This window comes from Phytophthora infestans, genomic scaffold (genome assembly GCF_000142945.1).
Source record: "Phytophthora infestans T30-4 supercont1.115 genomic scaffold, whole genome shotgun sequence".
Classification (NCBI taxonomy): Eukaryota; Oomycota; class Peronosporomycetes; order Peronosporales; family Peronosporaceae; genus Phytophthora; species Phytophthora infestans.
Genome location: NW_003303644.1, coordinates 93,609 through 156,841, shown reverse-complemented (window position 1 = coordinate 156,841; position 63,233 = coordinate 93,609). Strand labels below are relative to the sequence as shown.

The window sequence follows — 63,233 nt, the reverse complement described above, 5'->3', positions numbered from 1 at the left end:
CCTGGCTCAATCTTCACTTGAGCATCTTCTTGGGACTCACGGTGAAATCCCGAGTCACCAAAAGTTCCGGGCACGCGCACCATTGTGGTGTAGCGGGATCAGCAAAATCTGCGAGATTGCCGGATCCAGCTTACCAACTGCACCCAGACACCGACTAACGGAGGGGGTCCCCCGATGATCCGTGTTCTGCTGAACTTTCCTCACCTTGTGTACCCGTCGGTAGGGCGGGATCTTGCTCTCTCGGTAACCTCCGAAGAGTTCAAGTGGTGAAGCTTGAGCGTCTTGGCGAGACGTGGGAATGGGGTGGAGCAGCAGTGGAAAATCTTCACTCTGCGTCCGTGGATGGTTCCGTATCCTAAGCGAATATTCGAGCTTATGGATCCGGGGCCTAGATCGTGGATCTGGCTGTAGGGTTGCCTTGCGGGTGTGTTCCCTTGCCTTTGTAGTTCCTTTGCGTCGTACTTGCCGCCTCCTGTGACGGGATCTTGAAAGTTGAGAGCCCCTAGGGTGTGACCGACCAAGTAGTAAATTCGGTTAACCTGTCGGATCTGCACAAGTAAAGGAAAAGCTCACTAGGTTGTAGGATCTGGCCAATGTATTATCCAGTTATCACTACCAACACTAGATTCGCAATTCCCAACCTTCTCGGAGCTCGTACGGCCAATGTAGTTCCGGTTCTTGAGGGCAGGAAGGCACTTGCGTGTCACTGTGCAAATTGGAGTCTGTATTGATATTTAAGCCTATACCTGCCTGGATTTCTACCTTCTATGTCTTTCATCTGCTAAATCCCTTACCAGGCTCGGCTGCATGTCCCTTCTTCCCTTGACCCATCATCCCAGCTGTATTATCTTCAGATCCACCGGATCCATGACGTAATCATCATGGTCACCCTATTATGGGTACACTCATCCGGATCCAGGTCGCTTGGATCCACTTCACTGTAAGTTTGCACTCGTCGTCGATCTGAGCTCTCCCATCATCCAACATCATCTCGCAACCGTCTGTGATCTCCATTGTCCCACGAAAGTTCGAGATCTACTGTATCCATCATCCCTATACCCTGGATCCAGGTCCCTCCAGGCGGGATCCTCCCTCCTTGGATCCGAACTCGGAAGTATGGGATCCGGGGTACCTCGCGGTGGATCTTGACTCTTCATTAGCCGTGGCTACTAGATCCACCTTCAGAGGGCACCGACCATCCTTCCTTCATACGATCCACACTCGATCCACTCTTGTATAGTATATCCCATATCCATCTTAGTGAATCCAGGTAAGGGTGGATCCGAGGTAAGTCTAGGTGGATCTTGCCTTCTCGTACGTCGCTCATACCAGATCCATCGTCATTCCATACGGGGTGCTGCTCGCCATGGCTAATCCACCACAGGCAACTTGCATCCGTGCCAGCCAACCCAAAACTTCTCTTATCACTTGAAATTGTCACTGATTCGGGATAGTGACCCCGCGTCAGGCCCATTCTTTTATTTCTGAAAAAGCACTTCACCACAACATCGACGCATGGTTCCGTAAGGAATTTGGTCTTACCTCAAGACCAGGGAGGAAAGGTATTTCCGAACCTCTCCCCCACTTACACTTGAGACCATTGAGTCTCTCGTGGCTTGTGATAACCACTGACAGCACGACGGCTACCTGCCTCGTGGAAAGTCAGGGAGGAAAGGTATTTCCGAGCCTCTCCCCCACTTAACCTCGAGACTACTGAGTCTCTCGTGGCTTCTGATAGCCACTGGCAGGTGCGACGGCTCTCCGCCCTGTGCACTGCGTCGGTATGGACGACCGCGTCGGCTGTGTCGCCCGAAGGCACCCAGCCTTCGCGTCAGCAGTTTGAGTCTGCGCGACTTGACGTCGAGCGAGTTGCTCACGTCTGGCGAGGCCAAGACAGCCTCGCGCCTCGAGCCAATGGCTCTGTGTGCGGAACTATGTTACCCACCTTGGGTGTGGAACTATGTTACCCACACCGGAAGCGCATACAGCGACTTCCTTATCAGTTATAGTCTAGTGACCTTGCGTGGACCTATGTTACCCACGCTCGGAGCACCGAATGTCGGTCTCCTTAAGCAGCTTCGCTGCTTGCGGAACTTGTTATCCGCCGTGTGGACCTATGTTACCCACCTGGTGAATGCCCTTCGGCACCACCACTGTCAAAGCTCATACGGCGCGATGACCTTCGGTGTTGGGATCAGCTGGAGTGGCAGACCTGCACACACACCGGACTGAGTTGGTGTCCACCGACCGAGTCAGAGGAGTCCGGGTCCTGAACGCCGAGTCGCTTGAAGCGACGTCGGCCTGAACAAGGTTCAGACCCGACTTGCGGCGATTAACGTGACGTGGCACTTTGTAACCCACGTCGTGATGTCTCGATGACGACATCAGAGGCACTCGAGACCTCGTGCGGCACTGTGTTACCCACACAGGAAGCATGGTCATGCCTTCCTCTTCAGTTATAGTCTGGGCGACTGTGTGTGGTACTGTGTTATCCACACAGGAAGCGCATTCAGCGCCTTCCTCTTCAGTTAAGGTCTGGGCGACCGTGTGATCCTAAGTTACCCACCTGGTTAGCGCTTAAAGGTATAACCACTGTCGAAGCCCGTACGGTGCGACGACCTTCGGTGTTGGACGCTGCTGGTGTAATAGGTCCACACGCCGGACAAAAGACCCACGCCCGTAGCATTGCCGCAGCGGAGCATGGTCTTGCTGTACGCAGAGCTGTCGGCGCGTTGACAGCTCCGTGACGCTTCTGCGTCCTGGCGGTCTGTATCAGACGCCCCCAGTCATGACGGAGGTGGGAACATGACTCACCAATGCTCCGTCATAGACCTGGACTGGTAGGCCCTTCTCAGCCTTGCCACACTAAAGTCCGGGCTGTGCCTTATGTTCGACACAGCCATGTTGTTCATGGCGAGAACTGCGAGCGACACCGCGGTGCGCGAGTTCATCGAGCCGAAACGTTCAGGTCTGTTGAGGACCATTGGTACTTCCTTCACCGTACCAAAGGCTAGTCCACCAAGGACCAGCCCACGACCGCCACTCTGACATAGAGTGCAGTCGGGTGTCGCTATGCCAAGCGACGTTCCGGCGGCGTATCAACGCCCCAGAACTCATCAAACGTTCAAGGGGTACCGTACCCCCGTGCACTGAGTGTACTACCAGCAGCCCATCACTGCCCTTCACCGGTTTGAGATAATCACGTCTCTCTGGGTTAAGTCCCGTGGTGTGCACAACCTGCACACCCATCACGAAGACTTAGCGCTCTTCAGTAGGGTATACCGCCTCTACTGGTGGCCGGGGAGTCTTCGTCCACCTGGCCGTGGCCTGCGCCACCGGACTTGGGGTCCACGGGCTGTCCTCTTCCCGAGGACTGGCGAGGGACACACACGCTGGTAGTGTCCATGTCCGCCGCATCCATAGCAGCGGTCCAAGCTCTCGGCTGAGCTTAAGTCCATGGGATCGGGCTCGCTGTACGCACCGGTATCAACGGGCTGCGTGACAGCAGGAGCAACAGCGTCATTGCTGCGATGCTCCGCCTTCCGAGGAACGCCATCCTCATCATGGCGATGTTCCCCTTTCCGAGGAGTCCCGGCCTGCTTGTGGTTGTACTCTTCTTGGAGGGCGATTTAAATCGCCTCCTCCATAGTTGTCGCTTGCACCCGGAATAGCTGGATGCGAGCAGGACCGACCCTCAGGCCGTCCATGAAGACTGTTGTCTTAACGTCTTCAGGCAGAGGATTCCCTGCCAGAGATGCCACCAACGTGCGCATTTCTTGCGCGTACTGCTGCAGCTCACGTTTACTTTGCATTCACGCGAGAAAGCGTGAGCGCTGGCGGAACTCGTTGTTCGCCGGTAGGAACGTGGCTCGAAGCTGTTCACACAGCTGAGTCCAGGATGCAAAGCATCCAGGAGATGTCGTTTCCCTGGTGTATGCCCAGTGTTTGGCACGTCCACCAAGGTTGGACAGGGCAAACGCCACCCGAGCTGGCTCGTCCGAGATGAAACCCGCCTTTATGGCGATCTCCACCTCACGGACCCAGAAGTGAAGGTTCTCTCCTTCCTTCCCCTCAAACGCGGGGACCTTCAGCCATACCGGCTTATGCCTGGTTGCCTGGGGAGCGGCCATCGTGGCCTCCAAGCTCCCGCGGACGTGAGCGATGAGACCACGCTCGTAGGTCTCAAACGCGGTCACGCGTTCTTGTTGCTCGACAGGCGTCGCCGCCGCCAAGCTGCGAAGGACATCTTGTCCAAAGATGCCTCCCAACTTCCGAACAGACTCGTACTGTGAGTCGTTCAAGCGGGGAAGCTCGCTTCGGTCCATCGTGGCTCAACGTTGAGCGCACAGAGGATTCAGGTAGCTCAATCTACCCGCGATGGTGTTGGATTGACTACGAGTGCTACCAAGTGTGACGGGGTCACACAGCACCTCGCTCAGAGGAAGTGCTTAAGGGTATTAACTACCCGAGTGAACGTTAGTCCACGTGTTCCTGCCCTCAAAGGGAACGGTTTGCTACTTAGAAGAGTATATTTAAGACTGATGTATTTATAAGTAAGATAAGCTTGGGTCTCATACAAACTAGAGGTTACCTATAGTGGAGCTAAGTAGTCATGCACTGACTGGCTCCGAGAGCACCTGGTACCGTGTACCAGGTGTCCACAAGAGTGACGGGTCACTCTTTATGTAACATGGGGCACAATGGATTGTACCCCGTTTCATGTAAGATGGTGCTCATCTTGCAGATCACGCTAAGCCCTGGTCACGTTTACCATAACACGTGAACACTAAGGATATTGGGTGCAGTGTTGTTTTGAACCGTAACATAAGTAGATCACAGTATACATATGTTATATGTAGTTTCGCTCTAAGTAGAAACTCTAAGGCCATTGCAGCGCAGCGGAGGTGGTCAACCCTCTCTAAACCAACCAACCATGCCCTAGCGTCCGCGGAGCGGGCGCCCAGAGCGCTAGTAAAGTTTGATTATATCTTAAACATCTTAAACATCACCTGCAGCAACCTGTCTGTCGTCACACTAAATTGTCGTGCCTGTCACGCTTTTCCGGACAAATTATTGGATCAAATAATTCTAATATTTCTACTGGCTGCCGAGCGCAGCGAAGGTGGCCCCGATTGGCCTAAAAGCTGCCGAGCGCAGCGAGGCGGCACTTTCTGCAACCCTGCGGGCCTATGGGCCCGCCTGAGCCACAATCTGCCAGCCTACCATGCGAGTAGTGAAGCGAGCCGTAGCGAGCGGAACGGAGGCAAAACACAAGGAACGACATTCATTATTTCCTGCCGCGTAGCGGCGGCACTCGGCTAGTGTAGTAAAAGAAGAATACATTTATATTTAGTAAATTACTTAATTAAGTCGTAGCTGCTTATCATCACATTTGACCAGAATAAAACAATGTTTCGTAATAGCGTTGCAAACAACATGGTGGACGCTCGTATTCTGTAGTCAGTTTTAATAAATATGGTTTTTCAACATGGCTGCAAATTACTTATGACAAACGACTTTCTCTAAGTTTAATTGTAGAAACTGTTAAACAACGTGCTTGGTAGTCCAAATTGTGATCCGACTACATGTAATGAAAATGAAGAATCCGTTTAGGCTTATTTATTATTTCGGTAAAATAGGCTCGTCGAAGCGAAGCGGGGACGATAAAGACCTTACCAAGTGGGACGTAACCAAAACTACCGCCGCGTAGCGGCGGCGCTCGGCTAGTATACGTAATAAGGCGACGGTATTTGTTTTTGTTCAAACTCTACATGTACAGTTCCAACTCGTTGGGTACATGTATGATCGAAATATGATTCGAGCCGCCGGCGTCGAAGCTGGGGCTCCACGTCTAAATGCATAGCAGTTGGGTATCATAGAGCTATGAGGATACTTCGTTAATAGTAGTAACTGCATCATCAACATCTGCACCCGGGAATTATGCCGTAGCGTGTTCTAAAGTTTCAAGAAAGTGAAGTATCCAGGTTTATTGTGCAAGCACGACCTCGTCTAACGTTTGGTACATGAATGTGGCGAATGTAGCATCCAGAAGCGCCTTCTCCAGCATCTTCATCTTGTCCTGACTGCTGTCAATCTGTTTAGCCACAAAACAGTTTTAGCCATTTGCAACCAGTGGCCCCTCCCTGCCTGTATTTGCACTGGAGCTGATCAAACCTGTGTCAGCGCCTGCGTGATGGCTGGATTGGCAAGCATATTTTTTACGCCATTAGACATTCTAAGTGCATCCATCTGCTCCTCCATGAGTGTTTCTGTATTGTTCTCGCCCTCCTCGTCCACGTCCTTTGCATTGGCCGGCGTTGGCGTTGATTGCAAAGACTCCTGCGACTTCTCAAGCACCGACGCTGGCTCACACGGCGTCTCCTTGTGCTTCTTGCAGCAAGCCAGGCTGCAGTATGGAGCTCTACACGTCGGGCATTTGTACTTGGACTCGGTCGTCTCGCACACCATACACAGCTGCGCCATCGCCACGGTCTGACTGCGAAAAACAAACTGGGTATTTTTGTAGTATATAGAACACTTAAACTAAGCAGACCTTACAGACTCTCATTGGTTATACCCGTAAATGTTAAAACGCCTTCTCAATATCTGGCTATATTATCAATAATGAAGAAGCTCATTAGATTCGCATGCTTAATACGTTTTTTTTTCTTGAGGGAGTCCGTTATTGGGCAGTTGCGCAGGACGCTTGCGGCGCGTGTCCTCTGTATCGCTTGCCATAACGACATTTACATCGTGCTTGAATCATCTGCGAATCTTCGTAACAATGCAAGAGCTTCAGTGCGTCGCGCAGACCTACGCGTGGGGCAAATCTGGGCTGGAGAGCTCCGTCGCGCAGCTCAAGGTACGTGTGCCACAACTTCATCGAGGAATGTTACGCCTTCGTTGTCAGCTGTCCGACTGAATTGCTGTCATTTGCTGAATGCAGGAGGCTGCAGATGATTCATTTAAGGCCGATGCTGCCACTTCATATGCGGAGCTCTGGTAAATGGATACGTTTTGACATGGCTTGGGAGATTTTTGACTTTGTGCTGCATCACCTACAGGATGGGAACCCACCCCAATGGTCCGTCCATAGTGCTACGTGAAGATAGCGATGATGCACCGCTTTTAAGGGACTGGATCCGTATGCTTCATACCAACGACACGGGAGACCTGCCATATTTGTTCAAAGTGCTGTCTGTGCGCAAGGCGCTGTCCATCCAGGCCCACCCGGACATCAAGCTGGCTCGCGAGCTACACGCAAAATTCCCACAGATTTACAAGGACGCGAACCACAAGCCAGAGATGACGATTGCATTAACTCGCTTCGAGGCGCTGTATGTAAAGCTGCATTGCATTAACTTGGCTGCAAATGAAGCATTAACAGTGTGTTTTGCCCATTATCACAGATGCCAATTTCGTGAGATAAACGAAATTGTCGCCCACCTGGAGGCGGTTCCTGAGCTTCGTGCACTTGTTGATACTGAGGGTTCGTAATTGCAAAATGAGATGCACTTATCAAGTTCCAAAACTGACTTTTTTTTGCAGTTGCTCAGCGATTGGCGGTGCAACAGAATGAAACAGCTCTGCGCAATTTTTTCCGCTGCTTTGTCTACGCTGAATCGGAGAATGTCGCTTCACAGTTGCGTACACTTCGTGCTCGTCTCGAGGGCTCAACAAGTTTGAATGCGCTGGAGAAGCTTGTGCTCCGTCTGGACGACGAGTATCCGGGTGACATTGGCTGTTTCTGTCCGTTCCTGCTTAACTACATCACACTGGAACCCGGCGAGGCGATGTTCTTGGGGGCCAATGAGCCTCACGCGTATCTGTTTGGTGACTGCATGGAGTGTATGGCATGCTCCGACAATGTCGTGCGTGCTGGCCTTACCCCTAAGTTTATTGACAAGGAGACGCTGCACTCGATGCTGACCTACCACACAGGCAAACCGAGCGTGTACAAGGGCGACGTTCAGAGTGACGGTGTTACACGGTTGTACAGCTCTCCTGTGCCAGAGTTTGAGGTCGAAGCCGTCGACTTGATGCCACGCCAGCGATATGCGCTACCAGCACGAAAAGGAGACTCCCTTGTGCTCGTCATTTCGGGCAGCGGGTCGACTGTAGAACCTTTAGGCAGTGCCAACGGTCGAAATATGTCCAAGGGAAAAGTGTACTTTTTGCCGAAGGGCGAGATTCTCGAAATTCAAGGCGGCGAGGGCGGTATTTCAGCATTTCGAGCGTCTCCTAACGAAAGTTTGACCTCGCAAAGTGCTTAGACTGAACCTGCTGTGGCGTATCGGGGATCTGAAGGAAAATACAACGGGGTTTCTTACATGTTATACAGCAAGCCAAAGGAATGAATGATTCCAATCCTTGTTTGCCACACGTTGACACTTTGTGCGTTACGGGTGTAGATCGTCTCGAGTCAGCATGAGACTCTGTGCTAAATTCCTCATGACCCATTTTACCTCGGTTGGACCTTCAAGCTTCGGTACTCGAGCAAAGGGACTGCCGCCGTCTCCTGCCGGTCTGTACGGAGTGAATGTCTGCGAGTCGTTAGTGGATTCCTCTCCTTCTCGTCCATTTCTCCGTTCCTCGCCTTCACTCACGAACTCTTCGTCTGCATACTCAATAACTTCAGCGTCGGGGTCTTCGAAGTCGTCACTGTACTGCGTTCCGCTCTGATCAAAGAAGTCCGATGAGTCGTCACTGTAAAAATTCTCTTCGGCTTCGTATTCACTCGATGAGGTATCAGCAGAGGCACCACCGCCATCGCTATCTGCATCTAGCTCCAGTTCACGCAGCATGGAGCTTTCACTGAGTGACGGTGCTCGTGTGCCTTCCGAACCATCGTCATCTAGTGACAAAGTCGATAGTTCCAAAACGTCTCCGTTATCTTGCACGTCTTGTACTCGTGGCGTCGAATTCGACCAATGGTCTTCTGCATTTGTTGGCGTCTTGGACAGCTCGACTCCTCTGGCAAGTTGCCGTGCTACTCGGATATTAGAGCCATTCTTGGTTTCCTTGGAGCCATAATAGATCTGCAAGCTGTCGATACACTCCTCGCTGTACTCACTCTGAAAGTTTGGATTCATCAGCTCCTCCGCTTCCGCATGAAAGCGCGAATCGTCATCGTCATCGTCTTCATTTATAGCGGAGCAGGTTCCATTCACCTGAGCTCTACCAGCAGATACCTCCAGCCCCCAAGCGACCGATTGTCCATCTCTTGCTCGTCGAGGATGCGGACGTATCGGTGACGGCACGGAGCCAGAAAGCTGCTCGTCTACCTCATCTTCCTCATCATTTCCCAAAGTGTTCAGATGAGGTTTTCCTTCTGTCGCAAACACCAGTGGTTCAGGTGTAGTGCTTCGTTCCGGTCGACGGAAACTTAACTGCGGTTCCTCTACAATACTTGAATCCAGTAGCTCCAGCTCGTTGCGGGCGTCTGAATCGTCAGCTTCGTCCCCAAAATATTTAATCGGCATCCACTGCATCGGAGCTACAGCTGCTTGAGTTGCCAGACGCAATCTCCTTTTCTCCCCTGAGGAGCGACGTGCAGAGAGATTCTTTGGGTGTAACCGACGTCTACCCACCCCTGAAGCCGAACCGTGTTGCGGCCTTCGAGCCACGGGGTTTATCACTTTAACTTTTAAGGAGCCACCGGAAGCGACGAGACCCTGCATGTGACGACGGATGTATGGCATAGCAAAGATCTCTTCCATACTGGGCCTCCGTTCTGGATCTTTGTCCAGCAACTTACGCAACAAATCGGATACTTCCGCGTCGTAATGTGGAGGTACAGGAGCGAAGTCTTGCTGTACGATCTTGAGAATGAGCGTCAGTATGTTAGGGGCGTCGAAGGCGTGGCGTAGTGCCAGCATCTCGTACAGAACACAGCCTAGTGACCACACGTCGCTCGCGTACGAGTACGGCTTGCTCTCGCAGACCTCGGGACTCATATAATATGGTGTTCCAACGACAGTTTTGGCTTGATCTAGAGTGGAGTCGAGCGTCTTGGCAATGCCGAAATCTCCGAGTTTGACCACATTTTCTGTCGTGAGGAACACGTTGCTAGTCTTTAAGTCTCGATGCAACACACGTTGGCCGTGCAGATATTTGATGGCCATCGCCATCTGCACGAACCAGTCCAGCACTTGGCTGATAGGGAAATGGCCGCTCGGGTCGGAGATGTCGTCGTCTGGTCCGGCATAAATTTGTTCTCGGATCTTTTGCTGGTGCTTCACCTTGCCAGCCAGATCTCCACCGTCACAATAGGCCATTACAATATGCAGCACGTTGTCCACCACGAAGTTCTCCATGTACTCGACCACGTTCGGGTGTTTGAGTTTGGCCAGCAGCTCCACCTCACGGAAAGACTGGTCTTTTTCCTTGGCCGAGAGCAGCTCCATGGGGATCTTTTTGACCACGAAGCGTTCGTGTAGACAGTCGGGTTGTCGAGATCGCACCAAGTGCGCCGAGCCGTAGCTGCCGCGACCGATGCACTTGATCTCCTCGAAGCGGTGCATGGTAACGGCTCGTTAAGATCGCAGAGCGGGAGCGCTGCGGCACTTGGCAGATCTTTTGCTCGAGGCCAGATTGAAAAAGAAAACTGAGCAGCTCCCTCTGTGCTAGCCAAGGGCAGCTTGCTTGCTGTCTGAGAGTATTGCCGATTGCAGGAAGGTCGGTCGTTTCGCAGAGATCGCCCCTTTGAGTCGTTAACCCAAATACTACTGTGCAGTACTTGAAGTAGTACTTTAATTTTCCTGCTTTGAAGTAAATAACTTGCTATCCGGATACATGTAATAGTAATTTGCTAAGTATCAAGTCGACACCTAACCGATGGGGCGAGTCGAGAGTGAGATAAGAAACACGCATGGGACATCGATTTGACGTAGCTGACCGACGGGCAGGTCGACGGTCATTAGTCAAAGTTGATCCCTGAGCCCGCCTTCTGCCAGTCCCACGTTACGACGGCACCCCAACGCAGGTAGATAGGATAGCTATACGATTCCATAGGGTATCTCTGTATTTAAAGACGAGACACTGCAGCGCTACAGCCTCCTGCTTTTCACTCTTTTCATTGACGAGGTAAAAAGTCGTCGTCTACTAGGCGATCTCGATTCCTGTTAGCGGCATTTTAGACCCCGAGTAGCGAGTTCTTTACTCAATGTCCACCACCATGTCCGTGTTCGCCACCATTGCGAGCAGCAGCCTCCTCCTTCTCCTTCTGAGTGATCACCACGTTCATGCGCGTCAGCTGTACACACAAGGCGTTGGACAGTGAGTGGCCAGAAAAGCAAGCAGACAAGAGTACTCCATCGCAACTCCAGCCGCACCTCCTTCCTGTGGTGCAGGCACTCAAGATAGTCTTCAACCTGCTTGCCGCACTGGCCAGAGTACTCTGTGTCCTTCTGCTCGCAGGAACGGAATAATTACAGCAATACCACAGCGAGAAGACCTCAATTAGCAACACGAATACATACACCACCACACGCACCAGACTCAAATACGTACGCTGCACTGCTCCACATCCTTCCAGAACCGGTAGCACCGGCCTTCACGGCCCTTGAATCCGAAGCCAGACGACATGATGCTTTAGTTCCTCCTGGGTAGCTTTTGGGCGGCTATCGCTGCACCCCCAAAATGAGCCACTTTTGGCCAATCCCCGATGATCTATTTCATCCTCTATCTCTTGAGCCCTTATAAGCTACAGAATGCTTAAAACTGAAGAAGTTGTGGTCGCTCAAAAATATTATCTCCATCTATGGGCCCTCGAACTGACGATACATTTAGGAGTGTTGTGAGCTCAATGTTTTTCAATTTTAAAGATTTAAGTGCTATTTAAAAGCCCTTGTTAAAAGCGATTGAATAAGGGTACATTTACAGTTTTTTCGATGGAAGTTTACAATAAATGTCACGGTTTCGGTTAAGTGCGAAAATCAATTGGCCAACTGTAAGCTCGATTATCTCGATAACTCATTTTGTTTGACGTAGTCTCATATATATATTGCATATTAGACATAGGTGCTCTAGTGCTCGGATCGAATCGAGTACGAACCTCGTTTTGAATACCTCCATAATAGGACACATGATTCAGAATTAAGGATAGAGCAGCATATGCTTGAAACATCCAACAGAGCGAACTGGAAAAAGTGAGGTTGCTATATATTGCTCGAAGCAGCCTCCCGTGCTTTCGTACTTGTATTCTTAACTACTCCGAAGTAATAAACAGCTTAGCGATGAGCAGGTTGCGAACCACAGTATCCATAAACATGCATTTTGCACAGCAGATATCTTGATTATAAATGTGAAGCCTTCTTACATCATGAGAAATAATGCACTCGGCAACCGGGTAAGAGCTCGCTACATGGTGGTCAGACAGAGGCATGTTTCAGCAAGATCAGTGCATTCGTCAATGGATGAGCGTCCATCAACAGTGACTACCGTGAAATAATGAGGAGAGCTGTACGCAGGAAGTCAAAAGACGCGGAGACTCGCGAGAGCAACACAATGGAGACGAAGTGTCGATGCACCAAGAGACGACGGCGGCAACTCGTTACCAACCACATGTGGAAGGCTCAGTACCCGAGGCCATGACGCACGATAAGGTAGCGTCAGTGGAAATGGGTGCGACTGAACCAGGAAAGCAGGTGGGAAAGCTTTTAGCTGCTATCGCCAGAATGGAGACGGCTGAAGAAGAGTCGAAGCAAGAAGAAAAGTTGTGGTGAAGCGTCCGTGGGTTAAGTTGGAAGCGGATTGATGGGCTACGACCCGATCGGGTGTTGGAAGGCCGCCAGTGACGACGGCGCATCAGCGAGCGCATACGCAATCAACAAGATCGGTAAGGTAATGTAAAGTCATTTCGATACGCGATCTACTCAGTAGATTGACTGATTTGTTCCCTGTCGACCAGTTTGATGATTATAGGATACGCAAGGTAGTGGAGCGCAAAGACTTAAAGTATTAACATAGTGGAATTTGCCTCATCAGCAACAAGTGCCTTCGGTATCAGACTTCGAAACTGTAGCGGAGGTATATTGGCCCATACAGTAATCAAGTTAAGTCAACCAAGTACGCGTGTCAGTCACCGGAGTTTGCAGCTTGGTCGGTCGATCGTCTTCACTCTTGCCCTCAACGCCCTCGCTATAGGAAGCGGTCAAGTCTAGCAAGGAAAGGAACAAGCCCCCGTAAAGGAATAACAACACCCCACGTCGATCAAGGTCGACACCCTACCTGGCGCATAGCCTGAAGGGTTTCCACGCCACACCACCCCCAATCATCCTGCGTCCCGCCAAGACGGAAACAACCCAAGCCAAGCGTCCCTTCAAGTCCACCAGAGGAGTGTAACTAGCCCTACACAAGGTGAGCCCTCAGTAACACCACCGTTATCAAAGTACCCCCTCCGTCAGTCGGTAGTCCGGGGCACGGTGTGTGAGATTGGATCGCAATTTTTTGCGAGAACCACCCCACCACAATGGTGCGTGTGCCCAAATATTCTAGTGACTCGGAATTTCACCGTGATTCCCAAGAAGAAGAGGAAGTGCCAATCAAGTTGAAACCAAGGATGGGTGCGTCGTCGTAATCTGGGTCGCCAAAGACTGAATGAAGCAGGATCAGCAGATCGACAGAGCCCTGGGAGGAGCTCTGCCGATAGAAACGAAGATGAATACCTTCGTGAAGAGAAAACATAGCCTCCTCCCCATGCCTCCTCTGGAGGCACCGCGGATCGCGATGCGAATCGTGATCTGCTTGATGAGGAGCCTAAGGTGAAAACAGAAAGAACTGGGGCGAAGTGCTTTCTCAGAAATAAGAGAGTGGATCTGAGAAGGAGTCACTATCCCAGATTAGTGACAACACCAAGTGGACCGGGGATTGCACGGCATGGATCCACGCTATTCGAAGTGGATTGACCAAGATAAAGTGGCGTCCTGTAGGAGCTGACGATGGATCTGGCATGGATAACGTATGGGAAGGCAGGATCCACCACGTGGAGAATCGGATCCATCCTCACCGAATTGCACCTAGGGAATATGCAATAAACCTTGTGCAGGTGGATCAAGTGGGAATCCAGCGAAGAAAGGATGGTAGACGTTATCTGAAGGTGAATCTGGTATCAACGACTAACAAGAAGGCAAGATCCACCACGATATGTCTCAGATCCCACACTTCCGAGTCCGGGTCCAAAGGGTGAGGATCTCACATGGAGTGATTTGGATATGGGATATGGGGATGTTGGATGCAGTGGATCTCGAGCTTTCGTGGGGTGATGAAGACCGCAACCTGTCGTAAGACAATGTTGGGAGACTGGAGGACCCAGATCCATGCTGAGTGTACACTTGCAGTGAGGTCGATCAAGGTGGTCTGGATCCGGACAAGTGTACCCATAATGTGACGACCATAATGATTACGCCATGGATTCGGTGGATCTGATGATAATACAGCTGGGATGATGGGTCAAGGAGAAAAAGGACATGCAGCCGAGCCTGGTAAGGGATTTAGCAGGTAAAAGACATAGAAGGTAGAAATCCAGGCAGGTATAGGCTTAAGTATCAATACAGACTTCAATTTGCACAGTATCACGCAAGTGCCTTCCTGCCCTCAAGAATCGGAGCTACATTGGCTGTACGAGCTCGGAGAAGGTTGGGAATTGCGAACCTAGTGTTGGTAGTGATAGCTGGATAATACATTGGCCAGATCCTACAACCTAGTAAGCTTTCCTTTACACGGGCAGATCCGAAAGGTTAACCGAATTTACTACTTGGCCGGTAACACCCTAGAGGTTCTCCACTCTCAAGATCCCGTCACAGTAGGCGGCAAGTACGACGCAAAGGAAAACAAAGGCAAGGGAACACACCCGCAAGGCAACCCTACGACCAGATCCCAGATCTAGGCCCTGGATCCACCAAGCACGAATATTCACTTAGGATCCAGAACCAACCACGGACGCAGAGTGAAGATCTTACCACTACTGCTCCACCCCATCCCCACGTTTCGCCAAGACACTCAAGCTTCACCACTTGAACGCTTCGGAAGTTACCGATAGAGAAAGATCCTGCCCTACCGACGGGTACACAAGGTGAGGAAAGTTGACCAGATCACGGATCATCGGGGGACCCCCTCCGTTAGTCGGTGTCTGGGCGCTGTTGGTAAGTTGGATCCAGCAATCTCGCAGATTTTGCTGATCCCGCTACACCACAGAACCTAATCAACCATCGCTCAGCCAACGCAGAAGACTTCGAAGAAGACGAATCCGAAAGCGTCGCGGAAGAAGCGAAAGACCCCATTGGCCTCAGACTCCGATAGCCGTGGTGAGATCGCAGCGACTTGGTCTGACTGACGATCAGCTGGAAGAAGCATACAACCAGCACGAGCTTCAAATGTTATTGACCAAGACCCAATGATGCAGATTGTACAGCCGCTGATGTCTGGATCGCTGAAAGGACCGGCGACACCGCCACCTGAGACGACGAACAAGCTGGAGGCTGTGAAAGCCATATTGTATCTTCTGATAGAAGCCGGTGTCACGCGAGACCCCTTTGCAGCAAAGGATCTGTTTTATCTGTATCTCAAAACGATCCAGAACACACAGGCGGAGCTCCTTGAGAAGCTGAGAGCGCTGGTCGGCGAGTGGCAGACTCAGATCAAGACAGTCCAAGCCCGCTACCGGCCAACCCCCTAAAACGGGGTCATAGACAGGATCGTTCCAGCAGTCACGCTAGCCTCCGCAGCTTCAAGTGCATACTCGGACATCACCGACGGTTACGAACGGATGCAGCCGGGACCGTCGGGCATGTCACTGCTGCAGTCTCGGCCGGATCGTGCGGCAAGGCGGAAGTCGAGGCGGACTCGCCGACGATGGGCGACCAGCACAAGCAGACTGCGGACGATCTTCAGCTCAGCGATGGAGCGCTTCCTGAAAGGGCAGCGCACTGTATAAGCGACGCCAACCGCTGCACCGGTAGCGGCGACCGAACAGCACGACGTCGATATGGAATCGGTTGGCACGGAGCATGGTGAGTACGATCCAGACGAGCTGGACCTCACTAACACCCGTCAACCGACAGTGGCTACAGCCGCTACAGCCATCGTAACGCCAGGGATCACTTCACGCATCCACGTCTCCGCGATGTCGGAGCTCAAGGAGTTCTCCGGGAAGGATGACGACGAAGACCGCGCGCGAGCTTGGATCAGCAAGGTAAAGTCGGCTTCTCTCCGCGATCAGGTGTAATGGACCCTCTCCAATTACATAAGTAGGTAGGTCTTTTACAAAATTAGGTAGAAAAAGCCCGCGGTTAGCACGTGTTGTGTTGTCGCTCTCTGATTAGTTAAAAAGAAAAACGTTAAAGCCAGTCAGGAGTCGACCTGTATAGGAGTGGTTCTCAGAGGTCTAGGACTCCCGCCCTGTTCCTAAATTAAATCATAGTCTATTTAGCTAAGAGCTAAGTCTATCTTGCTTGTGGGCTTCCTTACCGCTACGTGAACGCTAGTGACGGTAGCAACATAATCCGTTACACCTGGTAGCACTTCGTAGTCCTTCCAACGACCAAGACCAAGACCAAGATGCAGCAGCACGGCTTGACTTCCGGTTCCACCGAAACAACTATGGAGCACAACAACTTCCCCCACCTCACCCGCGTTGAGTGGGAGGCACTCCACCGCCTAGGGGCGGTGTCTGGACAGGTTGTCGTGGAGTCGCTGCTCAGCGCGGCGTCCCCTGAACAGCAACGTCAAGCCGCTCAAGAATTCATGGAACGAGAGCTCGCTGAAGCCAAGCAGCGTGGACAGACTCCCTCGCGTTCCAGGAATGACGCCGTCAAGATGGAAACCTCGACGTAGTCAGGCACCGGTCCAGACCGGCTGCCACTGAATCGGTGGCCCCGGGAGATAGACAACGCCATCGCCTCGAGATTGATCGAAGCGCCGTCGGCAAAGGTGAATTCTGTAGTGGGCCGCACCATCACATAAGTAGGTAGATTTATATTACAAAAGTAGGTGCAGCAGCACACGGCTAGCGTGTGCTGAACTGCCGTCATCATATTGGTTGATATATGGGGAGCCAGACCCATTATCAACCAATAAGGAGTTGTCGTGTATTTGAGTGGTCAGAGCAAGCTGCCCTGGACCTAAAAAAAAAGAGTTAATTTTTCTTCAGACTAAGCACTTTGTTTCACTATCGTGGACCTTGTACGCTTCCTCATTGTTACGTGTAAGCTAGTAACGGACACTCTAGGCCCGTTACAAATTCCTCCTCTCCCCTTTAACCAGGAAAGCTAAAGTGTGGGCCCTCGGCAAGTTTGTCGTAGATGCGCAAGCGTTTCCCACTCTGGAAGCTCTCCAGAGTGATCTACGTATGGACTTCGAACCCCGCAAGATGAATCCCGTGTCCAAGCCCAATTCTGCGCCCTCAAACAGAGTAAAGTGCCGATGCGGGACTATGTTAAGAAGACTCGGCACCTCGCTTCGTACATCACCACGAGCCCCATCGACATGGCTTCCCAGGTTCATGTCTTCATGTTCGAGATGCGAGAAGGTATGTCGCGTTATAGTCTCACTCGGGTGAAGCCCGACGCACTGGAGAAGTCATTCGCCCTCGCGATTCGCGAGGAATATGTGGTGACGCCGTCATACGCCCGCACGACGCCAGCTGTCGACTCAGCAAACGCATCCGAACCGATGGAGATATGTTTTATCGAGGTATCGACTAACCGACGTACCTCGTGTGGAGGCAGATCCCTGCGTCCGATGACATGCTATCGTTGCCAGAATCTAGGTCACCGTGCGGCCGTTTGCCGCGCGCCTGCCCCTGTTGCAGCGGCCACGGTCGATGACGTCGCGAGTCCGAGCCAGGTCGCCCAGTAAAAAAAACGGCCTGGGCCAGTAGGTACAGGGCGCCCTACTGGTTGGAATGAAGGTCCCGGCCCACCGGCGGCGACCCGACCTCTTATCCTTCGAGTGCTCGATGCACACTTCAACGCCAGTGACGACTCGAGACTAATCATCCTGAATCTACACGTCGCTGGCACCCAGCGTCCACTGTGCGCACTCCTGAACGTAGAAGCAACGAAGAACTTCTTCCGCGCTTCATGTTTGTCGATGTTGCACTCGGAGATCCCTGTTATCGATGGTCTCGGCGAGGTTGTTGTGAAACGGTATGTCGCGCCGCGTCCCGCGGCGCGAGGTACAACTTTTGTACAAATTCGACGATTTCTCCAGTCGAGACGAGTTCCTGGTAATCTCGATGAACTACGGCTTTGACTGTATTATCAGGATGCCGTGGATCGCGCGATACCAGCCTGAGATCAACAGGGGTTCCCGTCAATGAACAAGCCGATATTCGAGAATGGGTTCCCGTCAGCAGCGGATCTGGCGGTCGAGCATGGGTTCCCACCGCGCGACGAAATGGCGGTCAAGCATGGCCTCCCACCACTGCAAGTGTCTGCGGTCGAGCATGCGTCACTCCCGCTTCTCGATGTCGCACGCGTTCGCGTAGTTCACCCGCGCGCTGTCGGTGCCGATGGACATGGTTTTTCGCACCTGGAGGGAGGGGGGAGATTCATCGTTCAGCAATAGCTCCATACCCTCCGCGGCCACGCGCGGTGAGCGCAAGACGAAGAACTCTAAACATCGCCGTCGTCTGAAAGCACGACCCGATTCCGGACGCTCTATTCATCACGGAGTCACGTTTCGTGGTGGAATACGTAAATGGCGCCTCTCATCGACTGCGCGTAGTCGAAGTCGCTCACCCACCGTGCAACGCCTCTTCAATTACGCGTCTCAAAGGCCTCTCCTGGAAGAACTTTCTCCGCGACCTCAAACGTGGCGAGGTCGAGCAAGTTTGGCTCATCACCACACGTGACGAGGAGCTTCACACAGTCAGCGACCACGAAGAGTTAGTGCGCCCCACACACGCCCAACGGAAGAAGACGCGCGAGGAACGCTTCGCCGCGCACTGGTGAGAGTAACTGAAGGCGTCTTCGAACGCGGTGTACACCTCGCACGCGAGCCCTGAGGACATATTCCCCGACAAGATCTCCGCGGAACTGCCCCGCTGACCGCAGGGAACGACACGAGATTGACTTCACGCCGGGAATAAAGTACTGCGTGACGTGGCAGTGGCCGCTGCCGTGAGATCAGGTCAAGGCCATCGACGATTTATATAAGAGTCGTCGCCAAGTCGGACACATGCGTGAAAGCATCTCTCCTCAATCAAGGTGTCAAGAAGGCGACCGGAGACTGGCATATCGGCCAAGCATTCAACAAGCTGGATGACGCCATCATCCCAGCGCAGACTCCAATCCCGCGCAAGGATATGATCCTCGACTCCATGTCTGTCAGCGTGATCTACAGTGCTATTGATCTGACGGACGGCTTCTATCACATCTTGATGAGGCCGGATGATGTCCCCCTCCTGGCTGTTAGTACTCCAAGCGAAATGCTATGGGAATGGCTTGTGATGCCCCAGGGTCCCAAGAATGCGCCTGCCACTTTCAATCGTATGATTTTCCACGTGCTGTGGCCTCTGCGCGACTTCGCTCCGAGTTACGTCGACGATATCTTCGTACACAGTCGCGCTAAGGGCGACATTAGCGCCGTGGAAGTCCACTTTAGACACCTGAAACAAGTATTTTAGGTGATGCAAGAGGCGAAGTTGTACGCGAACTTGAAGAAATGCGTCTTCTGCGCACCGGAAATATCGGTGCTTGGCTGCTTCATCAGCAAGAATGGCGTCCGGACTGACCCAGAGAATATCCCGTCCATCTGCGCATGGTCGATTCCTTCAAACCCAACTGAGCTCCGGCAATGGCTCGGTCTTGCTAACTATCTCCACAAGTGCCTAAAGACCTACGCCGGGCTTATCCAGCCGCTCTCGTCGCTACTGAAGAAAGACGCCGCGTGGTCGTGGCATCCCGAGCACTAGGAAGCTTTCGACCTGGTGAAGAAGAGCTAGACAGCCGCGCGAATTCTGATGATGCCCGACGAATCCAAGCCGTTCCATGTCGTATGCGATATCAGTGACCTCGCGATTAGATGCGCGTTGATGCAGTTTGACGACGATGGTCGAGAGCGCGTTGTCAGCTCGATCCAGTTTACAGTCGCTAATTGCTACTACAAAAATGATCCACGAAGACTGGAACTGGAGGCGTGACATGGAGGAGTGGCATGGATCAGGTAGTCTTGGGCTGAACATTGAAGAACTTTCCCACCAGACGTGGAATCCGGTGTGCTGGAGGTTGGCTAAGATCTCTCGAAATTGGTTGCGCCAAGGTTCTGCTTCGTCAATCTCTTGCAAGGTCTCCAATAAATTCGTTGGTTCGGGGCGGTGAAGGTTAGGATCCTCCAAGTTAGCTCGACGAGACACGGATCCCGGGAACCATGCCACCTTGTCCCCACGTCTGGGAAGGTGTAGGAGGAACAGATCCAACAAGATATCCACGTCTCACCAACCGTCAAAACAAGGATCACGAGAACTTTCTTCCAGGCTCGAGTGGCGTGACTGCGTCTGTTGCCGCGCTGCTTGTTGAAGTTCGACAGCCATGGGTATTGCCGCAGCTGGACACGACAGATGGGTAATCGATGGAAACCTTCCCATATTGCGATGCGGTGTTTAGAAGGAAACTGTCGAAAGGCGCCAACGAATAGCCCGAGGCGTCCACCGACGTTCTCTCGGAAGCTAACGGTATCCACAAGAGTAGTCGTCAAAACATCCCATAGTGGAGTACCATGTAATTCCTCCACGCTGGATCTGGTGACTAACGAATCCACGTACCCGGATGCCGGCATGTTGTGGTGAAGTGCTTTCTCAGAAATAAGAGAATGGACCAAACGCGGGGTCACTATCCCGAATCAGTGACAATTTCAAGTGATTAGAGAGGATTTGGATTGTCCGGCGCGAATGCAAGTTGCCTGTGGTGGATTAGCCATGACGAGCAACACCCCGTACGAAATGACGATGGATCTGGTATGAGTGATGTACGGGAAGGCAAGATCCACCAAGACCTATCTCGGATCCACCCTTACCTGGATCCACTTAGGTGGATATGGAATATGCTATGTACGGGTGGATCGAGTGTGGATCCTATGAAGGAACGATGGTAGGTGTTATCTGAAGGTGGATCTAGCAACCACGGCTAACAGAAGTCAAGACCCACTGCGAGGTACCCCGGATCCCATACTTCCAAGGAGGGAGGATCCCGCCTGGAGGGACCTGGATCCAGGGTATAGGGATGATGGATACAGTGGATCTCGAACTTTCGTGGGACAATGGAGATCACAGACGGTTGCGAGATGATGTTGGATGATTGGAGAGCTCAGATCCATGACGAGTGTACACTTATAGTGAAGTGGGTTTAAGCAACCCGGATCCGGATGAGTGTACCCATAATAGAAGGACCATAATGATTACGCCATGGATCCGGTGGATCTGAAGATAATACAGCTGGGATGATGGGTCAAGGGAAGAAGGGACATGCAGCCGAGCCTGGTAAGGGATTCAGCAGGTGAAAGACATAGAAGGTAGAAATCCAGGCAGGTATAGGCTTAAGTATCAATACATAACTCAATTTGCACAGTAACACGCAAGTGCCTTCCTGCCCTCAAGAACCGGAACTACATTGGCCGTACGAGCTCGGAGAAGGTTGGGAATTGCGAACCTAGTGTTGGTAGCGATAACGGGATAATACATTGGCCAGATCGTACAACCTAGTGAGCTTTCCTATACACGTGCAGATCCGACAGGCTAACCGAATTTACTACTTGGTCGGTAACACCCTAGAGGTTCTCAACTCTCAAGATCCCGTCACAGGAGGCGACAAGTACGACACAAAGGAAACGCAAAGGCAAGGGACACGCCCGCAAGGCAACCCTACGGCCAGATCCACGATCTAGGCCCCAAATCCATAAGCTCGAATATTCGCTTAGGATTCGGAACCATCCACGGACGCAGAGTGAAGATTTTCCACTGCTGCTCCACCCCATCCCCACGTCTCGCCAAGACACTCAAGCTTCACCACTTGAACCCTTCGGAAGTTACCGAGAGAGCAGATCCCGCCCTACCGGAGGGTACACAAGGTGAGGAAAGTTGACCAGATCACGGATCATCGGGGGACCCCCTCCGTTAGTCGGTGTCTGGGCGCAGCTGGTAAGTTGGATCCAGCAATCTCGCAGATTTTGCTGATCCCGCTACACCACAATGTCATCCTCTTCGCGAGGGAATATCCACTCAGTACGAAACGGCAATTCAGGAAACAGGATGGTAATCTTCATGGTGGCTATAGGGACACCATTCAACTTCTTGGTGGACCAAGGCTCGATAGTGTCCGCGGTAAAGGTCTCAGGTGTGAGCCGCCCAGGGATGAAGGTGGCATCCGGACCGAACGGAGCCACGGGAAGCCTGGTAAGGAAGCGTTGGTCAGAGCAGCGACCGAAGCAGATCCAGTGGATCCGCCACCATGGGGTGACCCATCTCCATCGTCGCTACCCAGACTATCATCGCTGCCGATCTGGATTGCAGATCCCGCGGTGCCGTCGCTAGATCCAAGTGCTCCAGCGACTTGTTTGGTCGGCGTCGAGTGAGATCTCCACCGAGCTTTGGATCTGGACTGCGACAAAGCCCGAGGCACGTCTTCCGCTAACGCGTCGTCTGCGACCTGGACCTCCTCTGAGTCTTCAGGATCCTCATCATCGTCATCATCATCGTCAGAACTGAACGAGAAGTGACCCGCTGAAAGGTTCGTTTTGATGAAGAGCGGATAGGAGGTCCCGAGCCATCGGACCAGTAGGATACATCCTCCTCGTCGTCTTTGTTCTAGAGCCAGTAGGGATAGGACGCTTGGCTTTTGCTTTACCTGACCCAGATCCCACAAATTTGAGATCCAGTCGAGACTGGTCGGGAGACGGTAGACACCGCCACGGAGGATCCAGCAGTAGATCCCGACTGAGCCGAGACAGACACAGCCGTATATACTACTAGCCCAGTCGTAGAGGAGACAGTTGCCGTAGATCCAGTTGACGAACCCGTCTTGGACGATGTCTTGGCAGCGGATCCAGCTTTGGACGCCGACCCAGACTTGGATGGCGCAGCCGCAACAGATCCAGTCGGTGACACCGTCTTAGATGAGGGCTTGGTAGCAGATCCAGACTTGGACGCAGACGTTGACGACGCAACCGTAGCGGATCCAGTCAGTGGTACCGTCTTGGACGGGGACTTGGTAGCAGATCCAGTCTTGGACGCAGAGCAAGACGTTGACAACGCAACCGCAGCGGATCCAGTCAGTGGTACCGTCTTGGATGAGGACTTGATTGCGGATCCAGTCTTGGATCCCGATTTCGTCGGTACAACCGCAACGGATACCTTTTTGGAGGATGCCGTGACGCTGGATCCGGCCTTGAACGCCACTTTGGCAACAAAGCCGACTTTGGACTTGACCTTGGTAGATGATCTAGCAGGGGACGAAGTCCGAGTTCTTTTGTGGGGCCGGGGGAATCCAACGCCAGAAGCAGGGGATGCGCTGCGGGGTCGTTTCACAGTCGAAGAATCCACCCCACCTAGGGACTGCCGGGAGGCTGAAGAACTAGCAGCCGGGGGCAATCCAGCTTGAGATGGGAGTGGATCTGTGATGGCAACGGCCACCAAAGTCAACCGTCGACGCGCAATGTCGCGCTTGGATAGACTCCGGTCGCTCCAGAACCAGTTGCCTGTGCTAATTGCGGACGGTCGCAACTTGATCCCGTAGTTGAGCCGAAGTATTTTTAGCGTCTTCCAACTTATCGCCTGGACCAACAAAACAAGTAAAAATGGGATCAAAAAGAGGAGACAAGAGCGGATCCACGTACTCATACGGCGGATCTTCGATTCCAGCTCCGTCTGCGTCCGTGTGGCATCTGCCCACTCGATAGCTGCCTTGTCGTGCTGGAGCTCGGTATCCGTCAACTTGTCTTGAGTTCGTCGCGGGCTTAAGTCATACGCACGAATTCCTCAAGCGCGTGATCTCGCCCAGCCGACAACTTTTCGAACGACTCTTTTGCTTCCCTTCGTTCATTGGATAGACGGTCCAGGGTGGCATTTGGTGATGAAGAGGATGGGTTCGGCGCGGGAGGCCCTCCACGAGCTGACCCCAATGCAGATCCACCATGGGCGGATTTACCATAGTCGTTAGTCACCATCTCTTCCTGAGTCAGACGCAACTCGTCACGAAGCCGATCCAAGCTCTCGTCGGCAGCCACGCTAGCGACTTGGGCACACTCAAGATCCCGCTCTAGATCATGGATCCGAGATTGGAGGTGGTGGATCTCGGACCTGCGAGCGTCATCTCCCGAAGGAGATGGTCGTTGTCATCTTGCAAGCCATCCCGTTGACGGGAGATGTGATCCAGTCGGCCAGTTAAGCTACGGATCTCCACTGTCTGGTCAGCGAGCAAGCGTCGCAGGTCCCGCAAGTGAGAATCCGCGTGATGTTCTCATCTCTGGATCTCTATGGCTTGGTCGTGAACTTGAGCCCGCAATGTCTGGTGTTGGGTGGCGAAGAGAGATGAGGATAGGGACTTGAACGCCTACTGAGCCACAGCCTCTGCACGTTGAGCTCGATCCCGAGCATCTCGAGCAGTCTGTACCTGATCGGAGAGAATTTGCGCTAAAGTCCGCAAATCCGTAGGCGACGCAGGAGGACTGACGGGAGAAGTGGTGGATGGGGCCTTGCCGGGCGCTTTATTAGCACATTTCGGGGGAGACCTGTGTTATGCGAGAGAAGGAGCCGTCGGGGAAGTAAGAATGCTGGGGTGTACGTCGTGAACGCTGTCGGGCAGCGCCAACCACATACAGTCGGCGATTGTGGTGAAGTGCTTTTTTAAAAATAAGAGACGGATCTGACAAGGAGGCATTAGCACAGATTAATGACAGCACCCGGTGGTTAGGGTGGATCTGGATTGCCCACCATGGATCCACACCCCTCGAAGTGGATTGGGCCGGGATAAAGTGGTATCCCATATGGGTCGACGATGGATTTTGGAATAACGAGGGACTCAGAGTATGAAGAACGAAAGAAAAAACATGGCTGGTGGCGGTACAGCTGAGATCGACCAAAGGGACGCGGATCCACTCTCACCCAATTGTACCGAGGGACATGGATATACCGTGTGTGGGTGGATCGAGTGGGGATCCTATGGAGGAAAGGCTGTGGATGTCATCTGAAGGTGGATATGGTATCAACAACAGAAGAGAAGGCAAGATCCACCGTTATATGCCTCAGATCCAACTTTGCCAAGCCCGGATCCAAGCGATTGAGGATCCCACACCGAGTGACCTGGATCCAGGATATGGGGAGGGTGGATGCAACGGATCTCGAACTTTCGTGGAGTGATGGAGACCGCAGACGTTCGTAAGATGATGTTGGGAGATTGGGGGGGGGGCTCAGATCCATGATGAGTGTACACTTGCAGTAAGGTGGATCAAAGTGACCTGGATCCAAGACAGTGTACCCATAATATAGCGACCTCATTATGATTACGCCATGGATCCGGTAGATCTACAGCTGGGATGATGGACCAAGGAGAAAAAAGGCATGCAGCCAAGCCTGGTAGGAAATTTAGCAGGTAAACGACATAGAAGGCTGAAATCCAGGCACGTATAGGCTTAAATATGAATCAGACCTCAGTTTGCACAGTATCACACAAGTGCCTTCCTGCCCTCAGAAATCGGAACTACATTGGTCGTACGAGCTAAGTGAAGGTTGGGAATTGCGAATCTAGTGGTGGTAGTGATAGCTGGATAATACATTGGCCAGATCCTACAACCTAGTGAGCTTTCCTAAAAACGTGCAGATCCGACAGGTTAACCGAATTTACTACTTGGTCGGTTACACCCTAGAGGTTCTCAACTCTCAAGATCCCGTCACAGGAGGCGGCAAGTACGACGGAAAGGAAAACAAATGCAAGGGAACACACCCGCAAGGCAACCTTACGACCAGATCCCAGATCTAGGCCCTGGATCCACCAAGCACGAATATTCACTTAAGATCCGGAGCCAACCTCGGACGCAGAGTGAAAATCTTACCACTACTGCTCCACCCATCCCCATGTCTCACCAAGACACTCATGCTTCACCACTTGAACTCTTCGGAAGCTACCGAGAGAACCAGATCCCGCTCTACCGACTGGTACACAAGGTGAGGAAAGTTCAGCAGATCAAGGATCATCGGGGGACCCCTCCGTTAGTCGGTGTCTGGGCGCTGTTGGTAAGTTGGATCCAGCAATCTCGCAGATTTTGCTAATCCTGCTACACCACACTGTGCCCACTTCGCTATCGGGTCATCATAACCTCGTGTAAATAACCATTGGCTTTGTAAAAATAGCCATCTGTCTAATTTCCGTGCATATCTGCATCAGATGCGCTCTTCAATCAATTGCCGTTATTGTCGAAGATGCATATTATACCATAATATGCACAAATGCAAAAAATGCCAGAATGCCATACATGCATTTTGATCGTTAACGACATATGATTGGTGGATCCAGACCGATTACGCAATCTTTGTAAAAGATAAATTACTAATACTAAGCTGATATTTAAAAAAAAAATGATTTTGTCTCAGAAGATATTAGGTATCATTTTTACTAGTTGGTCTACCAGGTGATATTATGACTCACCAATTTTGGAGTTACCAGAGAAAAACCCATTTTGTTTTGAAAAAAACCATCACAACGACTGTAGCGATAGGCGTTCGCTGGTGTGCCAGACATCTATGCAAATGTGGTGCTCCGCTACAGCTTTTGATTGGTCAAAAACGTGCGACTGTAGTGGCAGGCGTTCGCACTTATTGGTACCGCGGGCGCGATGACAGTGCATCCCTAGCCGCGCTCCTGTTTAGATCCCGAGCCAAAAATACAGAAAAAGGGCGCGTTCGCACTTTTTGGTACCGTGTCCACAGGACAGTGCAATCTTGAAATGGGCCTGCTACTGCCACCGACAGCCTCTCACTGCTGCGACTAGGGCTGGCGCTACCGACTTCAGCCTCTCGCTACCGACTGCCAGCCGAAATGTAGTGCCATGGCACGTTGCAAGGGAAAGTGAGGCGTCGTTGACAGCGACTCGTTGTTGCTGCAACTACAACATGATCGCTACAACTTAGCGCTCGAATCACTTCACCTATGATAATGATTCGAACAAAAACACTGACATGGAGTGTTTATGCTGGAATTCACATTGGAGACCAGGCACAACGAGACATGGACACACTGGATGAGAATCAGGTGGGCCAGGACATTCGGGATGAGAATCAGTTGGGCCAGGTCATTGTATGGGAACGGGTTGAATCCGTTAGTGTTGGTAGGAGCTCTGGAGGAGCGTGAGCTAGCACTTAAATAATTCAGTCTTCATTTTACTTTCACAAGTCCAGAGTGCTGCCAAACGGAACGGAGCTCCAATAGGGTTCTGAGCCCAAATGACGAAGCCCCTGAAGTACTCGAGTGAAGGAGTCCCTAAGAACTGGGATGGTAAGGATTGGCAGACGTACAAGTGGGCGCTGATGAACGTCTTCAAGGAACAAGACCTCAAGGACATCGTAGTCGGAGATTTGACCTAAGCGATGCTTGCTACTGCAAGTGCAGAGAAGCAAGAGGAGTTCAAGAAGAAGCAGTTGAAGATCATGCGCTTGATTGGTACATCGGTACCGGCAGACGTGCTGCATCAACTACGTGACAAGAAGACCGGATCGAGATGTGGAGTGAGCTCTGCAGCCTTTACAAGGAAAGCAGAACGAAGCCATCAAGGTGTACACGATCCGTCGCGTGGAGATTGAGCTTTGGAGTATGAGCTCACAACCTGGAGAGACGCCAACCTCCATCTTTGCAGATGGTCAATCTCAAAACTTGTGTTGGCCGACTCGAGAACTTCGGATGGCTCAACTTCAGTTGATCAGGCAACAACAGAAAGAGTTCGAGCTAATGCCAGTGAGAAGAAGGTAAGCTCGCTGAGGAGGACATGGCAAAGGCAGTGAGAGCAGAAAAGGCTTTCACGAGGACAAGACTGGTGACCCCAAGAGAGTTAGAAGATGCTTTACTTGTGGCAGTGAAGATCGCCTACGTGTCGATTGTCCTGAGAAGTCGAAGGGGAAAGAGAAAGCTGACGACGCAGAGAAGAAGCGTAAGCCGCGCAGTTGTTGTACCCTACGACAAGAAACCACTGGACCAGTGCAGATGAACCGCGAGCGGGATGAGGGTGTTGTGGCAGGAGTCACAAGTTCTCGTGAAATATACGGGATTCCTCGGGAGCTTGATGAAGCACATGGAGTGGATGACGTACACACTGATGATGTACGTGGCATTGGAATCGTGAGCGACGATGAAGCAGCAAGTGATGGAAACCCGGTGAACGATCATGAGTCAGATAGTGGTGAATCACATCTGGAGGACAGTGATCAAGTAACACAAGGTCTCAATGGCGGGTGGTGGTATCTTGATACGGCCTCCAACTCGCACGTCACGGGGAATTTCGCTGATTTCATGTCGTACACGGCAGACTCGGAGCAGCTACAGCAGATCCGAGGAGTTACGCCTACAATTGCTTCCCGTGTTGCTGGAATGGGCACAGTGGCGTTTACGACAGAGGTTAATGGAGAACAAGTAGTGAGCTATCTCGACGGAGTGTTGTACATTCCGGATGCCGAGTATGGTTTTTTTTTTCTGAATTAGCCTACGAGCAGGGTTATACTCTGGAATATGACAGAGAATCGAGGAATTTTCACGTCATGAGAGATGGAAGGACTGTGGCTGTAGCAACGCAGCAGGAGGCCACTTGGGGGTTCCAAGTAGCGAGTCCGACCCAGAGAGCTCGAGTGCTACCAGAAGCAGCAGCAAGATGTAATCACACTATGGCAGAAGGTGTTGGTTCGCTGCAGCTTTGGCATGAGAGACTGTGTCATATCTATCCACAGTATTTGAAGACTATGGTCGACAAGGAGCTGGTGGAGGGAATGATAGTGACACAGAGACAGCAAGATACGTGTGATGCCTGTCATCTTGGAAAACAAAAGATGAAATCACACAGGAAGATGCTGGACCGTGGACTGAAGAGACCCAACCAAGTAGTGTATGCGGATCCTCTGATTCCAGGGAAGAATAATGCGACTCAATATGAGGCCGTGTTGGTGATCATGGATGGTTATTCGCGGTTTGTCACTGCGCACCTGCTGAGGAACAAGGACAGCAAGGTGGTGAACAAGTACATGCAAGAGTATGTGTTGTGGGCGGAACGGCAGGCAGGCCGAAATGCCAACGGGAAAACATACAGAGTGCAGCAGATTTGGAGTGACAAGGGCGGTGAATTCTTCAATGAAGGAATTGATGCATGGTATCGTTAAGAGGAATTGAGCATGTGAAAGTCGGGCCGAAGAACTCGCAGCTCAATTTGTGTGAACGAACGCACCAATCGTTGGAGGACATGACTAGGTCTACGATGGCACACTCGGGGCTACCGAGGAGCCTGTGGCCTGAGGCACTGAGAAATGCAGTGTATGTCAAGAATCGTGTGTACAACAAGGGGACTAATGGCATTCCGTACGAGATGCTGTTCGGAGTCAAGCCGAATGTACACCACATCCGGAAGTTTGGAGCGCTGGCGTACGTGCACGTACCAGTGACTCCTGGACGCAAGAAACTGAGTGTTCATGCGAAGATTGGGTTTGTATTGGGGTATGCTGAGAATGTAGTTGGCTGCAAAGTGTACTTTCCTGATGAGCACACAGCAAAGTTTGTGTCAGATCTGCGTGTTGCAGAAGATGTTATGTATCGGGACCGATACACAACGGAAGTGGAAGACGACGATCTCTCTTCACTTCACTTTACTCATCGAGAAGACGAGGACCAGACCGTTTTGAGCGAGCTGAGTGATGTACCATCTTTTGAGCTCGAGGAAGGCGAGAGTGTGGATGCTTGCGTGGATGCTGTGCAGACACAGGAAGGCGAGCGTACTGACGTACATACGCAGGTTGGACGAGAAATGCACCAAGTGTATGATCAACCTGTCCACCATGCCGATAGCGAAGCGGATGGAGATGTTCATTTGAATGGTGATGTTCAACTCAAGGTTACTGAGGACGGTACTGAGACTGTTCAAGTAGGCAGTGACGCCGTTGAGAGCGATGAACATGGTGATGTTGTTACTGAAAGTGTACAACATGAAGGCAGTCAACCGAGTGAGGCTAGCAAAGGTGTTAGTGTCGACACTGGTCAAGCAGCTGAGGGCAAGAATGTCCATGAAGCAGCTGAGGGTGTTGACATAGCAGATGCGGACGCTATATCGGTGGCTGGAACCTGTGGATCGGAAGTAGTTGGCCATAAGCTGGATGACTCCGAAGAGCAAGATGGTAATGAAGAGACCACAGTAGCGAGTGTCTTTGCTGAGGACCAGGGTAGCAATGATGCGGAGCTAGAGAGTGACACTGGTGAGGACACACTACCTGAAGCTGATCCAGACAGAGATGTGGTGGGGATAAGTCCTGAGGTAACAGTGACTGGCAAGCGTATGCATCGAGATGAGACTCCTTCAGAGGAGGTTCGTGCAGAGCTGGATGCGGATAAGACAAACGTGAAGAAGACACGGACTGGACTACGAGAAGTTCACGAGCGTCGACGTCCGGCGTATCTCGATGACTACATGGTGAACGTGACGATGAATTCCTCACGTGTACTGGATAAGAATGGAAGACCCATTCGTGCAAGTGAGATCAAAGTTCCACGTAATCGTCGTGAGATGATACGGTCGAAGTGGTGTGACTTCTTCATGATGGCCGAGATGGAAGAGCTTGCAGTTTTGAAGAAGAAAGGAGTGATTGCCGAGATTCCTGCGGATGAAATGCCGAAGGAAGCATCACCCGTGAACACGATGTGGGTATATGACATCAAGACCGACCATCAAGGATATGTGATTCGTTTCAAGTCGCGCATAGTGGCGCTGGGTAACTATCAAAGACCCGGGATTGACGTTAAGGAGACGTTTGCACCGGTGGCGAGGATGTCGTCGTTCAGATTGCTGTTGGCATTAGCAGCGCAGCTGGGATTAATGGTGTATGGCGGAGATATTAACCCCGCATACTTGAATGCCCAGTTGGAGATCCAGCAGTACTTGAGATCCATTGAAGGATACCCATGCAAGATCAACGGATATGTTTATATCGTGTTGAAGGCGCTATATGGTTTGCATCAGTCAGGTCGCGAGTGGAACTCGGAGCTGAACAACTGGTTGATGAAGCACGGATACATGCGGTCGTTGACGGAATTGTGTCTGTACTATCGTTTTGACGGAGATACGATCATGTATGTGCTAGTGTATGTTGATGACATACTGGTTGCAACGAATGACGAGCAGAGCAAGAAGGACTTGTTCGCGCAGCTGGACAAGGAGTACGGGATTAAGGATCAAGGCCTGTTGAATGAGTACCTGGGTGTGAAAGTGGAGCAAACGACTGAGAGAATCACAATTCACCAAGGGAAATATGCACGAGAGATCCTGAGCAATTTCGGGTACCAGAATGTCCATGCGGTTGGAAATCCGATGGAAGTGAACTTGCGGTTGGCACCAATGAGCGATGAGGAGACAGGAGATACGGGTTTTCCCTATCGAGAGGCTATTGGAATGCTGATGTACTTGGCAACGAGCACCAGACCTGATTTGGCGTTCGTGGTGGGTCAACTGAGTCGGTTTGTGGGCAAACCGTCTGCGAAACATGTTGGAAGTCTGAAGAGAGTACTGCGGTACGTGGCAGGAACTCTTGACTATGGAATCACGTACACAAGAACTCAAGGAGCAGCTAGGGAAGTTGTACTTGAAGGGTATTGTGACAGCGACTGGGCGAATGATCCAGAGCAGCGGAAGAGCACAACGGGGTTTGTGTTCATGTTGTCTGGAGGAGCTATTGCCTGGATGTCACGGCGGCAGTCGATTATTGCGTTATCGACGGCTGAGGCGGAGTATGTGGCGGCCTGCGAGGCTACTATGGAAGCTGTAGCAGAGGGGAACATTCTGCAGGAGATATTACCAGATCATGAGGTCAAGTTACGAAACGGTATTGACAACCAAGCAGCTCATGTGATGGCGACTAATCCTACCTACAGCAGACGCACTGGAGACCAGGCACAACGAGACATGGACACACTGGATGAGAATCTGGTGGGCCAGGACATTCGGGATGAGAATCAGTTGGGCCAGGTCATTGTATGGGAACGGGTTGAATCCGTTAGTGTTGGTAGGAGCTCTGGAGGAGCGTGAGCTAGCACTTAAATAATTCAGTCTTCATTTTACTTTCACAAGTCCAGAGTGCTGCCAAACGGAACGGAGTTCCAATAGTTTATTAGCTTTGTTCTAAGTGTTACTGCTTCCTATATGTGCGGACACTCCACTTGTATTTTGTGAGTGATAGCTGTCCACCATTCGTGTGCATTCTCCTTTTTTTTGGTGGCGGTTCCAACTTATTTGGTGGAGTTACATCGACCTCGGCCGCTGGGCGTCTCGCTACCGCCTCGAGATACGAACGCCATCTCTGTGTCCATGCCCGACTGGGAGCACGTCATGGGCTACGAGGAAGGGCGAGCGGAGGTTCTGGATGCGATGGCCTGCGGCTACCCTCGCTTCTTCCGCCACCCGTTGGTCGTCTCGCTGGAAACCGCTACTCAGAATCAGATTTTTTGCGAGGGTCATGACAGTTCCAACTTCTGACGCAGGCGAGCGTCCCCGCCACTTCCTATTGGCCAGCAATTCTGATTCTGTCAAGAGCGAGCGAGGTAAGGAATCCTTACCTTACTAAGGATGCCGTCCACGCTGTACGCTTCCCACGCCGCATCAGCTACACGGCCAAGTAGTTCTGGCAACACTCAGGAGAGATCGTGTCTTCACGTCACGCTGAGAAGCTGCTCCAGGTGCTCAAGAGCGATGGAGACGTGCAGAGTCCAGCGATTAGAGGCACGGACAGCCACTTGGCGCTCAGACAGCGCGTATCGGAGCTCTACCTGCCCTTTGCAGATGCTAAGAAAGTGGCTCTGTATCCGACAGGTATGGGCGCCATCTTCTCCACTGTTCGACTGCTGCAGATGCTTCGTGGCACGGAATACAAGAGCATCTTGGTGGGATTTCCCTATGTTGACACGCTGAAGATTCTGTCGTGGAAAGAGTGGTGCCCCTAAGGAGTTCACTTCTTCCCTACTTGGGGAGAGGACGTGATGAAGTAGATTGAGGACATTGCAGCCAAGGAGATGATTCTCGGCATCTGGACGGAGCTCCCTAGTAACCCTCTTCTGTCCATGGCAGACCTCAAGAGACTGGCCAATTGTGCTCATGACAACGGCACGGTACTGGTCGTGGATGATACACCGATGTCGTATGGATACCATCCGACATGTGCATACTACTGATTGCATGGGTGCCAATATGAGACCCGCCGAGTACTTTGTGACTCGATTTCCGCGCTGTCATGCTCGCTGCGATTATCACTCTTCAATCTTTTCAACAAACCACAAGTCGACTACACAAGCTCAACGTGCTACAAGCGCCCCCCGCAAATGGCAAATAAGGCTTCTTAGAAGCTGTCCTGACGGCTTCTGTACACAGCGAGGGCACAAGTACTAAAGAATGTAAGGCTGATTGAACACCGCCCAATAGATTATTGGTGCTACAACGGGAGCGAAAATAAAAAATTGGTCGTTCTGGAGAGGACGACCAATTATTTATTTTCGCTCCCATAGGAGAGCCTCCTATAGATAATTGGTGCTTTCTGATTGCAATAATTGCGGCACCAATTTATTTTTGTGAGTCACAGCGGGGTAGTCAGCCCATCAATATTGCTGCACCAATAATCTATTTTCTGAGTTGAGGAAGTTCAATAATCTATTTTGGTCTAGCTACTGTAGTTCTCTAACCCAATTATTTATTTTCTGCTTTGATTAGCAATAGATAAAAATGCAATATTCGGCACCCGAGGGCAAGGCTTCCATTCCCAACAATGCCTGTCTCGGAAGCGGTGGGATACTACCCCCAGGAGCACGCTGCGTCTTCTTCAAAGCCTAGTCATCGGAGATTCAGCTACCAGCCATCAGCGGTCAAGCGACATATATCAGAACCAAGCGTTGAAGAGTTTTTTTAGAGTGTTCCTGTGTGCCTGGCGGAGGAGGTTGCGCAGGGATAGCCATCTCGGGCATTAACCTTAGTCGCTCTTAGGATTTTTCGGGGGATAAGGGGTTAAGCTCTGTATTGTCCTAGTACTATCTATCTCTCACGGAATGCCTGCGGTGCTACCTCCCTTTTAACGTACTTGATCTGGTTAAGCGGCCAAATCTATCATAAACACACAGCACATCAGTTATTTCTCATCAATCATCCTCTGCAGCTCTACTATCCCACCCTCATAAGTACACGCCCCTCAAGCATCGAGTATGGCACTGGCCCGTAGAACCGCGAGTCATGTGAGTCGTATTTGTTGTCACCCTCGAGCCACACGTGGCCCCTGGGAATCTTGTGGAATTCCACCTCGGACGATGATCGCACACAAACCGTGTCTCCTTCTTGTGCAATAATTCGCTTGCATACGGTCCGACGTGGGTTGGAAACGGACCTGGCAATCACTACTTCACCCGGTTGCAGCTTCCGGAGCTTGGGCGAGAGCTTGTCGAGCAGCAAAATGTCCCCGTCACGGTTGAGCGTCGGCAGCATGGATGGGCCTGAGCACTTGATGGTGTCGGCTGCCTCCCAGAGGCAGTAGGACACGCCTCCGAAGCGAATCAGCATCGTGAGCACCGAGGATGCCTCGCGCAGTACAGACGCGATGGCCATCGTGTAAATAATTTTTCTTTCTATGCTTTTGCAAAAAATAGATTTGGGGTAAATACATCGAAATCAATTTTTGCAATATATTTCTTGTACTTTCGTTTTTTGGTGGTACGAATCGAACAGACAAAAATAATTGTCTGCGATACAATGTTAGCGAAGCTGGCGCGCAATGGCGTGCTCATCGCGGGGTGGGCGACCATGACCAAGAAATATTTCTTCGATATCAAATACGGCATGGGTGTGTCAATGGTCCCCTCAATCCCCGACGGCTCCTTCATCGTCGTGGAGCACCTATCGCGGCGATGGTGCAACTGGGAGCGCGGAGAGTTGGTGGAGTTACGGTCACCCACTCGGCACATGGGCGAGACCATAATCAAGCGGATTCTGGCCCTGGTACGCAGTTTTTCGTCAGTTTATGGTACCTGCTTAATTGTAAACTAATTGCCGCCACCAAATTTTTGCTGCAGGAAGGAGACGTGGTGGAGCTTCAGCCGCGCTTCGACGACAATTACAAGGACATAATTACCGTTCCCAAGGGGCACGTATGGGTTGAAGGAGACAACGCCACCTGCTCCATAGACTCGAGGTATTTCGGCGCTGTCCCTGTGGCGCTTTTGACCGGGCGGCCCTATTGGATTGTAAGTTTATGCGGGACTTATTGTTAGCGATCATCCTTGTTAATGGCTCGAAGTAACTAGTTTGGTGACTGTCCGCAGATCTAATGCAGATAAGCATGGATGAAGACACAATTAGACAGGACGTTAACACCAAGGCATGTAGATTATTGCCTTAGCAAGCAATATGTATTTGGTAACGGTTTCTCGCCACGTCGGCTCTCTCCTTGTCGACAATCGTCCACTCGGTCCTTGCCGTGGTAAGGCCCACTCTCCTGTCATTCTCTTTCCGGTCTCTTTGTGCCGCAGTTCGCACAAAAGTTGGCTTGCTCAGTCGGATACGCGGCCAGGCACTGCGGGCAACTAGCCGGTCGCTGGTTTCCTCTTGTTGTAGCAGTACTTGTTATTTCTTCTGCAGTCTCTTTATCTCTCTGTTTTGTCTCATAAATGAAGTGATAGTAGTTCATTCGTTCGAGCTCCTCCCTGCCGTCCGCCAGCAGCATCCGTACCCGGTCCGAGTCCTTAGTACTCATCTCGTCGCGAAATTTCATCTGCACATACGCCTTCATCATTTCTCGCTGCTGCCACTGCGGACAGCGGCGCGCTGAGCGGAGGCAAAGCGCAAACAAGTGCAGAACGGATCTCTTGACGTTGCCGGTCATCGCTTTGACACATTTACCTTACCAGGACTGAATTACAGAACTATAGCATGTTTTAGCCAATCAGTTACCGTTTTACATTCCGGTAGTCCGAGACGCAGCAGAGCCGCCCGTTGTCTCCCTAGTCTACAGTAGATCATGAGCTCCCGTTCGCTCAGTCACGCCCTCCGCGGCGGCCTCAGCGTCAACGTGCGCCGCCAGGCGCTGGCGACGCGTGGTAACCACGCCCACCGCCCTCCCCCGCCGCCGTTCGCACGCATCAAGACGCCGGCCCAGCCGCTGCATGAGGAAGCGGAGCTGGTTTGGAACGACGGAGTCGCCCCCGAGACGCTTATTGACTTCGACGCGCCGCACATTCCCAAGTACCAGGCATTGCGACAATGGCTCTACGGGTTGGGCGGCTTCGCTACGCTTATGGGCGTCGTGACGCTTTACAACCCGGACTCGTGGCGACAGGCGGTGAGTCGCAATTGTACCAGGAATGAACTTAAGTTGGCAGACTGAGTTTTTCTGCTGTTATTGTGTGCAGTCGAAGCGTGGCAACCACCTGCCGAACCTCAAGTGGGAATTGGGCGAGGCTAACGAGCCTGATGGTGAGGTGGACGAGTAAGGTGCAGGAAACGTGCTGTCAGATGTTGAGCGGAGGAGGTGGATGTGACCGACTAGCTGCGTCCTGAAAGGTGGAGACTATCGAGCACAGATAACAACAACACACAAAATAACAGATCCATAACACAAAGCAGGTCTACACTGGAGCTAGGAGAGAAAGAGACTGCTGTACAAACTGACATCAATTCCCCCGTTGACAAAACAGACAGCGTAGTGAAGGCACCGCTTGCAGCAATCAAAAGCTGCACTTTTTGTATTTCGATGACTAGGACGTCGGAATGTCTTCTCCTTCCCGACAGTTCTAGGTCATTACTGCTTGCCTGGCGACTGTGGAGTCTTCCGGTTGGCAATAATGGAGTCGACAATACCAAATTCCTGGGCCTCCCGCGGGTCCATGAACAGATCGCGATCCATCGCCTGCTCAATCACCTTGAGGGGTTTCCCCGTGTGGGAGGCATACAACCCGTTCAATCTGCAACTGCAATCAGCACAAAATCCCAGTTACAAGTTTCTTTAGGTTGCAGCCTCACCTGGTTCGCAGCTTGATGATTTCCTCGGCCTGAATAGCGATGTCACTCGCCATGCCCTGTGCCCCTCCCGAAGGCTGGTGAATCATGATCTGTGGCAGCCCGACACTCACACGTCAGCACCTTTTATATATCCATAGTCGAACGCATTAAGCAACAACTCACACGAGCGTTAGGCAGCGCCGATCTACAACCCGAGGCACCTCCTGCCAGCAGTAACGAGCCCATGGATGCGGCCTGACCCATGCAAAGAGTGTTGACCTTGGGTTGGATGTACTGCATTGTGTCGTAGATGGCCAGACCGGAGCTCACGATACCTCCAGGGCTGTTAATGTACATATGAACATCCTTTTCGGGGTTCTCCGACTCGAGGAACAGCAGCTGCGCTGTCACGAGCGACGCCATGTCATCGTTTACGGGCCCATGCACGAACACTATGCGCTCCTTGAGGAGCCGAGAGTAAATGTCGAACACGCGCTCGCCCCGTGGCGACTGCTCTAGCACCATGGGAACCAGTGAGTTCATGATGGAGTGGAAGCCTCGACGGGCACCTGGCATCTGCACCGTCCGGGACAACATCTCGAGTCGAGGCAAGTGTGGAGCCGGTGTCAAATCTGTGACGGGAAATGACTTTTAATGGTGTTCAAAGAGTGCAACATTTGACAAGCTGTACCATCATCAACTTTTTACATTAATCCTGGCATTGTGGATTTTGCCAACTTATTGGTCAGCAATTGGTAAAATAAGTTATTTATTCCTCCCCAAGACCATCATTTTGCCTTCAACTCAATGCGGTGCATGCACGCGAGCGCTGTGAGCTGTAAGCACTGTCCGATCCAGGTAAGCTGAGTACATGTGCTGCGGACACACTTTTTGTTACCAGACGAATCCCTCACTGTGTTAATGCATGGATCTAGCAAGCGACATCTACCACCTACGCTGTTCGACACAGCCAATATTGTTATACAGCGCGAATAAGTGCTCACAAAGCAGCACGCGCACGCTAACACAGTATTTTACTGTTTGTACGATTTTATTGTCTGGTATACACGCGGAAAGAGCTGGCCCATGTATACCACAAAACCGTGCACTTCGGCAAATTTACGAGGAAACTGGAACGCATGAGAGAATGCAGACGACAGCTGCCAGTAAGTGTACATTCGCACATCGGCAATGGATATGTGCATTTTTTATTGCCAACCTCTAGCCTATCTGGATGAAGCACATACGCTTTCCAACGCACGGCATTGACATTTCAGTCACTACCGTATGACGCATCTTTCACGACGGTGAACTTACGTGTAGCGGGGTACGTAGCCCTAGTTACATGAAGTGTGACACGTCACACTTCGGAAGGGTCGTCCGAGGGCTGATGACCTTGCTTTTCTAAAGGTGACTTATAGTTTGTAAATTTTACTCAAGCTTAGCCTACCTATAAATATATTCAGCTTACAACTTACCTAAAATTGGTCACTTCGCTTCCTTAGGCAAAGGGGGCCTGTGAACTGCCGTTCACTGAGAGTTTGTATGCACTCGGAAGCCAACTTCCTCTAGTGAAAGGTGCTGTGTGACCCCGTCACACCTGGTAGAATACGGCTTCACCTTCAGCCGTATTGGCTTCGGGTGTGACGGGCTTGTTTCCGCCACCGGAGCCTGTAGGGTTTCCCGCATATGTGCGAATAGCCCTGCTCGTAGTACACGGATGTGTACGGGGATACGATCATCCCTTTAGAATCTTGATCGATTCTCAGGCGTCGAAGAATTTCGCACGCCGCCAGACGGTTGCTCGTAATAGCAACAAGCTGCCCGATGCCTTGAGAGAAAGCACGGGCAACGGGACGATGTTAGTGCGACTGGCCGACGGGAAGGTCGTCACTGTCCCTAACATCCAAGTGGATCTGACCGTCAAGTTTGAGGAATTTGACAGCTTCGAACAGCTTACTGTTCTCGACATGGATCCCTACGATATGATCCTGGGAATGCCCTGGCTCGAGAAGCACGATTAGACGTCGTTGCCGTAACAGATCCAGCCTTAGAGGTCACTTCAGCGGTAGAACCGGTCTTGAATCTAACTTCGGACGACGTTTTGGCAGCGGATCCAGTTGTAGTCGTAGACCTCGTCTTGGGCGGCCTTTTTGAGGAGTATTCGGCAGCCGAACCAGATTTAACCGACCCATTAGCGGAAGATACAGTTCTGGATCCATGTTTTGGCGAACCTGGGTGGCGGACAACCTTGTATCTGGCGCCGGTCTGACCTGATCCGTCATCCATAGCGCCTCCCAGGTCACCCCCAGCCCCCACTACACCGTCATCATCGACCTCTCCTTCATCGTCAGGAGACGAGATCCGAGCTTGTTTACAAGGCCGAGAAGATCCAACGCCAGACGTGGTGGATGCACTGCGGAGGCGCTTCGCCGTCGAGGGATGCACCTCATCTGGAGACTGATGCGAGGTTGCAGGGGTCAGCAACCGGGGGCAATCCAGCTTGAACTGGAAGCGGATCTGAAATGGCAGCTGCCACCAAGGTCAGCTGCCGGAGCGCGATGTCACGCTCGGCAAGACTCTGGTTGCGCTCCAGAACCAGTTGCTTGTGTTGATTGCGAACGGTAGTGACTTGCTCCTGCAGCTGGGCGGAAGCCTTCTCAGCAGCTTTTAACTTGTCGCCTCAACCAACAAAACAAGTGAGTATGAGATCCAAAAGGATGAGCTGAGAACGGACCCACGTACTTATACTGCGGATTTTCGACTCCGACTCCGTCTGTGCCCGAGTGCCATCTGTCCACGCGGTGGCTGCCTTGTCATGTTGGAGCTCGGCCTCGGTCAACTTGTCCTGCAAATCGTCTTGACCTTGAGTCATACGCACATATTCCATAAGCGCGTAGACATGCCCCGCCGACAGCTTATCAACCGACTCCTGAGCTTCTTTTGGCTCGCTAGCCAACTGGTCCAGAGTGGTAACCGGTGACGAGGAGGGTGGATCCGGCGAGGGAGATCCGCCTCGAGTTGACCCCAATGCGGATCCACCATGGATGGATCCCACATAATTATTGGTCACCACTTCTTCTTGAGTCAAACGTAGCTCGTCGCGAAGCCGATCCAAGTTCTCGTCGGCGGCCACGTTGACAACTTGAGCGCTCTTGAGATCCCGCTTCAGATCGTGGATCCGGGATTGGAGTTTGTGGATCTCAGATTCTGCGAGCAACACCTCCTGAAGAAGATGATTGTTGTCGTCTCGCAAGCCATGTTGACAAGAGACGTGATCCAGTCGTCTTTCCAAGTCACGGATCTTCCCTGTTTGGTCGGCGAGCAGACGTCGCAGGTCCCGCAAGTAAGAATTCGCGCGATACTCTTAACCCTGAATTGCCATGGCTTGGTCGTGAGCTTGAGCCCGCAACGTCTCGCGTTGAGTTGCAAAGGAAGACGAAGAGAGGGATTTGAAAGCCTGCGGAGCAACGGCCCTGCACGCTGAGCTCGATCCCGAGCATCTCGAGCAGCCTGTAGGTCTACCGTCAAGGTATTGTGGTGTAGCGGGATCAGCAAAATCTGCGCGATTGCTGGATCCAACTTATTAGCTGCGCCCAGACAATGACTGACGGAGGGCCCCCGATGATCCGTGATCTGCTGAGCTTTCCTCACCTTGTGTACCCGTCGGTAGGGCGGGATCTTCTCGGTAACGTCCAAAGAGTTCAAGTGGTGAAGCTTGAGTGTCTTGGCGAGACGTGGGGATGGGGTGGAGCAGTAGTGGTAAGATCTTCACGCTGCGTCCGTAGTTGTTTCTGGATCCTAAGCGAATATTCGAGCTTGGTGAGTCCAGGGCCTAGATCTGGGATCTGGCCGTAGGGTTGCCTTGCGGGTGTGTTCCCCTTGCCTTTGTTTTCCTTTCCGGCGTACTTGCCGCACCCTGTGACGGGATCTTGAGAGTAGAGAGCTTGTTAGGTATACCCGGCCAAGTAGTAAATCCGGTTAACTTTTCGGATCTGCACGTGTAAAGGAAAGCTTACTAGGTTGTAGGATCTGGGCAATGTATTATCCAGTTATCACTACCAGCACTAGATTCGCAATTCCCAACCTTCCTCGAGCTCGTACGGTCAATCTAGTTCCGATTCGTGAGGGCAGGAAGGCACTTGCGTGATCATGTGCAAAGTTGTTTTTGAGGTCTGATTCATAAATAACTGCCTGGATTCCTACCTTCTATGTCTGTTACCTGCTAAATCCCCTACCAGGCTCGGCTGCATGTCCTTTTTCTCCTAGGTCCATCATCCCAGCTGTATTATCATAAGATCCGATCCGTGGCGTAATCATGATGAGGTCGCCATATTATGGGTACACTATTCTGGATTCAGGTCACTTTGATCCACCTCACTGCAAGTGTACACTCATCATGGATCTGAGCTCTCCAATCTTCCACCATTGTCTTACGACCGTGTGTGATCTCCATCGCTCCACGAAAGTTCGAGATCCGTTGCCTCCCCATCCCCATATCCTGGATCCAGGTCACTCGATGTGGGAACCTCACCTGCACTTGAAAGAGTAGGATCTGAGACATATCATGGTGGATCTTGCCTTCCTGTTTGTCGTTGATACCAAATCCACCTTAAGATGACACCTACAATCCTTCCTTCATAGGGTCCCCACTTGATCCACCTGCACATGGTCTATCCTATATCCCCTAGGTGAGGATGGATCCGAGTCTCCACTTTGGGGATCCTGTCCTTCCATACGCTATCCATGCCGGATTCATCGTCGTGTCGCACACCACCCCTTCGCGCGGCGCCTCCGGCTGCGCTACTAACCAGGGTCGGGCAGTCCGCGGCTGTTTGTAGAGCAGGGCCTTGGGTGGGGCGAGCGAGGAGCGGGATGTAGTTGTAGAACGGTAACGAGCAGTAAACAGTGAAAAGTAAACTTGGTTCCTTGTTCTTTGTAGTAGGTGGGAAATATACAACTGAGAAACTAATGCGCCGGGCTAAAACGGGGAAAGGGTCGATCGCGCTCATGAGGATGACACCCCTTCTCCTACGCGCACCTGTACCCCTGGACATGACTTCCAACCCAACGTGACACCCGGTTGACTCGATACTCAAGACAGTATATATTTCGTGTCATCCGTCCTTGAAGCTGGCGTCGCAAGTGCAAACTCCTTCCTCAAGGTCTTCACGATTCCATCTGCACCAACAGTACCTCGCAGTCGGCGCTTGAACAGTTCCCTCTTGATACTGTAGGACCCCGTGTGCTTTAACACGGACTTTACCTTCTTCGCATCTGGTGCACGCTGCTGGAACGACCCCTGCATTCCCGGGTACGGAACATTCCCCCCCCCCACTTGACGTTTGCCGACCTCAGTGAACGGTGCACCGGAGGCGATGAAGTAAAGGCCGGAGAACAGAACCATAAGCAGCACGGTTAGGAACAGACTTATCGTCGTGGTCACGGCGGCAGCAATGTGAGATGGAGTGACGGCGGGGGCTGCTTGGGCAAGATGGATACTGTGCGAGAGTGTCTGTGTCCGCCCCATCGTTGGATTCTTCAACAGTCAACCCACTGCTAAAGTTGCTGCAAGCTGCCTGGAGCGTTGGTTGGATGTGAAGTGCTGCTGAACATTTAGACTTAGTTTCACTATGCTGTTCACTCTAACCTCTGCTTATACATTTGCTCGGATGGCGCTGTTGGCTCTCACTTTGCTTTTTGCTGCACTTAGCCAACACGCCATCCTGTCGCGGCACTTTGCCCGGCAACTACGAGCTGTACCTTATCTCAGACTTCACTATCAACTATCATAATGGTAACCCTACGAAGTGGAGCTGCTACTAAGGAAGCTGCCAGCTATAAAAGCTCTCAGGTTATGAGCCCAACGCGGACTGGTGCTACACAGGATACGCATGATGCTTCTTCGGATATTACAACTGCGCTCGCAGCACAGCTCGATGCTGCTGTCGGGGCATCTTCGACATCGACGCTACCGGAAGGCCACCGTATGTTGCTTGAAGCGGTTGCCCGTTACTTAAACCGTGGGCACACTGTACGTGTCGCAAACGATGTCTCACAATCGACACCGCGTCTACCAATTACGGATCCCCGATTGGCGAACAATTTGCCGCTGACGGAAATTTCGACGAATGAAAGGACGAATGCAGTGGATGGCAGTAGTATACCATCCATCACGGAGCGGACATAAGAATTTCCTCCAACTCAGTCTGCAAAACAACAAAACGCCCAGACAACCGAGGCGCCTGCTTCTTCGTTGTTGCCGCAGGCTAAGACTGTATTCTCACTTACGGACGTCTCGCTCGACAAACTGCCTGTGCCTCGCCGCGTGCACAAACATCCTGTTATCCAGTTGATGAAATTGACGAAGAGAAGTGAATATTTGGATTGGAAAACGGACGTTAGGCTAAACTTCACTATGAGCTCTCTTGGAAGTATGACTTTTGGCTTAGAACGCTTTGACGAAGCACGTGCCAGCACCGATCTGCAGTATCTTTCGACGTGGGTAGAACGAAGCCGCAAGGCGTTCACCACGCTTGCACTCTCCCTTAGCGTTCAGCTACGGCGTACGCTGGACGTTGAGCGCTTCGAACCCTGCATGGACGCTCCATCCCAGCTCTGGGATGCAATTCGCGCTCACTTTGAGCAAGGCAACGGCGTGAACCCGACGTACTTGAAAGCACAGATGTACAATCGCCGCTTGCAGGCGAGCGAGAACGTAGATACGTTTGTCCAAGCTATGGAGCGCCGTCGTCGTCTACTGCTGGACAACGGTGGGTCCATGGAGGATTGGGAGCTGGCAGACCTGTTGCTGTCCAACTCCCTGCTAGTGTTCCCACAGCTTGCCATGGATCACACGCTGTGGCTCGGCGAGCACCATTCGAGAGACCTGAGCCTTCCTGCTGCTGTGCAGCGGTTGGGTACTGCTGAGCAGAGTCACCAGCAGCTTCGCCAGCAAGGCAGCAACAGTGCGGATAATGGAGCGCACGGGCTTTCAGCGCGTCAAGTACATGGTGTTGCGGCTCAAGATCAAGGGCTAGGGCGCTCTAATAAGAAACGAAAGAGCAATCAAAAGCAGCAAGCTCAACCTCGCAAATCGGTTAAGCAACTGAAAGCTGATACTGTTTGTGTCAATTGCAAAGCAAAGGGACATTGGTATGGAGACCCGCAGTGTCCTGTACCTATGACACCGGAGCAAACGACAGCCCGTGCAAAACGCGAAAACATTGAGAAGAAACGTCGTACAGAAAAGAACGTTCGCTCGTTTGCTGGAGCTGCACTTGTAAGTGACCGTGCGATTGCTGAGCGTGCGGATGGAGACGAAGATAAGATGACAGTTCCGCCTGCTGCCGAATCGACTCCTACTATTGGCCCGCTGCCAGTGGGTGGGGGGGGGGGGATGGGGGCTTTCGTCTACAATTAATGCTGTACCGGCACGTGATCGATGCGTATAACTTGTGCAAGAACCAGCTAGAGCTGCGTCTGCTCCTGCTCAGCAGAATGCTGCTACTAGTATCGCGCCAGTGCACGTGGGTGGTTGCGCCGCTACACCCGTGACACTTATGCAATCTTCGGGGACTGTGTGCGCTGTGCAGTCCGAAGATGTGATAAATCGTGCGGAGATTGTCAATGCTGTTGGGTCGCGTTTGGTGGGCATGTATTCCTCGACACAGCCAGGCTGGAAGACAATGACTAATGCTATGGTAGAGAAGGTGTTTGGGAAGTTTGCAGTAGACGCAATTACTGCAGACCATCGTAAGCAAATTGATGGGCCGTGGTCACCGACATCTCCACCCTCGTCACCCTTGCTACGACAAGGGCAACTCCAAGTCGGATACCTTTCCAGTTATCATGTACCGCAGAAAACGCAGCGTCAGCCCCTGGACGAGCAACAACATTATGACCGCCGTAGTGCACCTCGAGGCAACGATCGCGGAAGGTCAACAGAGCAGAATCTCCCATCGCCACGAGCCGGTAACTGAAGACGCAACCAATCACCGCGACTAGATGATCGGAGCCAATCGCCATGGCGTAGTCACCGTAGCCCGTCACCACGTCGCTCGGAAGGTGGATATGGCTACAATTCAAGGTGGCGTGAGCCAAGCCCCGCTACAACCGTACCTATGGACCAGGGTACCGGTCTGCCTTTGCTATAGGCTCCTCGGGGCCAGGATTAAATATTCCTACTGGTGAACTGGAGTGGATTCTGGACTCCGGCTCACAAGTGAATATATGTGTGGATCTATCGCTATTTGTGAGCTTCCTGGAAGCTACTGATTTGCCGCAACTACTATTCGCCAATGGAACAGTCGAAAGTCCTAGCGTGCATGGATCGGTGCTGTTTCGTACGATGAACCATGCTACTTCGTGTGTTGAAGATCGACTGCTCGATGATGTGATCTACTCTGCCAAGGCACCTACCAATATTTTAAGCCAGGGCTATATGCAGGAGCTCGGCTATGAGCTATCGTACACTGGTCCAGGTCAGTGTGTTGCGTTGTTGACGAAGGGCGACACGAAACTGCGTTTCGAGCGCGTTGATAAGATCTACCGCTTACGCATGAATAAACCTGACTGTCGCAAAGTCATGACCGTTGCTGGCGCCAAGAATGCTGAGAATCCGATGAAGTTACTGCATAACCGACTCGGACATCTCAACATGCATGCCATCAAGAAGATGATGATCGATGGGGCGGGTTTTGGGGTTAAGATCAATGCTACGCAGCTGAGCCTTTATGATTGTGTTGCCTGTCTTTCTGCTAAGTCGCGAAAGATGACCTACGCTAGGGAACCCGAGCGCGCTACTGCCACACTCGAGAAACTATCGATGGACATTTGCACATAGTCTTACTGTCAACGGTCTCCTTGTTCATACACGAGGAGACCGTTGACAGTAAGACTATGTTTCTATTTGTCGTGGATGAGTTCACGCGCTATAAGTGGGCCTTATAAAAAAGAGTGATGCTGCCGCTCTTGCGATTGTTCTGATTCGCCGACTACACTCGCAGTTTACTAAGAAGAACTGCCGTGTTGCAGTGCTCCATTCGGACCAAGGTGGCGAATTTCTAAAATGAGCTGAGATTGTTCTGTGAAGCCGAAAGAATCTCGCAACGAAATACCAACGCGTATTCACCTCAAGAAAACGGGATTGTAGAGCGTGCAAATGGAGCCGTACTACCGCGTATTCGGGCTGCTCTTGACGCTACGGGTCTCCCCAATATGCTATGGGGTGAGGCGCTTCTGCATGCGGTGGATACGCTGAACAGATTGCCTACGAAGCCGCTGAAAGCACTCTCACCGCATGAGAAACTCTATGCAATCAAGCCAAATCTTGCTGAGCTACGGACTTGGGGGTGCCTAGTGCACGCGCATATTGCGGCTGAATCTCGTACACGCAAGGAGAAGTTGAACCCGCGTGCTGTAATGGGCCTACTGCTTGGCTATAGTGTGAAGACAAAGGGGTACAAGAGTGTGGAGTTGCAGGAAGGCAAGATCTATACTCACAGATGTGAGCACTTGCAGTTTCATAAAGGCTACTCTGTGGATGCAAACGACATTGAAAGCCTATTGCTGAATGCCTACCGCGAGGGTTCGCATGACTTGCCATATACCATTCCAGTGGTAAGAATTCGCATGGACCTGGACTCGCTTCTGACCAAGCGACGAGCACCGGATCAGATTGTAGCCGATACGGGAAAGACTGTGGAAATCGTGCCTTTAAGCGCAGTGGAGGTAAATACACAATCACCAGAGAAAGTTGTACAACATCCTGTGTCACCGAACGAGCTTACGCCACCAGATCAATTAAGTCAGAATAGTCTTGCTACGCGCCGGAAACGCCGACGTAAAGAGGCCAAACGCACCGTTCGTGCGTCGACATCATCAGAGGAAGAAGACACACTCGCGAGTGTTGCTCCACAAGCTGCACCTTGTACTGTTCGACCTCGTCGTGCGACGAAACCGAACTTCGCGATTATGTGGCTAATCACGTTAGACTACATGCGTCAAAGGTGATCGTGCCAAATACCTACAAGCAGGCGCGAGCCAGTCCTTACTGGGGCGAGTAGGAGAAAGTCATGCAGGCCGAACTGCATTTCCTGCGCGAGCATAACACATGGTAATTGGTTCGACGCGAGCACGCTAAAGGACATCGAGTGGTCACGTGCAGATGGGGGGTTTGCTGTCAAGCGCGACGAGCGAGGATTCGTCAAACGCTTCAAAGCACGATTAGTTATTCATGGGTTCAAGCAAGTCGCAGGTGTGAATACACTGAAACATACGCGCCCGTGATTCGATTTGAAACTATCCGAGCCGCACTCTACTACGCGTTGCAGCGTGTGTGGGTCGTATTGCAGTACGACGTCAAGACTGCATTCTTGTACGGTGCGCTCGAGGAGACGATCTTTATGGAGCAACCGCAAGGGTTCCAGATGCAAGGATTTGAGTATATCTGCAATCTGCTCAAGTCGCTGTACGGTCTCAAACAAGCACCAAACATTTGGAACCGTACTCTGCATAAGAAGCTTATTGCAATTGGCTTTGAGCGGCTGGACTCTGACTATGGTTTATATGCTAAGCGCATGAATGGTGAGATTGTGCAGCTTCTTACTGTCTACGTTGATGATCTGCTGATTATGGGCCTTCCACCTACCTGTGAAGTGACTGCTTGTCAACCACAGGAGTCATTTGAACTGACAACCATTGGGCAAGTGAAGTACCTGCTAGGTGTGGAGATTTTGATCGACCGATCGCGAAACCAAGTGATTTTCTCTCAGCATCAGTACATCATCGAGATACTCAAGCGCTTTAATATGCAAGATTGCAACGGATTCCGCACACCAGAGGCGACTACTGACCTTGCTATCAAGCAACCACTGAAAGCGGAGACGTTGCCGTACCGAGAGCTGGTGGGTGCTTTGTAGTACCTGGTGTCTGCCTCGCGGCCTGACATTGCACATGCTGTGCGCACGCTTGGTACGCATCTTGCTAATTTCGACCACACGCATTATGCCAATGCTAAGCGAGTGCTTCGCTACTTGCAAACTACCAAAGATTACGGCCTTGTCATGGACATCTTGTCGAAGTCCGACGTCATGGTGTCTGCGCATACTGATGCTGATTATGCAAACGATCCAGTGGATCGACTTAGCGTCAGTGGCTATATTATGATGCTCGATGGAAACGTGATTTCTTACGCATCTCGCAAGCAAGCTATTAACGCTCAATCAACTACCGAAGCTGAGTATGTTGCAATGTGCGAAGGAACCAAAGACATCATGTGGCTCGTTGGTTTGTGCGTTGAGCTGCAGTGGAAACACGCGACTCCACTGTTATTGGGAGACAACAAGGGAAGCATTTATCTGTCCGAAAAACCCGGTAAGCATAGCAAGACGAAGCATATCGAGAATTGCTATCACCTTGTGCGTCACTGTGTGGAAGATAAACGTATCATGACGAGACATATTGGAACGGACGACATGATTGCCGATTGTATGACGAAACCGCTCGGTCATGTAAAATTTGCGAAGTTCCGATCGCTGATGAAAGTTCTCAAAATTGTGCAAGGACGAGTTGCTACCACTGAGAGCTTATCTCCATAATGATATGACTTCGTGGAGCGAGTGGGAGGCACACGATACTACTGCTATTATTGCCATTACTGCTTCTACTACTGATGCAATCCATCTATCGCTGCTGAATGGAACTACAGCGATTTTTGCTGAATGGCTACCGCGGGTATTGCACCACTGCTCACGAGCGCTATTGAAATCGCTACCACATTGCAGATCATTTTTTTTCCCTACAAGGTTGTGATCTTGCCGTTCGCGATCTTCCAGCCGACTGCCGACAAGATCAAGTGGGAGTGTGAGATGGAGTGACGGCGGGGGCTGCTTGGGCAAGATGGATACTGTGCGAGAGTGTCTGTGTCCGCCCCATCGTTGGATTCTTCAACAGTCAACCCACTGCTAAAGTTGCTGCAAGTTGTCTGGAGCGTTGGTTGGCTGTGAAGTGCTGCTGAACATTTAGACTTAGTTTCACTATGCTGTTCACTCTAACCTCTGCTTATACATTTGCTCGGATGGCGCTGTTGGCTCTCACTTTGCTTTTTGCTGCACTTAGCCAACACGCCATCCTGTCGCGGCACTTTGCCCGGCAACTACGAGCTGTACCTTATCTCAGACTTCACTATCAACTACCATAATGGTAACCCTACATAGTGGAGCTGCTACTAAGAAAGCTGCCAGCTATAACAGCTCTCAAGCAAACGCCAGTACCATCGCGCCCGTATAACGTGCTATCTTGAGACGCGTCGCCTTCTGGTACCACGCGAACACTTCCTTGTTGAGTGCACTTGCTACCCAGACAACAGCATGGTTAACGATTCCACCTCCAACGTCTCGATCGTCGGAACTTTGATCCAGCGCGGCTAGTGGTCGCTTGAAGCGTTCCGAGCAAAACGCCTTGTCACACCCCCTGCTCTTCTTGGCTACTTCCGTAACCATTCCATTAACAAGGGTACTCAGATCCTCCTTCATTGCCGAACCTGGGGTTCGATGGAATTATCCTTATCACTTTCTCCATATCCATGTTGTCTTCGACCTTGGTCTTCTTATTGCAACTGTTCTCCTTCCACCCGCGTCGACCTCTCCGTAAGTGTTCCGATCTTTTTGCATCACGCCGGTAGTGCTTACTACATCACGGCTAGGAGTGTTCTCCTTAAGCACTTCGTCGACGGGACCGTCCGCGTCGACTTCTCCATAAGTGTCCGGATCTCCTTGCATCACGCCGGTAGTGCTCACTACATCGCGGTTAGAAGTGAACGTTTTAAGCACTTCGTCGACGGGACCGTCCGCGTCGACTTCTCCGTACGTGCTCCGCTCTCCTACCGTCGCGGATGTAGCGTTCTCTGTGCCTAGCACCTTCGCTTTGACTTCCTTGACCACAGTGACTGTTGCGACTCGAAATGCGACCCCGGTGGTCCTCTTCTTCGTAAGGAGTGTCGACTTCGAGGACCGAGCTAACCCAATTATGCTGAACCATGACATCACCTTCAGATCCTACCGCCCTACTGTTCTCGTCGACGATCTCTTCCTCAGCGACGGAACGCTTTACAAACCCATTTTGAAATATGCAGACGGACCAGCCGTGTTTACCACCCACCGCGGAATATGTCGCGCGCGTGTTAGTGCCTTTGGTTGCGGGTTCTCGAGCTTCGCCATCGTTCTTCATAGCAGGTTTCTCTAGCTCTTGCTCTACTAGTAACGTTCTCCTAACAGTAGTCACTTCAGACAATTCTTCATAGCTATCTCCACTTAATGCTTCTTCGCGGTCTCGCAAAACACTTAAGGCACCAAGCGTGTTCTGGAACACTGTCGCATCGTATCTGGCAGGCTCCATCTCCTTGCGAAGAAAGAACTGTTCTTGTTGCACCCTTCCGGTTACTTCTTTTACCCCATATTCGCGTTCCACACTCCAGCCTTCACGCGCATCTGGGACCATTGACGCATTGTACCATACGGGCTCAGAGCGTTCTCTGATCGATGACTGTTCTTGTTTCACTTCTTCTGTCACACGCGCTTCATTTATAATCGATTCACACACCTCCTGAAACGTTCCACTCACCTCAGGACGCGCTCCATGCCGTTCTGCTAAATTGCAAGCGTTCCTCGATGCAAATTGGCTGGGTGGTGTCTGTGTCCAAATTGGCTGGGATGGGAACACTTCCTGAGTGTGTTGGGTTGGCTGTTCCAGCAGTCCGAATTCTGATTGAAGTACTTGGCCAGTCGGTAATAGTAGAAATACTCTGCGTAAAACACTTCCACCGCATACAGCAAGCGCCGAATACAAATAGTGTGGGGGAATTACATGGACGCTGCCATCAGGCATCGTGACCACATCGACGATAGAACAACCACGGTACGACGGGATGGCACCGTTCCCGTGTTGTCGACTTGAAAACACGCATCCAGGACTGCTCCACCAGCCCATTGACGGCTGAGACTTCTCGGGCCCCCAGCCCCAACGGTGCTGGGTCCATCTCGGATCTTCCATCTTAGTACCCGTAGCTCCTCCAACTCTCACCAGACAACGCCTTCTCCAGCAAGTAGACTGCCCTGCTTCTCCACCAAATGCCGCACACCTCCCCTTCGTGCGGCGCCTTTGGCTGCGCTACTAACCAGGGTCGGGCAGTCCGCGGCTGTTTGTAGAGCAGGGCCTTGGGTGGGGCGAGCGAGGAGCGGGATGTAGTTGTAGAACGGTAACGAGCAGTAAACAGTGAAAAGTAAACTTGGTTCCTTGTTCTTTGTAGTAGGTGGGAAATATACAACTGAGAAACTAATGCGCCGGGCTAAAACGGGGAAAGGGTCGATCGCGCTCATGAGGATGACACCCCTTCTCCTACGCGCACCTGTACTCCTGGACATGACTTCCAACCCAACGTGACACCCGGTTGACTCGATACTCAAGACAGTATATATTTCGTGTCACCGTCCTTGAAGCTGGCGTCGCAAGTGCAAACTCCTTCCTCAAGGTCTTCACGATTCCATCTGCACCAACAGTACCTCGCAGTCGGCGCTTGAACAGTTCCCTCTTGATACTGTAGGATCCCGTGTGCTTTAACACGGACTTTACCTTCTTTGCATCTGGTGCACGCTGCTGGAACGACCCCTGCATTCCCGGGTACAGGACAGTCGACCTATATAGGATGCTGCTTTACCTTGGCCCAATTCACTTCGAGCAGCTCGGATCCATGCCGGGCAATCCAGATCCTCCCTAACCGCCAAGTGTTGTCACTAATCTGGGATAGTGACCCATTGTCAGATCTAGTCTCTTGTTTATGAGAAAACACTTCACCACAATCGCCTCCTGTACGTGGATGACGCTGCACAACAGCGTTCACGACGTACACTCCCAACGTACTGCTTCTCCAACAGCTTCCTCCCTCGCGTGACATACGTCTCCCACGAAACGTACTGGTAAAACTCCTGACAAGGCCCCATCCACCGCTTCCCCGGTCAGTCCTTCTACGTCGCCTATGGATTTGCGGACTTTGGCCCAAGTTCTTTCCGATCAGGTACAGACCTTGACGGTGGAGCTTCAGACGGCTCGAGATGCTCGGGATCGAGCTCAACGCGCCCAGGCGGCGGCTCAGCAGGCGTACAAGCCGCTATATGCATCTTCTTACGCCACCCGACTCAGGACATTACAGGCTCAGGTCCATGATCAAGCCAAAGAGATCCTAGGATGGGAGTACCGCGCAGCCTCTCGCTCACAGGACCTGCGACTTCTGTTGGCCGACCAAGCGGTGGAGATCCACGGTCTAGAGCGGGATCTTGAAGGTGCTCAAGATGCTAGCATGGCTGCTGACGAGACATCGGATCAGCTCCGCGACGGGTTGCGCCTGACTCAGGAAGAGGTGGTGACCAATGACTATGTGGGATCCGCCCATGGTGGATCTGTATTAGGTCAGCTCGCGATGGGTCTCCCGCGCCGGATCCACCTTCCTCGTCACCAAACGTCGTCCTGACGCGTCTCTCTGATGAGCTGAATGATGCCAAAACGTCGATTGAGAAGTTGTCAGCTGGGCGAGAATATGCGCTTGAGGAGTTCGTACGCATGACTCAAGTCCGTGACGAGCTCCAGGACAAGCTAACGGATACCGAGCGTCAGCGCGACAAGGAAGCCACCGAGTGGGCAGATGCCACGCCGACACAAACGGAGCTGGAATCCAAGATTCGCCGTATGAGTACGTGGATCCTCTCTTATTTCCTTCTTGTAATCCCATATTCACTTGTGCTGTTGGTCCAGGTGACAAAATGAAAGATGTCGAGACAACTTCGACGCAGCTACATGATCAGCTTGCTATCGTCCGACCTCAGCACCAGCAGCTGGTTCTGGAGCGTGGCCGCAGTTTGTCCGAGCGTGACATGGCGTGTCGACGGCTGACTCTGGTGGACGTTGCCATCCCGGATCCACTCTCCCCTCAAACTTGATCGCCCCCGGCCGCTAACGTCTCAGCCTCTCAGCCGTCGCTAGGTGGGGCGGATCCATCGGCTGCGAAACGACCACGCAGCGCGCCTTCTGCTTCTGGTGTCGGATCCCCCCGGCCTCACAAGAAAGCTCGGGCATCCACCCCGGCTACAGCTCCTGTCAAGGCCAAGCCCAAAGTCAGCTCTGCCGCTAAAGCGGTTTCCAAGGCCGGCTCCAGTGTGCCGACATCCAAGCGGGTACCTGTTGCGGCCGTACCCACGAAATCAGGATCCAAGTCCGGATCTGCATCCAAGTCCTCGGTTCCGTCTTCGAAGTCTGGATCTGGATCCAAATCCGGATCCACTGCTAAGCCTGCAGCTGCGGCGTCCAAGTCTGGATCTGGATCCAAGACTGGATCCGCTGCTGTGGCGTCGAAGCCTGGTTCTGCATCCAAGACTGGGTCCGCTGCTGCGGCGTCAAAGACTGGATCTGGCTTCAAGGCTGGGTCCACTATCACGACGTCGTCCCAGGCGGTTTCGTCGACTGGGCCACGGCAATTACTTCTTCTACGACGGGGCTAGCCGCATCCACGGCCAGGTCTGGTTCGGTTCAGTCAGGATCCACTGCTGGATCTTTCACGGCGGTGCCTACCGTCCCCCGACCAGCCTCTACCGGATCTCAACCGGTGGGAACTGAATCCGGTAAGGCGAAGGCCAAACGTACCATTCCTACCGGCTGTGGACTCGGCAGCTCGGAAGACGACGAGGATGATGAATCCGATTGGTCCGACGGCTCGGGACCTCCAATCTGTTCGTCTTCGAAGCGTACCCTCTCAGTCCTGACGATGATGATGACGATGATGAAGAAGATCTTGAGGATTCTGAGGAGGCCCGAATCGCCAACGATGCTTTGGAGGAAGACATACGGCGGGCTTTGTCGCAATTCAGATCTGAAGCTCGGCGGAGATCTCACTCGACGCCGACCAAACTAGTCGCTGGCGCGCTTGGATCTAGAGACGGCACTGCGGGATCTGCAATTCTGGTCGACAGCGACAATGGATCGGGTAGTGACAAAGAAGAGGGATTACCTCACGGTGGCGGATCAACCGGATCTGCCTTAATCACCGCTCCTCCTAACTCTTCCCTACCAGGCATGCTTCCTGTGGCCCCGTTCGGTCCGGATGCGACCTGCATCCCTGGTCGGCTCGCGCCTGTGGCCTTCACCGCAGACGCTACCGAGCCTTGGTCCGCAAAGAAGTTGAACCGGGTCGCCATCGCTACTATGAAAATCACCATCCTGCTCCCTGAGTTGCCGCTTCGTACTGAGTGGATATTCCCTCGCGAAGAAGATGACATGCCTGCATCCGGTTATTTGGATTCGTTGGTAGCCAAATCCCACGTGGAAGACTTACACAATGCCGCACCATGGGATATTTGTACGACTACTCTGGTGGATCCCGTTAGCTTTCGAGGTGACGTCGGTGGACGCCTCGGGTTTTTCGTTGGCGCCTTTCGAGATTTCGCTTCCAGACACAGAATCGCCATATGGGAAGGCTCACATCGATTTCCCGTTTCTTGTGCCCACTGAGGATTCAACATGGTTATTGAACTTCAACAAGCAGCGCGGCAACATACGCAGTCACGCCGGTCGAGCCTGGAAGAAGGCCCTCCTGATCCTTGTGTTGGCAATGCAAGACGGTTGGTGTGACGTGGATATCTTGTTGGATCCGTTCTTCTTGCACCTTCCCAGACGTGGGAATAAGGTGACGTGGTTCCCGGGATCCGTATCTCGTCAAGCTAACTTGGAAAACCCCAACCTTCACCGCCCTGAACACACGAGCTTACTGGAGGCTCTGCGAGAGGCCGACGAAGCTGAACCTTGGCGCAGCCAATTTCGGGGAGACCCCAGCCAACATTCAGAACACCGAATCCCGCGTCTGGCGGGCAAGTTCTTCAACGTTCAGCCCAAGGCCACCTGATCTACACCACTCCTCCATGCTGCGCCTCCAGTTCCAGTTTTTGCGGCTCCGTCTCGTAGTAACAATTAGCGGCTGGAAACTGGATCAATTTAGTCTTATTTGCATAAGCTCTTCTAACCCACTTTTCGCTACTTGATTGTGTCTTCCCTATCATTAGCTCGTTTGATTGAGGGGCCATGTCAGATTCTCGACGTACACCTGGATCTGGGCTAGATCCACCCTTTCAACGTACGCCTGGATCTGGGCTAGATCCACCCTGGGCTCTAAGCCAAATCCGTATCTGGATCCGTAACAATTTCTGGATCCGAACTGGATCCGCGCTTGGATTCAAGCCGGATCCACCTCTTACGACCGAGTCATAACTAGACCAATATGGTCCGAGCACTCGAAAAAACGCCCCCTTGCCCCGGGACTCTTTGCACGTGAAAACGTCACTCTTTATGCATAAAACATTCACCTGTTCCTCCTGATCCACACCCTTTCTGTGGATTCTTCTTCTCTTTTCCTCGAATATGATCAGCTCATATCCGTGATCCTCCTCCTCCTGGCCCACACCCCACTTGTGGGTCCTTCTTCATTCTCTCATCGATATGACCAGCTCACACCCATGAATCCTCCTCCTATTCCTCTTTGTGAGCCTTCATCACGCCAAATCGATTCCGATTCGAACGATCCCGCAAGAAATCATAGCGTAATGCTCCACAATTCAGATCTGCCTCGTCTACCCAACTGGGTTCTTCATATCCACATCAATAAACCAGCAATTCTCGGTAAATTCGTCCATATTCTGTTCGTTTTCCTAACCTCATGTCGGCGATCTTCTCGACTTCGAGCTCGTCCGCTTCCAGATCCATGTTTCAACTATCCTCCGGTAGGAGACCCTCGTCAAAATCCACTCGGCTGGGCTCATCCACTGCAAGATGGATCTCAGGCCGGTCCGGATATTCTCTGACCAGTTTTAGCTTGAATACGTGTACTACGGGACTACGGGGAACAGGCGATATTCGGTACCTGCCGTTTCCAGCCTCACGGCGTATTCCCCTATCTTTTCACTCACTCGGAAGGGCCCGTGCCAGAGATGGGCCAGTATACGGGCATATCCTTCTTTTACCTGATCCAACTACAGTCACACCTGCGGTCCAACTTGGATTTGATGCGGACGGGCTTCTTCTTTGTGTCGATCCGCTCGGTCCTGTATCGCACTTCGTAATCGTTTTTTCACTTGAGATCTGGCGTGCCGGTAGTATTTCTGGACCTGATATCGCCATGGTCTTGGGTCTCGAATTCTCTTCTTGGTACTACCAACCGGAATGACCGCTTCTAAAGTGGATCTAGGATCCCACCCATGTACCAAGTAGAACGGGGTATCGCCCCGGATCCTGTCCTGTGCGGTATTCATTGCGAAGGTGAGTCGCTCTGCCTACCCATCCCAATCCGCCTATCCAAATCCTGAACATACATCTTGAGCGCCCTTGCGATCGTCTGTACCATGCGCTCGGCAGATCCATTGGCTTGAGCGCGATATGTCATAGCTGCCCGTTGTCTTTGTCCCAGGATCCGGTAGAAGGCTCGAAAAATTCAGACATAAAGCCTGGCCCCCGATCATGCCGAATCATCTCACTAGCCCCAAATCTACGAAAGACACACTCCTCGTACAATTCAGCGATGGTCTGTGCAGCCCTGGACGCGCTAGCCTTGGCTATCACGTATCCGGTAAACAGATCCACCCAGATCAACAACTCGGTGTTTCCTTTGAATGACTTGGGTAGCGAGGGGATGTGATCCATGGCTACGATTTTGAACGGGTAAGTCGCTTGGACGGTCCCTGGAGACTCCCCTCGATTGTGGACCTGCTTTTGCCTATCTCACAATCCACACATTCACCGACATATCGTTGCACACTCTTGAAAAGCCCCCTCCAGTGGAAACATTCTCGGATCCGTTGGTAAGCCCGACCGATCCCCTGATATCCGCCTCTAAGCTAGCGTGGTAGTGGTGTAGGACGTCCTGTTGCAAGGTTTCCGGCATCACCAATCTCATCAATCAGTCTCGATCCCCGCTGACCCGTTTCGGAGGGGAGGGGGGGGGGCAATAGAAGAGCAAATCGTTCATATCCTCTGCATAATCCGTAGTGATAATACTGTAGGATTTGGCGTCTTCCCGACTCAGGTCTCGTACATTTCCCATCAGATACTTCTTTAGTCCCAAGATCCACACTTCTTCGTTCTGTGCTTTGAGGATCCGCTCAATACGAACTCCCTTCACAAATGCTTCATCGGGAATCTGGGGGCTAGATCCAATCCTTCCTCTGGATCTAGTGACAGCCATTACCTGGACCGTCCGCTTCACGGATCCAACCACCACCACTTCGTCTAGTCGGTTTAATGTGACGAGATCCTGACGCGCGGCCTCTCTCTCCACCTCAACCACACATTGATTCCGTAGAGCGGCACTTGCCAAGCTGTCCGCACTTGCATTCCAATCTTGCTTTGCAGTCAATTTCGCCTCGCACCTGTCTGATCAACAAATTTGAAACCCAACATATCACCAGCCTTTTCGGATCCTCTTCCTTTAGTAGATCCAAGCCCAACAGGAGTCCGTTGTACTCCGCTTCATTGACGGTGAGGCCTTCCGCGTACGTGGATCTGGCCCTTACTCCTTCCCATCCGGGCAGTTTCCATAAAATTGCGCTGTAAGCTCCTCCTCCGCGTCACACACGGGCAGATCCATCGAAACTCAGAACGTATAGATCTTCACCCACTTGCACCGTCGGGATCGGGATCTGAGCTGGCGTTTGGGCTCTTTCTTAGGAGCGATCCTAGTCTGTGTTTCGTCCATTTTGGCTCTGGGCGTGATGCTCGCGGCCAGAACGCCTAGGATCTCGTCTTCTTCTTTCGAACATTTAACGACCTCCAGTGTCCATGGTGAAAGAAGGGCTGCCTATTGTCCTAACCGTCCTTGCAGACCAGCCGACTTAAACAACCAGACAAGCGTAGAATGTCGGGTCAGGGTCCGGATGGATCTTCCCACCAGCAGGCTATAATTGAGATCCAACATCCGTAGGGGTGCGAGTATTTCCTTCTCCACTGCTCCGTAATTCAACTGGTTCGGCTTTAGCGTTCGGCTGACGAAGGTGACCGGATGGCGGATCCCCTCATGTTCTTGTACCAAAGCTGCCGAGACCGCCGCATCGCTAGCATAGACTATCACCGTAGGCTGACATTCTGGATCAAAATGGCGGAGGATGGGCGTCGTCGCGATCCTGTCCCTTAGTTCAACAAACGCATGGTGAACTCGGATCCACCGGGACTCCACTTTGTCTGAGACCCCTTCCATCAATTCCGTCCATATCAGATCCTCTCCCAGTTGGTCCCCGCGTGGTTCTTGTTTTAGGTCGCCTCCCGACGTCGTGATATGTGGATCCCCTTGTGGATCTGGGATCTCTAGGGTCAGAGCTTGATGGATCTTGATCCGGACAGCCGAGTAGCCATTGCAGCAAAGTCCACCTCTCTTAATTCATAGAGGACTGCGGCGAAAAGTGGGTAATCCTCAACAAACCGACTGTAGTAATTCAAACTGCCCAAGAAGGATTGCATCACCCGTAGCGACTGCGTGAAAGGCAAATCTGTCAACGAAGACAGATCTTTAGGATTCGCCTCCATCCCTTCCTTGGAAACTCGATGACCCAAATAATCTACCTTGCGCATTCCCCATTAACGCTTCGGCCAGTCCCATCATTAGCAATAAGGACGGCCTGGCTCGAGCAACATCGTGGCCATAATGGAGCACGAACGAAAGCTTGGTAGTGACACATCTGAGTCTCTTGCTTATCAAAGTCACCCCCTGTCACCTGACCGTGTGCTCGTAGCTTGTGCAACTTGAGCATGACGTGTCTAAGTCCGCTGATCGTGTTTCTGCATTTTTTTAGGAGAAACACTACACCACAACTACCCCGTTCGCAAGAGAAGCCACGGCACTGGTGCCTGTTGTGACATTGTTTCATTTTCCAATCATCCGTACAATTTTGCCATGGGAAAGATTTGGGCCATGCGATTAACAAAGCGTGGCGGTGTCTCGTCACTCCAAGTACTCGAGATCCTGCGCGTCTGGGGGTACGTTGCACAATCTTCACCATGAACCCTTGCTCTCTTGCTCATCACCTCTAATACATATGTGCGAATCACGCCAGGGCGGCAACGAGCGTTCAAACACTCGTGAATCGTCGGCTCCCAGTCTACCAGTTCTTCCTGCTTCGCCCGATGAACCCCAGTGCGATACCTCCGGACCCTGCTGAAGTCGCTCCAGCACCGCCCCCTGCAATGGGACGTCCGGGAATGTCGCCAGCACTTTCTCTAGCTCCTGATGGATCTTCTCCGACCCTCACCGCGGCTTCGCTGCGTGATATGCTCGCTGAGACTGTGGGCATGTGTACTGATGCCGTGCCGACGCAGTTGCTGCCGTACTTGACTGTCATGGTCAAGCATCAAGTGCAGTTTACCGTAGCATCGGCTTACACGGCGACATGGCCACTCAGCATCGCCTCGACGCCGCACTCGGTTTCGATGACGTTCTTCGTGCTGTTCGTCCCCTCCCTGATTCACTACCTGATCTTCCTCGCCAAGTGGGGGAGCTACAAGTCCAGCTTCGTTCGGTTGAAGTCGAGTTGGCAGCGGCTTAACGAGCTGTTGTTCCCAATATGATGGTGCGCGAGTCGCGGAGCAGCCCCTCAAGATGACATCCGTGAAGGCCGAATCGTTAAAGAAGGAGCTCAAGCGCGTGAAGGACTACCAATATTCGTGTCGATGCTCTCTTGGAGGTGTTGTGTAGCGGGATCAGCAAAATCTGCGAGATTGCTGGATCCAACTTACCAACTGCGCCCAGACACCGACTCACGGAAGGGTCCCCCGATGATCCGTGATCTGCTGAGCTTTCCCAACCTTGTGTACCCGTCGATAGGGCGGGATCTGGCTCTCTCGGTAACTTCCGAAGAGTTCAAGTGATGAAGTTTGAGTGTCTTGGCGAGATGGGGTATGGGGTGGAGCAGTACAGTAGTCACCGCAAATAGTGTCACCGACACTAATTTATGTGAGGTGTTTGAGATTTTGCTCACGTATATTAATGTCAGTGTCACTATTTTTGAACTGACACTATTTTATGTGTGATACAATTAGTGTCACTTATCGGCACTCTTGTTGATGATGTATGTAACTTCAGCGGTCACTATTGACGCTATCGCTCGTACTGTTCTCTATATTCGCAGATCTAGTAGCTGATGGCTTGCCTACAAACTCATCGGGGTGCTTCTCAAATGATTTCCTGGAGATGCGGGAATAGCTGCTTTGGGCTCCAGGTACTGTCGATTCCCAGCGAGAGGCGACACCTGATCATTGCCTTCCTGGCATAGTTGATGCCGTGTTTATCACGATGAGCATTCACCTCACGGACGCATTCAGCAGCCATAGACAGGAAAAACGTCTTACCTGGGTTCTTGAGCTTTCATGACCACGTTCGGTCCTTCCGCACAGTGTTCTGCCACTCCGCTTGTTCGATAAGCTCGATCTTCTTTTCGTTCCACTTGCGGCGCCAGGCATCTTTTATGTAAGCAATGACAAACGAATTTGCAGGTTGACACAGATCAGTCGCGTTTGAGGGTAAGTAAACAAAAAGAGCGTTCAGATGCGCTAGCTCATCCTTGCATTCATCTTCGTCTAGATGGGATGAACAGTTATCAAGATAAATGCGTTTCTCTCACGGCCTCGGGGTCAGCGTTCATTGCTCTCTTCTCGCAAAGATACTGGCGAAACACGATCTTACTCATCCACCCCTTTGGACCTGTACGATAGCAGATACCTGGTACTTTGTCGGAGACGCCGCCGTTTGGGTAATTTGGCGATGCGTTCTGAAAGATCATCATTGGAGGATGAATTCGACCGCTGGCGCCACCCGAAATCCTTACAACGATTGTCATTCCCTCTCCATAGATACAACATCGGCATACTTGATGATTTTTTTGCCAGTAAAACCTAATGGCTTGCTGTTGTCAATGTCGATCACAAAAATGTGTTTCGTCGATGTTCTCGAAAGTGGCCTCGTTCGGACTGCCCGACTTAAATCCTCGCTTGAGCTCACCAAGATGGGTTGCCACTTCCCGCACGTTTGCTTCTTGCTTCTCGGGACTGACCTGCTTCTTTCCTGACTGTGTACGAAAGACAGTTCCGTAAGCCTCCATAAACGTCAGAACCCATCTGGGAGAAATTTTCTCTGCAATGAGAGCTCCATCTTTGTCGACCGATTTATTATAACACGGCCCGGTACTCGTTTGCAGCCGTCGTAGAGCAAGCTGACGCAGCATTGATGAATCAAGCTATAACCCAAGCTTTCTCAGCCGGTCAAACTCATCATGCAGCGGTGGGTACAGCCAGATAACCCATTCACGCATTCGTCTTCCTCGACCACAGAGCGCTTTCTTGTTCACGCGTGTGCGCCCCCGCTCGCGTTTAGTTGACAGCTCTCAAACTCCTCGTGGCAGGTGCAGTATTCTCTCTCTCTGTTTCCACCATCTAATTGCCTTGGTTATGTTTGTATTGCGCGTCGTTGTCTTAAATATCTCCGGAAATTCGTCTATAGCCTGAGCAAAAACGCCCTTGATTCCACCCCTTTCCTCAACCACAACCATCCAGCGTACCACTTTCTCTCGCTGTTTAATCGTGCTGACACTTTGAAGAGCGCGACGTGGTGGTGGGGTTTTGTCTTGACTTCTGGTTTCTGCGTCGAGATAAACTACACGACTCGGAGACGACTCAGCCCGCAAGTTTGGTTTTGCATGTTGTAAACTGATTTACGAAGCTTTTGCAACCGCGACTCCTATGGGCGAGGCACTGGTTGGCTTTTCAATTTCACGATGGTCGCACCGGACCGGTTGCCCAAAGCCCTCAGGTCCCGCGGAATGGGTGCATGCTCGTTGAGCAATCAGGACAAGTGTGAACACTTCCAACAAGTTCGCCACAGCCCCCACAGGGCATCTTTACCAGAGGGATCTTCGCGAACATTGCTTGTTTCTTTGCTTCACTTGAAATGTTGTAATGACTGTCTGGCTCAAGAGGTTCAAAATTGTAAATTTTACCAAACGTGTGTCTATTATTTAAAAATAATGTCTTCAATACTAAAATCTCCGCTTTGAACTTGCAGTAACCATTTTTTTTACAATAATACCACAAATCGTGGTGGGACCTAGCCAGCTCATACCCGTATCGGTGTAATCGACTCGGAAAGCTTCACCGGAGACGGGCTGGAACCCGCGCCAGCAGATTAGGAGGGTCATGCCTATCCCACTGAGCCAGTTCTTCAAACTAAGTGACACTATTTTTGATTCTCCATTTTTTTCTACACGGGAATTAGTGTCACGAAATTAGAGTAACGCTCATTCCCGTATGACACTAATTGCGGTGATTACGGTAGTGGTAAGAGCTTCACTTTACCTTCGATGTGGGGTCCAGATCACAAGCGAGTCCTCTGAGCTTGTACGAACTGGGTCTCGATCTGCGAGCGGACCGTAGGGATGTCTTGCGGAAGAGTATCTTTGTCTTTGCGTTCCTTTCCGTCGTACTTTCCGCTTCCTATAGCGGGATCTTAAGCGTTGAGAGACTATTAGGTACCGGCCAAGTAGTAATTCCGGTTAACCTTACGGATCTGCACGTGGAAAGGAAAGCTCACTAGGCTGTAGGATCTGGTCAATGTATTATCGAGTTATCATTGTCGACGACGACGGCAATATCAACACTGACCCCAACGGAAACAAGGGCTATCACGTTCTAGACTCTGGCAGCGAGTCCATAGAAGATGATTTGAGTCAAATGGATAAAAGTGATTCCAATTCATCTGCTTCCGACTCTGCCGATTAAGAAGACGAGGAGCTCTACGATCAAGAAGAGCGGTTCTTCGCGTACAAGTTCTTAAGCACACTCGGAGGGCAAGAAAGAATTCTTGCTGGTGAAGTCGTCGGCCCCGCGTTGATAGAGGTCTCGAAGACGGGATGGCATGATGCTGAAACCCCCGACGTCACCGGGTTTTTGGAAAATCCATACACGCCTGT

At 51.8% G+C, this 63,233-nt stretch overlaps 10 protein-coding genes across 10 annotated transcripts; 4 read left to right on the top strand and 6 right to left on the bottom strand.

Annotated features, from left to right (window-relative positions):
- Nucleotides 1-5,956: 5,956 nt before the first annotated feature.
- PITG_19775 (uncharacterized protein) lies at nucleotides 5,957-6,510 on the bottom strand (the record flags this gene model as incomplete). Its single annotated transcript, XM_002895969.1, has 2 exons — nucleotides 5,957-6,094; nucleotides 6,175-6,510. The coding sequence occupies 2 exons, from the start codon at nucleotides 6,481-6,483 to the stop codon at nucleotides 5,987-5,989; spliced, it is 417 nt and encodes a 138-aa protein (XP_002896015.1).
- Nucleotides 6,511-7,065: 555 nt separating this feature from the next.
- PITG_19774 (mannose-6-phosphate isomerase, putative) lies at nucleotides 7,066-8,273 on the top strand (the record flags this gene model as incomplete). Its single annotated transcript, XM_002895968.1, has 3 exons — nucleotides 7,066-7,337; nucleotides 7,410-7,489; nucleotides 7,549-8,273. 3 exons carry the CDS (start codon nucleotides 7,066-7,068, stop codon nucleotides 8,271-8,273), a joined length of 1,077 nt encoding a protein of 358 aa, XP_002896014.1.
- A 126-nt stretch (nucleotides 8,274-8,399) lies between these two features.
- Nucleotides 8,400-10,707, bottom strand: PITG_19773 (serine/threonine protein kinase; the record flags this gene model as incomplete). The annotated part of the gene is made up of 3 exons (XM_002895967.1): nucleotides 8,400-8,564; nucleotides 8,607-8,938; nucleotides 9,074-10,707. The coding sequence occupies 3 exons, from the start codon at nucleotides 10,521-10,523 to the stop codon at nucleotides 8,400-8,402; spliced, it is 1,947 nt and encodes a 648-aa protein (XP_002896013.1).
- Nucleotides 10,708-10,998: 291 nt separating this feature from the next.
- Nucleotides 10,999-11,612, bottom strand: PITG_19772 (uncharacterized protein; the record flags this gene model as incomplete). Its single annotated transcript, XM_002895966.1, has 3 exons — nucleotides 10,999-11,254; nucleotides 11,334-11,408; nucleotides 11,512-11,612. The coding sequence occupies 3 exons, from the start codon at nucleotides 11,584-11,586 to the stop codon at nucleotides 11,162-11,164; spliced, it is 243 nt and encodes an 80-aa protein (XP_002896012.1).
- Nucleotides 11,613-34,368: 22,756 nt separating this feature from the next.
- On the bottom strand, nucleotides 34,369-34,806 carry PITG_19771 (mitochondrial inner membrane protease subunit 1, putative; the record flags this gene model as incomplete). Its single annotated transcript, XM_002895965.1, has 1 exon — nucleotides 34,369-34,806. One exon carries the CDS (start codon nucleotides 34,804-34,806, stop codon nucleotides 34,369-34,371), a length of 438 nt encoding a protein of 145 aa, XP_002896011.1.
- A 144-nt stretch (nucleotides 34,807-34,950) lies between these two features.
- Nucleotides 34,951-35,468, top strand: PITG_19770 (serine protease family S26A, putative; the record flags this gene model as incomplete). Its single annotated transcript, XM_002895964.1, has 2 exons — nucleotides 34,951-35,133; nucleotides 35,271-35,468. 2 exons carry the CDS (start codon nucleotides 34,951-34,953, stop codon nucleotides 35,466-35,468), a joined length of 381 nt encoding a protein of 126 aa, XP_002896010.1.
- Nucleotides 35,469-35,695: 227 nt separating this feature from the next.
- On the bottom strand, nucleotides 35,696-36,079 carry PITG_19769 (uncharacterized protein; the record flags this gene model as incomplete). Its single annotated transcript, XM_002895963.1, has 1 exon — nucleotides 35,696-36,079. The coding sequence occupies one exon, from the start codon at nucleotides 36,077-36,079 to the stop codon at nucleotides 35,696-35,698; it is 384 nt and encodes a 127-aa protein (XP_002896009.1).
- A 76-nt stretch (nucleotides 36,080-36,155) lies between these two features.
- Nucleotides 36,156-36,937, top strand: PITG_19768 (uncharacterized protein; the record flags this gene model as incomplete). Its single annotated transcript, XM_002895962.1, has 2 exons — nucleotides 36,156-36,535; nucleotides 36,606-36,937. 2 exons carry the CDS (start codon nucleotides 36,215-36,217, stop codon nucleotides 36,684-36,686), a joined length of 402 nt encoding a protein of 133 aa, XP_002896008.1.
- Nucleotides 36,938-36,994: 57 nt separating this feature from the next.
- PITG_19767 (ATP-dependent Clp protease proteolytic subunit, putative) lies at nucleotides 36,995-37,791 on the bottom strand (the record flags this gene model as incomplete). Its single annotated transcript, XM_002895961.1, has 3 exons — nucleotides 36,995-37,157; nucleotides 37,216-37,304; nucleotides 37,378-37,791. The coding sequence occupies 3 exons, from the start codon at nucleotides 37,789-37,791 to the stop codon at nucleotides 36,995-36,997; spliced, it is 666 nt and encodes a 221-aa protein (XP_002896007.1).
- Nucleotides 37,792-43,414: 5,623 nt separating this feature from the next.
- Nucleotides 43,415-45,201, top strand: PITG_19766 (uncharacterized protein; the record flags this gene model as incomplete). Its single annotated transcript, XM_002895960.1, has 2 exons — nucleotides 43,415-44,476; nucleotides 44,929-45,201. 2 exons carry the CDS (start codon nucleotides 43,613-43,615, stop codon nucleotides 45,199-45,201), a joined length of 1,137 nt encoding a protein of 378 aa, XP_002896006.1.
- Between the last annotated feature and the right edge of the window lie 18,032 nt (nucleotides 45,202-63,233).